The sequence below is a fragment of the Chiloscyllium punctatum genome, chromosome 2 (assembly GCF_047496795.1).
Source record: "Chiloscyllium punctatum isolate Juve2018m chromosome 2, sChiPun1.3, whole genome shotgun sequence".
Taxonomy (NCBI): domain Eukaryota; kingdom Metazoa; phylum Chordata; class Chondrichthyes; order Orectolobiformes; family Hemiscylliidae; genus Chiloscyllium; species Chiloscyllium punctatum.
In genome coordinates, this window is record NC_092740.1 from 106,072,722 (window position 1) to 106,144,810 (window position 72,089).

Consider the following 72,089-nt stretch of genomic DNA (forward strand, 5'->3'; position numbering starts at 1 on the left):
TTTATTTTGGTGTATAAAAAGCTGTAACTCGTGCTCATGAATTAGAGTGAGTCCGGTATTCCTGTGCGTCTACTTGGAAATCGTCTCCTTGCATTTACTCGTAACTGCCTGCAATAGACCACTCTATTCACTTGAATGAACTCCTCCGCCTCCAAATTGTTGCTGCTTTGGTGAAGGTCACACTTACATCATCTGATTAACTAATTACAATTAGAAGCATGAATGTCACTTTGTCAAAATAAAGATGTCCAACTCTTCTTCAAGGGACACCACAGCACTGCAATTTCACTTAATCATTACTTTTCACTGGCATTTAATAAATAAATGGGTTCATTTTGGATGTTCAATTTAGTTATGATCAAAATTGGGTGAAGGCCATCAAATCTAGACTGAGGCCATATCTGAGCAGTTGCTATAAATTGGAAATTAAAAAAAGATGTGAATTTGATTTTGTCATTTCCCATATGGTGAGGGAGTTGCTGGTCTTGGCTGTGTCATCAAGCAAACTTGGCAAATAAAATCAGATGTTTTACCTCAGGAAGGGCCAAAAGCCAGTGTCGCCAATGTAATGATTTTTCAAAAAAAACTTCACTCTTGAGTTGTAAGGCAACAAATATTTTTGTAGAATCCTCATGAAGACTGCAAAGGGTACTTAGAAGTAGAAGGAAAAGGAAAACAAAATGTAAATGAAAAGAACCAAAAGACCGGTTAAATTAGATCCAAATCATTATTATAAGCATTATCACAAGGAAAATATGGGTCATATCCAACTGTTTTTAAATTTCTTGCCAAATGGTTTAGTGTTTTCCATTTGAACACTGAACAAACAAAGTCCCCTTTTGTCTTGGCTTTGTGGAGCTGATCAAATGTGGAACATGTTGGATTTCCAGTCTGAGTTTAACCTCACTGTTACTTCAGATTGCTTGTCTGCTACTCTTCAATTTACTTTATCTGCAATCTTTGGAAAAATGAGTAGTATCTCATATATACCATGCCATTTTAGTGCTACTATTTTTCTCACTATAATAAAGCAAAAATAATAAAGTTCTACTCACAACTAAAAGGTCTTGCTCCTCTTCATCTTTTCAGATTCAGGCTTTTACAACATAGTTAGTGAAATGTATTGGGCCGATTCTCAAGATAGTTTAGCAAATGGCACATTTTCATCACATTTCATAGATTGTTTCCCTCTATGAGGCACAGTATGTTTTCTTGTGCTATCATCCCAAACTCATTTCATTAGCAACCAATCACTCTCCATGGCATCCCTCTCATCCAATGATAACCCATTTATATTAACACACATACCTTTAAACACCAGAAGTAGCCCTGGTCTAGCATTCCAGTCCAGAGATCCCCTTCACTGTCAATGTAGGAACACAGCAACTACAAACCATTGCATCCCATAGCAGCTAGGTGTTACAACTGGCACTTGCTTGCACATGTAACTGCACAGTCCTATTTCTGTGGTTCTTACCCACATCCCATCTTACATCCTTCTTCAAGTGACTGCTATATTTTCCCCATTGATCACCATCACCCAACGTCTTCTCAGTGATAAATGAGAAACCATCATACACAGGAAAGCCTTTAACACTTCAAAAGATTAAGATTTATTTACAATCATCAAAAATGAATAGAAATCAATCAAACAGAAGCTGCATTTGGCTCTCAGAATACAAACAAACTATTTGCCTGTTGCACACCAACAATTTTGCAATCAATGTGTGATCACTGCATACAGCTCTTCTCTATTAGAACTGTGTGTGAATTAAGTCCTACCTGGCTTGTATGCCTGACACTGTTACACACTGTCACACACAAGCTGTTGTTTTTTTCTGCTTAATGTTTTCATCCTCATCCTTGGAAAACTGCTCCCACTTTCCCAACTCTTCAGAAGTCATCATGTCCCCTCATTACTTGTTCCAGTCATGCAGAGTGCAAGATTCTGGGATTAGGCAGCTTTCTCTCTTTAGATTAAGCTGCATGGTCACACTAGGCTGGTCGAACCAGTGAAACATTGTGTTCAATAGACCTGTCATCTGTGCACCATGGGCCCTGTTTGAAGAATGGTCTCAAAGCATTGTATCTATGCTTCACCTCAGTCAGGGTAGTCTGAAAGATCACAGCAAACCAGACAGCATCAGGAAGTGAAGAAGTCAACGTTTTGGATATAACCCTTCTCCAGAAGCTGTGCAACGGAGTCATCAGCCAGAATTTCAGTAGCTAGTTCTCATCTCCTAGTAACCATCTTGATAAGGCATCTGGACCCTCAACAGTAACAGGAACATAAGCGTTTCCTAGGATTTCGGCATCATGGTAACTCCCAGGGTAGTGGGCGTGAGCCTCTAAGAAGTGGAACTGATTATCACAGATCACATTTTTCATTGATGAAATGTAATCTGTTTCAATTGATGGACTCAGCTGCATTGTGATATAGCCCTCTCAGTAATCTGTTAGTATATTCTAAAGTGCCCTACACCAGAGGAAGCCAAATCCCACTGTCCAAGCTATAGTACTGACGTCTTCTTGTGATCTGGTACAAATGGCATTGGTCAGTTCTGTTACATTTGTGAGTGGATAATTGAGAAATTCCACACAGGTCCCACTGGTTCCTTGGAATGAAACTGTAGCTTAAAAGTTCAATGTAGGTGGGATAGGATGATCATCCACTCTCTCAGACCCCCCAGTCCAGCAACTAGCACAGTTTAGTCACAGAATCCCAGGATATCCTCAGTATGTGGCAACACTGTGCCTCTAGATGAGCTTGCTAGATCATTGGCTCCTCCTCCGTTTCTCTGCATTTTTGTTATTTCACAGTAATACCACTGCATTAGCTGGATCCATCAGTCACGCTTACAATGTGTGGGGAGCAGAAAAAAAACGTTGTTAGAAATAAAGAGCAGTCACATCTCATGCAAATGAAGCTTAGTGTGGTTCTCCATACAATGGGACATGGAGCATTTTGATAAAGAGGGTGATATATTGAGTCATCTTGACATCATGTGATTTGACCTTATTCTGATGAATGCACCACCCTGATAACAGTGGAGTGTGTTACATAAACATTGATCCTTTGCCCTGCAGCCCCACAACACCCATGAAAGATATTGTTAAATATAAGAGAGTCCAACATTATACATACAGTTCAGGGGGAGAGGGGATCTGTTCCATGGCCTGTGCACACTAGGATATCCTCCATTAGCTGTATGCATTGTGACTCGCAGTTGCCTCTTTTAAAGTCACCTGGGATTACTGCAGCTTCACAGAGATGCTTTTCCAAAATTTGTAATAACCAATGACATAGTGGATATTCCCTGTAACAGACAATTGCACCTGCATGTATTTTATAGTGACATGATTACAATTAGAACATAGAATATAAAACTGTACAGCATAGAAACAGGCCCTTTGGCCCAAGACTTTGTGCCGAACATGATGCTAAATTAAACTAATCCCTTCTGCCTTCCCTTGGTCCATATCCCTCCATCCCTTGCATAGCTATGTTAGAACATAGAACATTATAGCCCTTTGGCTCTCGATATTGCATTAGTGGTGCTGGAAGAGCACAGCAGTTCAGGCAGCATCCAAGTAGCTTCGAAGTCGATATTTCGGGCAAAAGCCCTTCATCAGGAATAAAGGCAGTGAGCCTGAAGCGTGGAGAGATAAGCTAGAGGAGGGTGGGGGTGGAGAGAAAGTAGCATAGAGTACAATGGGTGAGTGGGGAAGGGGATGAAGGTGATAGGTCAGGGAGGAGAGGGTGGAGTGGATAGGTGGAAAAGGAGATAGGCAGGTAGGACAAGACCAGACAAGTCATGGGGACAGTGCTGAGCTGGAAGTTTAGAACTAGGGTGAGGTGGGGGAAGGGGAAATGAGGAAACTGTTGAAGTCCACATTGATGCCCTGGGGTTGGGTGTTCCAGGGAGTGGGACCAACCAACCCAACCACCCTGTGGCTCAACACTTCAACTCCTCCTCCCACTCCACCAAGGACATGCAGGTCCTTGGACTCCTCCATCGCCAGACCATAGCAACATGATGGTTGGAGGAAGAGCACCTCATCTTCCACCTAGGAATTCTCCAACCACAAGTTTGAACTCAGATTTCTCCAGTTTCCTCATTTCCCCTCCCCCCACCTTGTCTCAGTCAAATCCCTCGAACTCAGCACCGCCTTCCTAACCTGCAATCTTTTTCCTGACCTCTCCGCCCCCACCCCCACTCCGGCCTATCACCCTCACCTTAACCTCCTTCCACCTATTGCATTTCCAACGCCCCTTCCCCAAGTCCCTCCTCCCTACCTTTTATCTTAGCCTGCTGGACACATTTTCCTCATTCCTGAAGAAGGGCTCATGCCCGAAACATCGATTCTCCTGCTCCTTGGATGCTGTTTGACCTGCTGCCCTTTTCCAGCAACACATTTTCAGCTCACCCTATCTACTTGTGTGGCCACTTTTAGGGAGCTAGAGACTTGACCTCAGCCTGCACTCTACAGGTGCCTGCTTGATACAATTGCCCCTTGAAGGGTTTACAATTGCTCAAAATGGACCCTGTATTGTTGGTCATCAAGTAGAGAGCGACTCCGCTCATTCCAGTGTGATAACAGCCATTTTCCATTCACTGGTTATATTTGACACTCATGAAAGGCAACACAGGTCATATTGAGTGCTGCGAATCCCCATACTTGGCCTGGTTATCAGGTCCCACTCTGGTCCTTCCTGCCATGTCTCCTTAGACAGCCCCACCTCTGCTGAACCCCTACATGTTCCTACCCACCACCTAATTAAGAGCCATTTTCATCCTTTCCCCTGAGCCCCTTGATATTAGTCTGGTCTTAAGTGAAAGTGAGGACTGCAGATGCTGGAGATTAGAGTTGAGAGTATGGTGCTGGAAAAGCACAGCAGGTCAGGCAACATCCAAGGAGCAGGAGAATTGATATTTTGGGCAAAATCCGATTCCTGATGAAGGGCTTTTGCCCTAATGGCCATTCTACTGTTCTTCTGATGCTGTCTGACCTGCTGTGCTTTTCAGCACCACACTCTTGACATTAGTCTGGTTTTGGCTGTCATGCTGCACACTCTTCCTGTTGAGGTCACAGTGGTGGTGGCAGCTGATCATCACCTTCCCACATGATCCTTTGTCCTTCCATGCACTCCTGGCTCCCCCTTATATATCAAATTCCCCTTTCACCATTCTTATACCACCAGCATTGCAGGTGGTTGCTTCCAGAGTCCAGTGTTCAGCCCCCACCTCCCTATCAAAATAGACTCCTTTGATACCCACTCATACCTTTCGTTCCGTTAACTCCCAACACTGACCGTGCTCCACCTCCGAATGATCTGGACAGACAGCCCCGAGTGATAACTTACCAGATCCCTATCCGCTCTCCATTAAGCTCACTAACTGATAATCTGTTAATCCTCTGACTGGCTGGACTGGACCTACAGGCCTGACTGTGTCCCTCTCCTCAGTTTGTAGTAAGTCAAGCGTCCTGAGTGTGATGTCCCTGGCAGATGACTGACTGTGACAAGGCTCAAGACTGACATTGGACACTGTTCTCAGTTTACCAGGAGCCCTGGCTAAATGATGTATTTCTTTGATTTGAGATACAGCCATTTCATTAAAGCACATGCAGTATGTTTGCTATACAGGCTGATGGCAAATACTACAGGTGTGAGATGGACATAGCAATATGCTACACAGAAAGGCAAGAGAGAAAAACCATGAGCCTTTAAAGTGAGACTGATGAGGAAAAGTGATAAAAGACAAAGCAGGGGTGCTGTCAGCATCCAGATAGGTGTTAAGTGAACAAGCAATAAGAGAGTGAGTGAACAGCCCTGAAATGTACCCTGGTCCAATCCATGAGTTAAAATCATAGAATTCCTACTGTGTGGAAGCAGTTCATGTGACCCATTGAGAGTACACTGACACTCAAAACATCATTCTACCCAGACCCACCATCCTACCCTATTCTATAACACTGCATTTCCCATGGTGGATCCATCGAACCTGGGAAGAATGTGCAAACTCACACAATTGGTTCTCTGGGTTCAATTCCAGTCTCAGGTGACTGTCTGTGTGGAGTTTGTGCTAAATTATCCTGTAGTATTGAGGGATATGCAGGTTAGGGTGATTAGCCATGGCAAATGTGAGGCTATGGGGGTAGGATGGGATGCTCGTCAGAGGGTCAGTGCAGAATAAATGGGCTGAATGGTCTCTTTCCACATTATGGAGATTCTATGATTCTATGAATTCACCCAGATTTCTCATATGTTGTGAGAACCATGTTGTTGAGGCCCATTGTTTCATATTCTGCCTGTCTCCATATTCTGTGAGCCAACACTCATGGTGGCTGTATTGTTCAAATTGTATTGTGTGTCATGTCCAATTTCTCACAAAAACATTGACTTTCACTGCCATCCTGGCCTATCCATTGAGCATCTTGTCATTTGCTTCCACCAAAGTGTCATCATTCTCATCATTATTTTGCAAGTCTGTAGATTTCTAGATAATGATTCAGCACTAATATCCAGGTCATGTAACATTCATCCTAAACAGAAATAAATTCCACAAATTTGATGTGTTTCTGATAAATATTTCATCAGCATCTGCTGTTGTAGGCTCACTTTTTGTCTGATGGTACACATTGCTTATATCAATCCAAGAGCATGTCATCCCAAATCACAGGTATTTTATGGCATAGAAGGTCATTCTGCCCATTATGCCTGCACCAGCTCTTCACAGAAGTCCCATTATCTAGTGCTAATCTCCTACATTTTCCTCATACCCTTCCACATTAGTTCTATCCAGATAATCAACTAATATTCTCTTGAAAATCTCAATTTAATTAAATTGCTTCATGCTTCTGATACCTGTCAATCAGTTGGTACTTTGGAAAGCGAATTATTGTTGCAGCGATGCCATCTTCAGATATTTACTGTCACGTTTCCTGGTGCAGTATAAAGGTTTTATGGAAAAGAAAATGTGAAAGTTCACTGGATTTGCAATGACATCTCAAACAAAAACAGGCCAATTGCTGAGTATTTCACTCTCTGTAACAGCAATGATTTATTGACTTACTCAGATAATTGACATTGTTAAAATGGAAATATTTGCTCTTACCTTTTATTGCCAAGTAATAATTTATCCTTGTAATAAGTTAGCATGAATGTGCCATCGAGGAATACAGACGTAAGAGATGGTAGTTCTTCATAATCGCAAAGTGTATTCGGATAGCAGTTTTCTCATTTGTTTCTTCTTGCTGATGCCAGCTGTCAAAGTTAACACAGAGACAAAAAAACTGCATGCCAAGTAATAGCAGGCTATGAAAACTCTGATTTGGTGTGTAAACCAGAACTGTGGTGATTGTGATGGTGTGAAATGTAATAATATAACAGCAAGGTTACTGGGGAGAAAAGTGAAAAGCTTACTTTGGCCCAGATATAATCAGATGATCAACTCCCAAGAGAAAATTAACACAAGGCTTTATTTTACATCTTATCCAGTGCTTTACAGAAGAGCAAAAAGTTGACAATTTATTTCACAGAATTACGGAATCTCAGAATTATGACAGTGCAGAAGGAGACCATTCAATCCACTGTGCCTGCGTCAGCTTTATTATCGAGTCCAGTTCTATAAATTAGTAGTAATCTCTTGTAACTTCCTCATATTCCTGCAGGCCATGACTATCCAAGCGTTCATCCACTGCCGTTCTTGAATGCTTCAATTGAACTTGTTTCCATCATATTTCCAGACAATGCTCGCTGTGTGTAAATCTGTTCTTACCTTGCTTCATTCACACATCACTTTAAATCTAAGCCAATTTATCTTTCTTTTCTGCCTTCTCCCTGTCTACTCTGTCCAGCCCTGCTCATGATTTGGAAAACCTCAAACATGAGTGGCTGAGTGTTTAGCACTGCTGCCTCACAGTGTTGGGGATCTTGGTTTGATTCCAGCCTCAGGCGACTGTATGTGTGAAGATTGCACATTCCCGTCATGTCTGCGTGAATTTCTTCATATGCTCCAGTTTCCTCCCACAGTCCAAAAATATGCAGGTTAAGTGGACTAGCCATACTAAATTGCCCATAGTCTCGAGGATGTGCAGGCTAGATGGATTATCCATGGGAAATGCAGGGTTACAGGGATACGGTAAGGCATTGGATCTGGGTGGAATGTTCTTCAAAGGGATGGTGTGGACTTGATGGGCTGAATGGCCTGCTTCCTCAAAGTAAGAATCCTATGATTCAATCAGGTCTCCTCTCAGCATTTTCTGCATTTTGTCGAGATGCTGACATTGGACTGTGGTGGATAAAGCCAGTAGATTATAGTCTAACTCATTTATTTGAAATCACAAGCTTTTGGAGTGCTATACCTTCGACAGGTAACTTCACCTGTCAAAGGAGCAGTGCTCCGAAAGCTTGTGATTTCAAATAAACCAATTGGATTATAACCTGGTGTTGTGTGATTGCTGTGTTTCTCCCTTCTGTGGGCCATAACCCTCCATTCCTTGCATATTGATGTGCTTATCTAAAAGCACTTTAAACACTGTCATTTCTGCCTTCACAATGAACTCTGGCAGCATGTTTCAGACTTCTCCCATTCTCTGTGTAAAAAACCTGTCCCTCACATCTTCTTAGAACTTTTCCCCTCTCACCTTAAATGCATGCCCCCTAGTATTATACATTTCAACTCTGAGAAAAAGATTCTGACCATCAACTGTACATCTCATAATTTTATAGACTTCTGTCAAGTCTCCCCTCAGCCTCCACCATTCCAATGAAAACAACCAAGTTTTCCAACCTCTCCTTATAGCTCATGCCTTCTAATCCAGACAGCAACCCGTTAAACCTCCTCTGCATCCTTTCCAAAACCTCCACATCCTTTCTGTTATGTGGCAATCAGAATTGGATGTAATATTCCAAGTGCAACTAACAAAAGTCTTATAAAGCTGCAACATGACATCCTGACTCTTATACTCTGACCATTGAAGGCAATAATGCCATATGCCTTCTTTACCATCCAAGCTATTTCTGTGGCCACTTTCAGGAAGCTATGGACTCAAATGCCAAGATCCTTCTAGACATCAATGTTATTCAGGGTCCTGCCATTAACTATTATTGTTTCTATAACATTTGATCTCCCAAAATGTAGCACCTCAGACTTGCCCGGATTAAACTCCATCTGCCCTTATCTGCAACTGATATACATTCTCCTGTATCTTTTGACAATCTTCTATACCATCCACACTTCACCAATCTATGTATCGTTTGCAAACTTACTAACCTCCTCCCCCCCCATCTACATTTTCATCCAAATCATTTACATATATCACAAACAGCAAAGGTCCCAGTACAAATCCTTGTGGGACACCACTAGTCACAGACCCCCAGATAGAAATTTACCCTTCCCTAACTACCCTCTACCCTCTAACCACAAGCCAATTCTCAATCCAAGCAGCCAAGTCACCGTGGATCCCACCCCTCATAATCTTCTGGATGAACCAACCTTGCCAAAAGCCTTACTAAATTCCATATAGATATTATCTACTTCTCTACCCTCGATAACCTTTGTCATCTCCTTGAAAAATTCAATCAAGTTAATAAGCCATGAAGTGCCCTGCACAAAGCTATACTGATTGTCCCTAATTAGTCCAAGCTTTTCCAAATGCACACAAATCTGACTCTTAAGAATTCTCTCTAATAAGTTCCTAACCACCTATGTGAGACTCACTGGTCTCTAGAACAAAGAACAAAGAAAATTACAGTACAGGAACAGGCCTTTCGGCCTGCCAAGCCTATGCCAATCCAGATCCTCTATCTAAACCTGTCACCTATTTTCTAAGGATCTGTATCCCTCTGCTCCCTGCCCATTCATATATCTGTCTAGATACAACTTAAATGACACTATCATGTCTGCCTCTACCACCTCCACTGGCAACGCATTCCAGGCACCCACCACCGTCTGCCTAAAGAACTTTCCATGTATATCTACCTTAAACATTTCCCCGCTCACTTTGAACTTATGACCTCTTTTAATTGAGTCCTCCACTCTGGGAAAAAGCTTCTTCCTATCCACCCTGTCTATACCTCTCATGATCTTGCAGACCTCAATCAGGTCCTCCGTCAACCTTCCTCCTTCTATTGAAAATAATCCTATTCTACTCAACCTGTTCTCATAGTGAGCACCCTCCATACCAGGCAACATCCTGGTGAACCTCCAATGCACCCTTCAAAAGCATTCACATCGTTTTGGTAATGTGATGACCAGAACTGCCCACAGTATTCCAAATTCCAAACCAAAGTCTGATACAACCATAACATGAGCTGCTAACATTTGTATTCAATACCCCGTCCACTAAAGGACAGCATGCGGTATCTCTTTTTGACCACTCTATCGACCTGCATCTGCCACCTTCAGGATACAATGGAACTGAACACCCAGACATTTCTGTCCATCAATTTTCCCCAGGGCTTTTCCATTTACCATATAGTTTGCTCTAGAATTCGATATTCCAAAATGCATCACCTTACATTTGCCCAGATTGAACTCCATCTGCCATTTCTCTGCCCAACTCTCAAATCTATCAATACTCTGCTGCATTCTCTGACAGTCTCCTTCATTATCTGCTACTCCACCAATCTTAGTGTCGTTTGCAAACTTGCTAATCAGACCACCTCCAGATCATTTATGTATATCACAAATAACAGTGGTCCCAACACATATCCCTGTGGAACACCACTGGTCAAAGTTCTCCATTTTGAGAAACTCCCTTCTACTACTACTCTCTGTCTCCTGTTGCCCAACCAGTTCTCTATCCATCTAGTTAGTACACCCTGGATCACTTTCTCCATCAGCCTACCATGGGAAGCGTTATCAAATGCCTTACTGAAGTCCTTGTATCTGATATCTACTGCCCTTCCCTCATTAATCAACTATTTCACTTCCTCAAAGAATTCTACTAAGTTGGTAAGACAAGACCTTCCTGGCACAAAAACATTTTGTCTATCACTGATAAGCTCATTTCCTTTCGAATGTAAATAGATCCTATCCCACAGTATCTTCTGCAGCAGCTTCCCTACCACTGATGTCAGGCTCACTCATCTATAATTTCATGGATCATCCCTGCTACCCTTTATAAATAAGGAGACAATATTAGCAATTCTCCAGTCCTCTGGGACCTCACCCATGTTCAAGGATGCTGCAGAGATATCTGTTAAGGCTCCAGCTATTTCCTCTCTCATTTCCCTCAATAACCTGGGATAGATCCCATCCGGACCTGGGGACTTGTCCACCTTAATGCCCAATACCCAATACTTCCTCCCTCCTTATACCGACTTGAGTAATCAAATATCTATCCCTAACCTCAGCATTCGTCATGTCCCTTTCCTTGGTGAATACTGATGCAAAGTACTTGTTAAGAATATCACTCATTTTCTCTGACTCCATGCTTAACTTACCTCCTTTGTCCTTGAGTGGGCCAACCTTTTTTCTAGATACTCTCTTGCGCCTTCTATATGAATGAAAGACTTTGAGATTTTCCTTAATGCTGTTTGCTAAAGATATTTCATTAACCATTTTAGCCTTCTAAATTCCTCATTTCAGATTGGTCCTAACTTTCTGATATTCTTCTAAAGTTTTGTCTGTTTTAAGTCACGTAGACCTTTTAGAACATTGAACATAGAATAGTACAGTGCAGAACAGGCCCTTCAGCCCACGATGTTGTGCCGACCACTGATCCTCATGTATGCACCCTCAAATTTCTGTGACCATATGCATGTCCAGGAGTTTTTAAATGTCCCCAATGACCTCGCTTCCACAACTGCTGCTGGCAACACATTCCATGCTCTCACAACTCTCTGTGTATCCTTTCTCTTAGCTAGTCTCACAATTTCACCTGTCATCCATGGTTCCCTAATCTTGCCATTTCTATCCCTCACTTTCACAGGGACATGTCTGTTTTACACTCTAATCGACCTCTTTTTAAAAGCCTCCCACATATCAAATGTGGATTTACCTTCAAACAACTGCTCCCAATCCACACTCCCCAGCTCCTGCCAAGTTTTGCTATAGTTGGCCATCCAACAAATTAGCACTCCTCCTTTGGGACCATTCTCGTCTTTGTCCATGAGTATTCTAAAACTTACAGAATTGTGATCACTATTCCCAAAGTAATCACCTACTGAAACTTCAACCATCTGTCTGGGCTCATTCCCTAACACCAGGTCCAGTATGGTCCCTTCCCAAATTGGACGATTTACACACTGCTCTAGAAAACCCACTGGAATGCTCCTTTCAAATTCTGCTCCGTCTAGACCTCTAACGTTAAGTGAATTCCAGTTAATGTTGGGAAAATTAAAATCTCCTATCACCACCACCCTGTTGCGCCTACATCCTTCCATAATCTGTTTACATATTTGTACCTCTATCTCACATTCGATGTTGGGAGGCCCCAATATTGTTACCATACCCTTCCTATTTCTGAACTCTGCCCATATTGCCTCACTGTTCAATTCCTCCATAATGACCTACTTCAGCACAGTGTTGATATCCCCTCTGACCAATAATGCAACTCTTCCACCCCTTTTACATCCCTCTCTATTCTGCCAGAAGCACCTATATCCTGGGATATTTAATTGCCAATCATACCCTTCCCTCAACCAAGCCTCAGTAATAGCAATAACATCATACTCCCAGGCACTAATCCAAGCGATAAGTTTCTCTGCCTTACCTATTACACTTCCCACATCAAAACAAATGTACCTCAGACTACCAGTCCCTTTGTGTTCATCATCTGCTCCCTGCCTACCCTCCCTCTCAGTCACGCTGACTTCATTATCTAGTTCCTTACAGACTTTAGTTACTACCTCCTTACTGTCCACTCACCTCCTCATTTGGTTCCCATCCCCCTGTCACATTAGCTTAAACCCTCCCCAACAGCGTTAGCAAAAGCAGCCCCTAGCCCCTTGGTTCCAGTCTGCCTGAGGTGTAGACCATCCAATTTGTAATGGTCCTACCTCCCCCAGAACTGGTCCCAATATCCCCCCCGTTGTACCATCTCACAAGCCACACATTCATCCTGCCTGTTCTTTCATTTTTACTCCAAAGAGCATGTGACATTTGTAGCAATCCTGAGATTACTCTCCCTAAGGTCCTACTTTTTAACTTGGCTCCTAACTCCCTAAAATCTGCTGGTAGGACCCCATCCAGTTATTTACCTATATCATTGGCGCGGATATGGACCATGACAGCTGGCTGTTCACCCCCTGCTTCAGAATATCTTACAGCTGATCTGAGATATCCCAGACATGTGCACCAGGGAGGCAACATACCATCACAGAATCACCTATCTACGCCTTTTACAATTGAATCCCCTCTGACTATAGCCTTTCCACTCTTTTTCCTGCCCTTCCAAACAGCAGCGCCAGCCATGATGCCATGCATTTGGTTACTGCTGCCTTACCCTGGTGAGCCATCTCCTCCAACAGTATCCAAAACAGTACACCTGTTTTGGACGGAGATGACCGCAGGGGACACTTACAGTGCCTCTCTGCTCCTTCTCTGCCTTTTGGTCACCCATTGCCTTTCCCCCTCAGCAATCATAATCTGCAATGTGATCGATGTGTTAAAGGTGCTATCCACAACCTCCTCAGCATCGCAGATATGCCAGAGTGAGTCCATCCATAGCTCTAGAGCCATCATGTGGTCTAACAAGAGCTGCAGCTGGACATACTTCCTGCACATGAAGGAGTCAGGGACATCAGCCTCCCCGAGCTCCCACATTGAGCAAGAGGAGCATAACACGAGTCTGAGATCTCCTGCCATTTTTAATCTTAAGTTTACTGACTATAATGTCAAATAACAGATAACTGAAACAAAGAAAACTTTTTATCAATCACACAATAAAAAAATTAGAAAAGCCTTACCTTGTCAACACAATGTAGAGTCTTTTTATTGGTTAGAGAAGGAGGGCGGGTGGGAGATGCGACACGTGTAGCTTGGTTTCAGCTGCTGCTCCAATATTTCAATTCATTCACCTCCCCAGAGCGCAATTCAACCAATACCACTCAGCTCCTCACTCTCAACACTCCCACTGCTGCTGAAAATGGAAGCCGCTGAGTCTCGAGGTAATCTCTTTTAAGGGAAAATTTAACTTCCTGGCAGCCTCCTGGTCCCCTCTCTCCCACTTTTCCCACTACTGCTGAAAATTCAGTTTCCTGAATTTTCCCTGTTTCCATTCTTGAACAGAGGAACAACATTAGATTTTTGCCAGTCCTCCAGGAACTCTCCGTTGGCTAGTGAGAATACAAAGGTACTTGTTAATGCTCAAGTAATCTCCTATCTTGCCTTTCCAACTAACCTGTGATAAAATACCTTCAGGCCCTGAGAATTTGTCCACCTTAACACACTTCTAGAGATTCAACACCACTTAGAGTCATCGATGTACAGCATGGAAACAGACCCCTCAGTCCAACCCATCCATGCCGACCAGGTATACCAAACCACTCTACTCCCATCTGCCAGCACCCGGCCTATATCCCTCCAATCCCCTCCTATTCATGTATCCATCCAGATGCCTTTTAAATGTTGCAATTGTACCAGCCTCCACTACTTCCTCTGGTAGCTCATTCCATACACGTACCATCCTCTATGTGAAAACAATGCCCTTTAAATCTCTTTTATACCTTTCCCCTCTCACCCTAAACCAATGCCCTGTAGTTCTGGACTCCTTCACCTCAGGGAAAAGACTTTATCTATTTATCCTAGTCTATGCCCCACATGACTTTATACACCTCTATAATAGAACATAGAAATGTACAGCACAGAATGGGCCCTTTGGCCCACGATATTGTGCCGAGATTTAACCCTAATGCAAAATATACTAACTTAACCTACGCACCCCTCAACTCACTGATATCCATGTGCATGTCCAGCAGTCACTTAAATGTCCCCAATGACTCTGCTTCCATCAGAACAACTGGCAACGCGTTCCATGAATTTACAACTCTCTGCTTAATGAATCGACCTCTAACGTCTCCTTTATACTTTCGTCCCAACATCTTCAAACTATGACTTCTCGTACCAGCCAATCCTGCCCTGGGGAAAAACCTATGGCTATTGATTCTATTTATTCCTCTCATTATTTTGTATACCTCGATTAGGTCTTCTCTCTTCCTCCTTCTCTCCAGAGAGAAAACTCCAAGCTTGTTCAACCTTTCTTCATAAGGCAAGCCTTCCAGTCCAGGTAGCATTCTGGTAAACCTTCTTTGCATCCTCTCCAAAGCCTCTGTATCTTTCCTATAGTGGGGTGACCAGAACTGGACACAATATTCCAAGTGTGGTTTCTCCAGGGACTTGTAGAGCTGCAGCAAATCCTCGCAGCTCTTAAATTTGATCCCCCTGTTAATGAAAGCCAAAACAACATATGCATTAACGACCCTACCCACTTGGGTGGCAACTTTGAGGGATCTATGTACTTGCACACCCAGATCACTCTGTTCCTCCATACTGCCAAGAATCCTGTCTTTAATCCTATATTCAGCATTTGAGTTCGACCTTCCAAAATGCATCACTTCACATTTATCCAGGTTGAACTCCAGTTGCCATTTCTCAGCCCAGCTCTGCATTCTGTTTATGTCACGCTGCAGCCTGCAGTAGTCCTCTATACTATTGATGACACCTCCAACCTTAGTGTCATCTGCAAATTTACTAACTCACCCCTCAACCTCATCATCCAAGTCATTTATAAGCACTACAAAGTACAGATGCCTAAGAACTGAGCCCTGCGGGACCCCACTCAACACTGTCCTCCAGACTGAATATGTTCCATCTATAACCACTCTCTGTCTTCTGTCAGTCAGCCAATTCTGAATCCAGATAGCCAAATCTCCCTGTATCCCATACTTCTGTACTTTATGAATGAGCCTATCACGAGGAACCTTATCAAATGCCTTGCTGAAGTCCAGATACACCACATCCACTGCTCGATCATTGTCAACCTGTCTTGACCCCTCCTCAAAGAACTCAATCAGATTTGTGAGGCATGACCTGCCCCTCACAAAGCCATGCTGACTGCCTTTAATCACGCTATGCTTTGCCAAATAGTCATAAATCCTATCCTTCAGGATTCTTTCCAAAACTTTGCAGATTGTAGAGTGACTGGTCTGTAATTGCCAGGGATTTCCCTATTACCCTTCTTGAAAAGAGGAACAACATTCGCCTCCTTCCAATCCTCTGGTACAACTCCTGTGGAGAGTGAGGAGGCAAATATCCTCGCCAGCAGCTTAGCAACCTCCTTCTTTGCTTTCTGGAGCAGCCTAGGATAAATCTGGGCTGGCCCTGGGGACTTATCAATCTTAATGTTTTCCAAAATTTCCAGCAGATCAACTTCATCAATCTTGATCTGGTCAAGACTGTATCCCAGCTCCTCAAAGTTATCATTTACAACAAAATCCTTTCCTTGGTCAAAGCTGAAGCAAAAAACTCATTTAGGGCTTCCCATACCTGCTCAGACTCCACGCACAAGTTCCCTTCGCTATCCTTGATTGGCCCTACCTTCTCCCTGATTATTCTCTTATTTCTAACTTATGAGTAAAATGCTTTTGGGTTCTCCCTAATCCTTCTTGCCAAGCCTTTTTCATGCCCCCTCTTGGCACTCCTTAGTCCATTTCTGAGCTCCTTTCTAGCAAGCCTGTAATCGTCTAAAGCTGTGCTAGATCCTTGCTTCCTCCACCTTACATAAGCTGCCTTCTTCCTTTTGACAAGAAGTTCCTCTGTTCTCGTCATGCAAGTTCCTTAATCTTACCCCTTCTTACCTGTCTCAGAGGAACAAATTTGTGCATCACTCACAACAACTGCTCCTTAAATAATCTCCACATGTCTGCTGTGCCCTTTCTGTGGAACAATTGCTCCCAGACTGTACTTCCGAACTCCTGTCTGATAGCGTCATAATATCCTTTTCCCCAATTAAATATCTTCCCTCGGCAACTGCTCTTTTCACTCTCCAAGGCCATGCTACATAAGAAGCACCAAAGTGATCTCCCACTGCGAGATCTGACACCTGTCCTGGCTCGTTGCCGAACACCAAATCCAAAATGGCCTCTCCCCTTGCTGGTCTGTCTACATATATAATGAAGCCCTCCTGAGCACACCTGACAAAAACAGCTCCATCCAAACCATCTGCACTTAGGAGGTTCCAGTCAAAATTGGGAAAGTTGAAATCACCCATAACAACAATCCTGCTACTTTTTCATTTTTCCAGAATCTACCCGCCTATGAGATTTTCAATCTCTCTACTGCTATTTGGAGGTCTGTAGAAAACTCGCAATGCAGTGGCTTCTCCCTTGCTGTTCCTAACTTCCACCCATACTGACTCAGTAGACAAGCCTTCCTCAACAACCTTTGTTTCTGTAGCTGTGATGCACTCTCAGATTAGCAATGCTACACCCCCTCCTCTTTTTCCATCCTCCCAAGGAGAAGATGGTAAAAGAGGGGGAGGTGTGGCATTGTTGATCAGGGACAATATTACAGTTGTAGAAAGGATGTTTGGGGACTCATTAACTGAGGTGGTATGGGCTGAAGTTAGAAACAGGAGAGGAGAGTTTTCTATAGGCCTCCTAATAGTCCCAGAGATGTAGAGGGAAGGATAGCAAAGATGATTCTCGATAGGAGTGAGAGAGGCAGGGTAGTTGTCATGGGGGACTTCAACTATCCAAATATTGACTGGGATCACTACAGTACGAGTACTATAGATGGGTCAGTTTTTGTCCAGTGTGTGCAGGAGGGCTTCCTGACACAGTATGTAGACAGGCCTACAAGGGGTGAAGCCACTTTAGAATTAGTACTGGGTAACGAGCCTGGCCAGGTGTTAGATTTGGAAGTAGGTGAGCACTTTGGAGACAGCGATCACAATTCTGTCAGGTTTATTTTAGTGATGGAAAGGGATGGGTGTACTCCACTGAACAAGAGTTACAGCTGGGGGAAGGGAAATTACGATGCAATTAGGAAAGATTTAGGAAGCGTAGAATGGAGAAGGAAACTGTGGGGGATGAGCACATTAAAAATGTGGAGCTTACTCAAGGAAAAGCCCCTGTGTGTCCTAGATAAGTATGTAACTGTCAGGCAGGGAGGAAGATATAGAACGCGTGAGCCATGGTTTACTAAGGAAGTGGAATCCCTGGTTAAGAAGAAGAAGAAGGCTTATGTTAGGACAAAATCGGAAAACTCAGTTAGGGCACTTGAGGGTTACAAGGAAGACAGGAAAGACCTAAAAAGAGAACTCAGAAAAGCCAGGAGGAGACATGAGAAGTTGTTGGTGGATAGGATCAGGGTTAACCCTAAGGCTTTCCATAGGTATGTCAGGAATAAAAGAATGGCGAGAGTTAAATTAGGGCCAATCAAGGATAATAGTGGGAAGATATGTGTGGAGTCAGAGGAGATAGGGGAAGCACTAAATAAATATTTTTCAACAGTGTTCACTATAGAAAATGAAAATGTTGGCGAGGAAGATCTGGATTAGAAGAGATTGAGGTTCACAAGGAAGAGTTATTAGAAATACTGCAGAGTGTGAAAATAGGCAAGTTCCCTGGGCCAGATGGGATCTATCCTAGGATCCTCTGGGAAGCAAGGGAAGAGATTGCCGAGCCTTTGGCATTGATCTTCAAATCATCATTATCTAGAGGAATAGTGCCTGAGGACTGGAGGATAGCAAATGTTGTTCCCTTGTTCAAAAAGGATAGTAGGGACAACCAGTGAGTCTCACTTCAGTTGTTGGTAAAGTGTTGGAAAAGGTTATAAGAGATTCGATTTATAACCATCTAGAAAAGAATAATCTGATCAAGGACAGTCAGCATGGTTTTGTGAAGGGTAGGTCGTGCCTAACGAATCTTATTGAGTCTTTTGACAAAGTGACCAAACAGGTAGATGAGAGTAAACCAGTTGATGTGGTGTATATGGATTTCAGCAAGGCGTTCGATAAGGTTCCCCACAGTAGGCTATTATACAAAATGCGGAGGAATGAATTGTGGGAGACATAGCAGTTTGGATCAGTAATTGGCTTGCTGAAAGAAAACAGAGGGCTGTAGTTGATGGAACATGTTCATCTTGGTGTCCAGTTACTAGTGACGTACTGCAAGGGTCAGTGTTGGGTCCACTGCTGTTCGTCATTTTTATAAATAACCTGGAGGAGGGCTTAGAAGGGTGGGTTAGTAAATTTGTGGATGACACTAAGGTTGGTGGAGTTGTGGATAGTGATAAAAGATGTAGTAAGTTGCATAGAGACATAGATAAGTTGCAGAGCTGGGCTGAGAGATGGCAAATGGAGTTTAATATGGAGGTGAGGTGATACACTTTGGACGGAGTAATCAGAATGCAAAGTACTGGGCTAATGGTAAGATTGTTGGGAGTGCAGATGAGCAGAGAGATCTCGGTGTCCATGTACACAGATCCCTGAAAGTTGCCACTCAGATTGACAGGGTTGTTAAGAAGGCATATAGTGTTTTGGCCTTTATTAATAGATGGGTTGATTTCCGGAACCAGGACGTTATGCTGCAGCTGTACAAAGCTCTGGTACGGCCACACTTGGAGTATTGTGTACAGTTCTGGTCACTACATTATAAGAATGATGTGGAAGATTTGGAAAGGGTGCAGAGGAGATTTACTAGGATGTTGCCTGGTATGGAAGGAATGTCTTACGAGGAAAGGCTGAGGGCCTTGAGGCTGTTCTCGTTAGAGAGAAGAAGGTTAAGCGGTGACTTAATAGAGACATACAAGATAATCAGAGGGTTAGACAGGGTGGATAGGGAGAGCCTTTTTCCAAGTATGGGAACGGCAAACATGAGAGGACACAACTTTAAAGTGAGGGGAGGTAGGTATAAGACAGATGTCAGAGGTAGTTTCTTTACTCAGAGAGCAAAGGGTAGGAATGTTTTGCCTACAACAGTAGTAGATTCACCAAGTTTAAGTGCATTTAAGTCATCATTGGACAGGCATATGGACGTATATGGAATAGTGTAGGTGGGATGGGCTTCAAATTAGTGTGACAGGGCGGCGCAACATTGAGGGCTGAAGGGCCTGTACTGTGCTGTAATGTTCTATGTTCTATATTCCCCGTTCTTTTTAAATGTTCTAAACCCTGGAACATCAAGCAACCATTCCTGTCCCTGTGAAACCCATGTCTCCATTATGGCCACAACATCGTAGCCCCAGGTACCGATCCATGCTCTCAGTTCATCACTCTTATTTCGGACACGTCCTTGCATTAAAGCAGACACACTTTAACCAATCCCTTTGTTTCATCATGTGAGAAATCTTCCTGATAGATTCAATATATCCTGTCACTGTCCCGTCTGCAACGGACCCCCTCTCAGACATGTGGCTCTGATTCCCAACCCCCTGCCAAACTAGTTTAAACCCTCCTGAATCACACGAGCAAACCTCCCACCCAAGACATTTGTGCTCCTCCATTTCAGATGAAACCCATCCATCATGTACAGGTCCCACCTTCCCCAGAAGGTATCCCAATGGTTGGGGTATCCAACGCTCCAAGGAAAACAGCCCTAGCCTATTCAACCTCTCCCTACAGCTCAAATCCTCCAACCCTGACAACATTCTTGTAAATCTTTTCTGAACCCTTTCAAGTTTCACAACATCTTTCCAATAGGAAGGAGACCCCATTGCAAACAATATTCCAACTATGTCCTAACCAATGTCCTGTACAGCCACAACATGACCTCCCAACTTCTGTACTCAATGCTCTGTCTAATAAAGGAAAGCATACCAAATGCCTTTTTCACTATCCTATCCACCTGCGACTCCACTTTCAAGGAGCTATGAATTTGCGCTCCAAGGTCTCTTTGTTCAACAACAATCCCATTACCAACCTTCCCATTAATTGTATAAGTGGTGCTAAGATTTGCTTTCCCAAAATGCAGCAGCTCACATTTATCTGAATTAAACTCCATCTGCCACTTCTCAGCCCATTGGCCCATCTGATCAAGATTCCATTGAAATCTGAGATAACCTTCTTTGCTGTCCACTACACCTCCATCTCGTCATGGCATATTAGCATGCTCCACACTAATCTCACTATCCTCCATGTCCTTCTTCTGGTTGAATATTGGTGCAAGGTACTCATTTAGGATCTCTCCCACATCCTCTGCCTCCAAGCACCAATTCCATCCTTTATCCTTGAGTGGTCCAACCCTCTCCCTTATTATCCTCTTGTTTTTAATGTATGTATATAATCCCATAGAATTCCCTTTAGCTCTAATTGCAAAGGCCATTTCATGGCCCCTCCTTGCCCTCCTAATTCTCTGCTTGAGTTCTTCCCTGCTTTCTTCATATTCCTCATGGCCCTATCTGATTTCAGCTTCTGAGAAACTTTACATATGCTTCTTTGTTCCCTTTTGACAAAATTCACAACCTCCCTCATTAACTTATCTAGTTATCTTTGCCATTTTTCCTTACTGAAACTTGCCAGTCCTGAACACTGAGCAGCAAGTCTTTAAACAACTTCCACATGTCAAATGTGGACTTGCCCAAAAAGATGTACTGCCAATTAACTCTGCCTAGCTCCGGAGTATCACTGCTATAATTTGCCCTTACCAAATTATTGTTGTTAGCTATCTTAAAGTAGCTATCTTAAAACTTAAGGAGTTGTTATCACTGTTTCCAAAATGCTTTCCCAATGAAAGGTCGTCACCTGGCCAGACTCATTAGCCAAAACAAGATCCAACCTTCTCCTCTGGTTGGGCTATCCACATACTGTTTCAAAAAACCCTCTTGGATCTAACAAAATTGTTCCCCTTCTTCAACCTATCTCTTTAACTCAGGTTTCTCATACCTGGAATCATTCTTGTAAATCACTTCGGAATTCAGTCCGATGCATTAACACCTTTCCTACAATGTGGCACTCAACAAGTGTGCAGACTGCTGCAGCTGAGGTTTAACAGGTGCAAGTACAAGTTCAACTTCACCTCCATGCTCTTCTGTTCTGTATCCCTACTGATAAATCCAAGGCCACTGTATGCTTTGTTTGCTGCTCTTTCTGCTATCTTTAATGATCTGCACACTTATCCACCCAGGTATCTCAGCTTCTACATCTCTTTGAGAGTTGTTCTTCCAATGTTATATCACCTTTCATTTAATTGTTATGCTACAAATCTGAATTGTTGAGCAGAAAGTTATTTTGCCTTATATTTTGATCAAAATGGTGCTCTTCTGGGATATTCAAAAATCCAGTGACAGTTTCCACATGTACCCTGAGAGTAGCCAGCATCGCTTCACCACAGCTTCTCTCAACTCCTGGCTATCAGCCTGGTCTATCAGCAGCTCTGACAGGTCCTGGACTGGTCTCTCAGTGGTTCATGGTGGTTCTCAGCCTGTTCTCTCAGTCACTCATGGTGGGTCCAGGTCCCAGCCTGGTCTCTTTGTGGCTTGTGGTGTGTCTCAGACTGATTTCTTGGTGGCTCGTGGTGGGTCTCAACCTGGTCTCTCAGTGGAATATCGGCTGGTTTCTCGCTGGCTCATAGTGGTGCCTCAGTTCGGTACATGAGTGGATCCTTCCCAAGGCACCAGAGGAAATCAGAGTGGTAGCAGTTTCAGCAGCAGTGACAGTATCTGTAATGATAGGGTTAGGGTTAGGGCATCGCAAACAGACAACTGAGTTCTCAGACAGCGAGTAAGCAGAGGACTCATCAAAGTCTGTTGAACTTTTAACTTTCTCCTTTATTTTCATGGTTTAAACTACTAAAGACTTTAATGTAAACTATTGCCTATTTCTTTATTTTTCTACTATTCTATGAAGTAATGCTTAACTTTTTAACTATCGTTTCTCTTATTACCTTGTACTTCAGTTTTTTTTATACCTAGGTACCTTGGTACCTAAGATGATGCCATGTGTGGCTACATTATACACTTTTCATTTTACTGTACTTCTGCATTTGAGTACATGTGACAATATCTGAGTGAGATATAGACCAAACATGCAATTGGGAATTTGGCGCAGCAAGGAAAAAATATATTCTTCTTTTCCACCTTTTTCAGCCTGTAGGACCTATCTAGGTCACAAGTTGTATATTAAGTGAATATTTTTCCTAATTTCATAAAACTATGAAATCCATAAGTGCAGACGGAAGCTATTCAGCGCATCAAGTCTGCACTGACCCTCTGAAGAGCATTCCACCCAGATCTAACATCGCCAAGCTATCCCCGTAACTACCATGGTAAACCTACCTGACCAGCACACTATGGGGCAATTTAGTATGGCCAATTCACCTAACCTGCACATATGTGGACTGTGGGAGGAGACTAGACCACCCAGAGGAAATCCATGCAGAAATAGGGAGAACATAAAACTCCACACAGTCACCTGGGTCACAAACCTGGGTCCCTGGCACTGTAAGGTCACAGTGCTAGCCACTGTGTCTCTGTGCCAGCCAAATTTCTCTTTCAAAAGCATGTTAATTTATTAATAATTGTCGGCATTCTTTGTTGGGGTAAGGTTTGCTAGCAGTAAAGCTTATTGAATTGGTGAGCATTTCATTTACCCTTCAGAGACTTTAGTAATGACTTACCAAAATTCCAGTGGGGGAATCAGGAGAGATCACATGGAAATTCCAAATGGATACTTTCAGATTCATATTGTGAGCCAGCCTTGACCACATTGGGCACTCCCATTTAGAAAGTTATGGTTCCAGTGATGTCATCATGTCATAGAGTCATACAGCATGCAAACAGATCCTTCGGTCTAACCAGTTCATGCTGAACACAATCCCAAACTAAACTAGTCCCACCTGGCAGCTCCAGGTCATATGCCATTACATGTTTCTATTCATGTACCTATCCAAATTTCTTTTAAATGTTGGAATTGTACCCACACCTAGTGCTTCCTCAGGAAGTTCATTCCACATGCTAACCACCTCAGTATAAAAAAAAGCCCCTCATCTTATTTAAATCTCTTTCTCTTAAAAATGTATCCTATCTGTATGTCTCATTGTTTTGTAAACTTCTATCTCAATCTCCCATACTCCAATGAAAGAAGTCCCACCCTATTTGGTCTTTCTTTATAACTCAAATCTCCCATATTCAGCAATGTTCAGGTAAATCTCTTCTGAACCATCTCCAGCTTAATAATATCCTTCCTATGACTGGGTGACAAGAACTGGACATAGTATTCCAGAAGAAGCCTTATCTATGGCCTGTAATATCTCAACATGACTTCCCAACTCCCATACTCAAATGACTCAAATAACTTAGTGATGAAGGCAAGCTTGCCAAATGTCTTTTAGCCACCCAGTTTAACTGTGATGCAATTTTCAAAGAATTAGGCACCTGTACCTCTCTGTTCTACAAACCACCACAGGCCTTACCATTGATTGTTTAAGCCTTACCCTTGTGTGTTGTACCAAAATGCAATACCTCACATTTATCAAATTGAATTCCATCTGCCATTTTTCAACCCCTTGACGCATTTGATCAAAATTCTTTTGTAATCTTAGAAAACCTTCTTCACTATCTACTATGTCACCAGTTTTGATGTTGTGCGCAAACCTACTAACCATGCCTCCTATATTCTTATCAAATCATTTATCGAAATGAAAAACAAAAGTGGATACAGAACTGATTGCTGCAGAACACCACTGGTGACAGGCCTCCAGTCCAAAAGCAATTCTCCATGACCACTCTGTCTCCTGCCATTAAGCCAATTAAGTATTCAATTGGCAAGCTCACCCCGAATCTCATGTGACCTAACTTGACTATTTAGTCTACCATGTGGAACCTTGTCGAAGGCTTTACTAAAATCCTAATAAACAATGTCTACTGCTTTGCCATCATCAACCTTTCTGAAGACTTCCTCAAAAAATTCAATCAAGTTGGTGAGATACGATTTTCCTTGCTCAAAACCATCTTGACTATCCTTAATCAATTTTTCCCTCTCTAAGTGCCCATAAATCCTATCTTTTATAATCATCTCCAACAATTTATTCACAATGAAAGTCAAATTCACAGGTCTATAATTCCATGGTTTCTCATCACAATCTTTCTTAAACAAAGGTACAAAGTTAGCCATCCTCCAATCATCAGGCACTTCACCCATAGTTATAGAAAATGAAGATATTTCTGCAAGGGGTCTCACAATTTCCTTCCTTACTTTCCACAATGTTCTGGGATACATTAGATCAGGTCCCAGAGATTTATCCACCTTTATATTCTCTAAGACCTCCAAAACTTCCTCTTCTGTAATGCGAACTGTTTTTTAAAGCATCAACGGTTATTTCTCTGCATTGTCTCGACTCCATTTCTTTCTTCACTGTGCAAAACTATTGGAGTGCTTGCATCTTATTTGAATATATCAGAATTACAGCATTACTCTATGGAGAATATAGAAGTTTATTAGAATCCTAGCCAATATTGATTCCATAACTTTACACCTAAGTTTGATGGATGATTTTACTTTATTGCTATTTGTGGGACCTTGCTATGTTCATATTCACTGCTATGTTTCCAAACATATATTTTTAACTGTGACTGCTTTTTAAAACTACTTTATTGTCTATGAAGTGCAACCGGAACATCCTCAGGTCAAAACAAGTACAATGTTGCTCATTCATTTGCATTCAACAGCGTCTGGAATAAGGAGAGTCAGGCACCTTCTTAACTAAGCAGCCATTGACAGAAGCCTTTAAATCAGACAGATAATTTATCTAAGTTACAGCTCACTAAATCTTTAATATAAAACAAGAGGAAAGCTTTTAAGAACAAAAGCATACCAATTAAACTCAATAATTAATTCATATAATGTGTATAAATCACACCTTATATTTATTAGGTATGAAGGATGACTAATAAAATAAATATCAAAGTGCTTTCTTGCTAAATGTCTGTGATACTGTCTTAGAGATTATTTAATATTAAATCCTGATTAATGAATGATTCTGTTCATATTTCTTTTCATAGAAGAAGTTTGAAATTTGATTTTCTTTAAATATAGTGTTCTAAATAAAATAAAAAAAGAATTCAAATCAGTCTGAAAAGCCAACTGCATTGAGACATGAAAAGATTATTTGAGTTAGTTAAGTGTTAGAGAGGTGACTAGAAAACCAGGAACATGATGCAAATCATTATTTCAACTCAATTGTCCAACAAATATTCACACCCATTGTCGTCAGGTCATTCTACTTGTGGGCACACAGCACAAAAGATTTGCTCGGCATATGTTTTTGACATAAAGACTTATCAATTGAATTAACTGCCCTGCTGGTGAATGATTTTCAGAGACATTACACTTTCAGCTTCTGGAAATTGGGATTAGTAAAATTAAAATTTAGGACATCTTCTCAATGGAATTGATAGACTAAGTGAATGAGCAAAACTGTGGTAGATGGAATTTCATGTAAGCAAGTATGAAGGTATCCATTTTAGACCAAAAAAAGACAGATCAAGGTTCTTTCTAGATAGCATGAAGTTAAATATAGTGGAAAGTTGCACCTGACCCCGACAAGAAACTAGTGGGGTGCATAGGTCTTTAAAATGTCATTGGCAGGTGCTGAAAATAATCAAAGAAGCTAGTGGAATGCTGGACTTTATATCTAGAAGTCTGGAGTACAAGCCTGTAGAAGTTATACTGCAATTATACAAATCCTTGGTTAGATACCATTTGGAGTTCTGTGAGCTGTCCTGGACACCACACCTTCAGAAGGGTATAATGGCCTTGGAAGGATTACAGGAGAAAGTGAGGGCTGCAGATGCTAGAGATCAGAGTGAAAAATGTGTTGCTGGAAAAGTGCAGCAGGTCAGGCAGCATCCAACGAGCAGGAGAATCGACGTTTCGGGCATAAGCCCCTCCTGAAGAAGGGCTTATGCCCGAAACGTTGATTCTCCTGTTCCTTGGAAGGATTATGATATAGATTTACAACAATGATACCTGGACTTTAGAGCTGGTATTATATATATTAGATCTATTTTCTATACAAGTTAGAAGGTTTAGTGATGATCTTATAAAAGTATTCAAGATATGAACAGGAAAAAACTTCATAGATATAGATAAACTACTTCCACCGATTGGGGATTTGAGTACTTAGAGGCTATAATCTGAGAATTAAGGCCAGACAACTCAATAGAAATAAAAACAGAAGTTGCTGGAAAAGTTCAGCAGTTGTGAAGAGAACTCAGAGTTAACATTTCGAGTCTAGTGACCTTTCCTCAGAACTGACAGTAGCTAAGAAAATATCTATGTAGAAGATAGGTTGGGGGTAGAGCCCAAAGAGACAGAACAAAGAAAACGATAATGATCTGGCTAGGACAATGAATAGCTGTTAATGAAGACTGTTAGTGGATAACAGTGTGTAATAGCAAGTGATAACAAGGCCTAATGTGTGGAGTTGGGGGTTAGGACATGGGAGATTTCAGGCCCTAAAATTATTTAACTTGATATTGAGTCCAAAGGGTTGCAGGGTCCCCAAGCAGAAAATGAGGTGTAGTTCTTCCAGCTTTCACTGACCTTTACTGGAGCACTGCAGCAAGTCTGAGACAGAGATGTTGGCTAGAGAACAGGGTCGTGTGTTAAAATGGCAGGCAACTGGAAGCTCAGATGGAATGTAGCAGATAGAACATACATGCTATGCGAAGATATTTTTCCAAAGAACTCTGTCAGCAGTAGACCTTGCCCTTTCTGGTCCCAATTACACAAGACATATAGTGTAAACATAAACAGTGAAATGGTGGCTGAACTTTAACACACGTGGCTGCCTCCATGAGTCGCTGTTGTGCACATTAAATCATGCCCCCATTCTTCATTTCTTGTGAAAATAAAAAGTGTCATATTTGGAGGCAGGACTTCTGAATTCAGGTCTCCACTTACATTTTCATTATGGCAGCCCAGATCTCTGTCTGTGTGACAATCCAGGATGTCAAGAAGGGGTTTTGTGTCTCTTCTTGATAATACAATCAAGCTTCACTGGTTTTTACTGGTTCCAACACTAAAACTGTATCAATAGGGCTCTTCCTTACAATACTTGACAGTATGACGAATTTAGATAAGGTGAGGTCCTGTCTGTTGGAGCCAAGATCTCAATGGTGTCAGTCAGCTCTTTAGTAGAGAAAGCCATTCCTGAAGAAGGGCTCATGCCTTTCAAACGTCGATTCTCCTGCTCCTTGGATGCTCCTGACCTGCTGCACTTTTCCAGCAACACATTTTCAGCTTTAGTAGAGAAAGTCAGTTCAGATTCTGGGACTCTACAACAGATTTGATTGGATTGCAAAGCTTTCTTACTATGCGTTGTGGATCAATTAATCAGTCCTCTAATGCTGCATAGATTATTTTTTGGACTGCTCCACAGTCAGACCATGTTTACAACATAAAATTACGATATTTTATGAAACAATTATGCTAAATATTGAACCATTTTCCACTTACAAGATAGAAGGTTCCATTTCCTGGGCTCAGCCGATTAGAGCAGGTTTTGGAATAGGTCTAAGGTTGTATCTTCAAATAGTGCTCAGTGTTCTCTCCTGTAGCACACTATCCATCAACAATGCTCAGAATTAATGCTCTTCCTGCATTTTAAATCTATGTCTGTTGTGGCAATTAGAGATTAAGATGTAAATTGCTGGCCTGATCATGTCTATTTCCATGGTAATCTTGTTTGTATATTATCCTGGGATTGTGCAATAGGCTCCCTCAGTCATCAACAGGAAACTAAAGAGTAAATATGTCAGGAGAGTTCAGATATCTGTAACAATGAAAGGATTGTAATAGTAGGGATTTCAACTTGTCAAATATAGACTGGGACTGCCATATGATTAAGGGTGTAGATGGGGAGGAATTTGTTAAATATGTTTAAGAAAGCTTTCTTTGTAAGCTTGTACCTAATAGAGAAGGAGCAATACTCGACCTTCTATGGGGAAATAAGGAAGGAAAAGTGACTGAGGTATTAATTGGGGGGTGGGGTGTTCTTTGGGACCAGTGATCATAATTCTATTCGTTTTAAAAAATGGTTATAGAGTCATAGGGACATAGAGATGTACAGCACGGAAACAGACCCTTCGGTTCAACTTGCCCATGCCGATCAGATATCCCAACTCAATCTAGTCTCACCTGCCAGCACCCAGCGCATATCCCTCCAAACCCTTTCTATTCAAATACCCATCCAAATGCCTTTTAAATGTTGCAATGGTACTAGCCTCCACCACTTCCTCTGGCAGCTCATTCCATTAACGTACCAACGCTCTGCATGAAAAAAAGTTATCCCTTACATCTCTTTTATGTCTTTCCCCTCTCACCCTAAAACAATGCCCTCTAGTTCAGAACTCCCCCACCCCAGGGAAAAGACTTTGTCAATTTATCCTATCCATGCCCTCATGATTTTATAAACTTCTATAAGGTCACCCCTCAGACTCTGACACTCCAGGGAAAACAGACCGAGCCTTTATCAACTCTCCCTATAGCTCATATCCTCCAACCCTGGCAACATCCTTGTAAATCTTTTCTGAACACTTTCAAGTTTCACAACATCTTTCCGATAGGAAGGAGACAAGAATTGTACACAATTTTCCAAAAGTAGGCTAACCAAAGTCCTATACAGCCACAACATGGCCTCCCAACTCCTGTACTCAATACTCTGTCCAAAAAAGGAAAACATACCAAATGGCTTCTTCACTATCCTATCTACCTGCGATTCCTCTTTCAAGGAGCTATGAACCTGCACTTCAAGGTCTCTTTGTTCAGCAATACTCGCTAGAACTTTACCATTAAGTGTATAATTTGTGCTAGGATTTGCTTTCCCAAAATGCGGCACCTCACATTTATCTAAATTAAACTCCATCTGCCACTTCTCAGCACATTGGCTCATCTGATCAAGATCCCGTTGTAATCTGAGGTAACCCTCTTCGCTGTCCACTAAACCTCCAATTTTGGTGTCATCAGCAAACTTACTAACTATACCTCTTATGCTCGCATCCAAATCATTTATATAAATGATGAAAAGTAGTGGACCCATCACCGATCATTGTGCCACTATACTGGTCACAGGCCTCCAATCTGAAAAGCAACCCTCCACCACCACCCTCTTTCTTCTACCTTTGAGTCAGTTCTGTATCCAAATGGCGAGTTCTCCCTGTAATCCATGAGATCTAACCTGGTTATTGAAAAGGATAGGTCTTGTATAAAAATTAAAGTTCAAAATTGGAGCAAGACCAATTAAAGTCTTATGCCTGAAATGTCGACTTTCCTGGTCCTTGGATACTGCCTGGTCTGCTGTGCTTTTTGAGTGCCACACTTTTCGATTTGGTTGCCAGCATCTGCAGTCCTCACTTTTTCTTAGACACAGAATTAAAGGCAAGCAGTTATGTTACAGATCAAACACGTCAAGTGGAATGGCAGAACAAGTTGAATGAAAAAGCTTCTGGGCAATCCAATATGGAGGACGGGAAAAAGTTCTAGCTGTTCTTTTTTTGAGGTATTTTAAGTGCTGGAGGTGATTTCCTTGAATTCCAGGAGGCAGAGAATTACTATTTTATATGCTTTTGCATTGTTTTGGAACTTTGGGAAAAAAAATCAAAACAACAGCACTTTTAAAAGGGTGGGCAATAGACAAAGTCAGCACATGGCCTGTGCAGGAGGGAGAGAGAGAAAGAAATCCACACTGCTAACTGACACAGCAGTGAACCTGTGCAGTTACTGCTGTTGCTGTTTGAATTCATGTATCCCTGGACATTGGACCGCATCTGGGAAAATTTACAAACAGTGAAATTCACAATTGATCTTGGAGGAACCAGTTTGGGAAAAATCGCAGCACAGAAACAGATAAGTAAATATTTTTAAGTGTGCCTGTGTGTAATTCTGCAGTAGTGAGTAGAGTGAATGCTATCTTGTTTACATGTTTTATTGAAATATGTCTCTTGATTAAACTTAAAAATATAAGCCATAAGTATTAAGTTAGCCTGGAGCTGTGTTTTGTAGAGGAATAAGACAGTGCTATTTTCTGGGTCTACAGACTGAAAGAAGCAAAAATGGCCCTTAGAAGAGTGATGTGCTCTTTTTGTCGGATGTGAAAGTTCAGTGAAAGATTACCTGTTACTGAGGATTATATCTGCAATAAATGCCATTGTGTCTGAATCCAATGGGATCGAATGGATCAATTGGAGAGACAGTTAGAGGCAATGAGGAACTTACAAGAGCAAGGAGATGTGACGGATGGCAGTTATAGGAAGGGAAAAAAGTCGCACATAGAGTCACATTGGTGGATCAACCCCAGGAATGGTAAGAGAGGTAGGCAGGTAGTGCAGAAGTCTTCTGTGGCTATCCCCATTTCAAACAAGTATGCTGTTTTGGAAAATGCAGGAGGTGATGGATTCTCAGGGAATGTAGCACGAACAGCCAAGTTTCTGATATTAAGGCTGCCTCTAATGCAATGAAGGGTCTGGCGGGTTCTAAGAGATCGATTATGTTAGGGAACTCTAGTCTGAGGCACAGACAGACGTTTCTGTGGCCAGCAGTGAAAATCCAGAATGGTGTGTTGCCTGCCTGGTGCCAGGTTCAAGGTTGTCTCGGAGAGGTTTCAGAATATTCTCAAGGGGGAAAGGGACCAGCAAGAAGTCATTGTACACATTGGTACCAATGACATAAGAAGGGAAAAGGATGAGATTCTGAAGGGAGATTCCAGAGGGTTAGGCAGGAATTTAAAAAGGAGATCCTCGAGAGTAGGAATATCTGGGTTACTCCTGGTGTTACAAGCTAGTGAGGGTAGAAATAGGAGGATAGAACAGATGAATGCATGGCTGAGGAGCTGCTGTACTGGAGAAGGATTCACATTTTTAGATCATTGGAATCTCTTCTGAGTAGAAGTGACCTGTACAAGAAGGATAGATTGCAACTGAATTGGAAGGGGATTAATATACCGCAGGGAGATTTGCTGGAGCTGCTTGGACGGATTTAAACTAGTAAGTTGGGGGGTGGGACCTAGGGAGCTAGTGAGGAAAGAGATCAATCTGAGACTGGTACAGTTGAGAAAAGAAGTAAGTCAAACAGTCAGGGCAGGCAGGGACAAAGCAGAGAACAAGGTAGAACTGATAAATTAAGCTGCATTTATTTCAATGCAAGAGGCCTAACAGGGAAGGCAGATGAACTCAGGGCATGGTTAGGAACATGGACTGAGATATCATAGCAATTGCAGAAACATGCCTCAGGATGGACAGGACTGGAAGCTTAATTTCCAGGATACAAATGCTACAGGAAGGATCGAAAGGGAGGCAAGAGAGGAGGGCGAATGGCATTTTTGATAAGGGATACATTACAGCTGTACTGACGTAGTACATCCAGGGAAGTTATTTGGGTGGAACTGAGAAATAAGAAGGGGATGATCCCCTTACTGGGATTGTATCATAGACCCCCGAATAAAGCGGGTAATTGAGAAACTAATTTGTAAGGATATCTCAGTTACCTGTAAGAATAATAGGGTGGTTATGTCGGGGATTTTAACTTTCCAAACATAGACTAGGACTGCCATAGTGTTAAGGGTTTAGATGCAGAGGAATTTCTTAAGCACGTACAAGAAAATCTACTGATTCAGTATGTGGATGTACCGACTAGAGAAGGAACAAAATTTGACCTCCTTTTGGGAAGGAGTTGGCAAGTAGTGACTGGGAGCAACTGTTCTATAGAAAGGGCACAGCAGACATGTGCAGACTATTTAAGGAGCAGTTATTGCAAGTGATGCACAAATTCTTTTCTACTGAGACAGGTAAAAAGGGATAAGATTAAGGAACCTTAGATGACAAGAACAGAGGAACTTCTCATCAAAAGGAAGAAGGCAGCTTACGTAAGGTGGAAGAAGCAAGGATCAAGCACAGCTTTAGACGATTACAGATTTGCTAGAAAGGAGCTCAGAAATGGACTGAGGAGAGCCAAGAGGAGGCATGAAAAAGGCTTGGCAAGAAGGATTAGGGAGAACTCAAAGGCATTTTACTCATACGTGAGGAATAAGAGAATGATCAGGGTATGGCCAATCAGGGATAGAGGAGGGAACTTGTGTGTGGAGTCAGAGCAGATAGGGGAAGCCCTAAATGAGTTTTTTGCTTCAGTTTTCTCCAAGGAAACGGAACTTGTTGTAAATGAAGACTTTGAGGAGCTGGGATACAGTCTTGACCAGATCAAGATTAATGAAGTTGATGTGCTAAGCCGTTGGTGAGGATATTTGCCTCCTCACTCTCCACAGGAGTCGTACCAGAGGATTGGGAGGAGGTGAATGTTGTTCCTCTTTTCAAGAAAGGTAATAAGTAAACCCCTGGCAATTACAGACTAGTCAGTCTTATGTCTGTGGTCAGCAAAGTTTTGGAAAGAATTCTGAGGGATAGGGTTTATGACTATTTGGCAAAGCATAGTGTGATTAAAGGCAGTCAGCATGGCTTTGTGAGGGGCAGGTCATGCCTCACAAATCTGATTGAGTTCTTTGAGGAGGTGTCAAGATAGATCGATGAAGTTCGAGCAGTGGATGTGGTGTATCTGGACTTCAGCAAGACATTTGAAAAGGTTCCCCATGGTAGGCTCATTCATACAGACAGGAAGTATGGGATACAGGGAGATTTGGCTATCTGGATTCAGAATTGGCTGGCTGACAGAATGGTTGTAGATAGAAAGTATTCTGCCTGGAGGACAGTGTTGAATGGGGTCCCGCAGGGCTCTGTTCTTGGGCCTCTGCTCTTTGTAGTTTTTATAAATGACTTGGATGGCAAAGTTGAGGGGTGGGTTAGTAAATTTGCAGTTGACACAAGTGTTGGAGGTGTCGTCGATAGTATAGAGGGCTACTGCAGGCTGCAACGCGACATAGACAGCAGAGCTGGGCTGAGAAATACAGATGGAGTTCAACCTGGATAAATGCGAAGTGATGCATTTTGGAAGATGGAACTCGAATGCTGAGTATTGGATTAATGATGGGCTTCTTGGCAGTGTGGAGGAACAGAGGGATCTGGGTGTGCAAGTACATAGATCCCTCAAAGTTGCCACCCAAGTGCATAGGGTTGTTAAGAAAGCATATGGCATTTTGGCTTTCATTAACAGGGGGATCGTTTTTAAGAGCCATGCAGTTTTGCCACAGCTCTACAAGTCCCTGGTGAAGCCAAACTTGGAATATTGTAAGAAGTTCTGGTCGCCCTACCATAGGAAAGATACAGAGGCTTTGGAGAGGGTGCAAAGAAGGTTTACCAGGATGCTGCCTGGACTGGAGGGCTTGCCTTATGAAGAAAGGTTGAATAAGCTTGGAATTTTCTCTCTGAAGAGAAGGAGGAAGAGAGGAGACCTGCTCGAGGTGTACAAAATAATGAGTGGAATAGATAGAGTCAATAGCTACAGATTTTTTGCCAGGGTAGGATTGACTGGTACGAGGAGTCATAGTTTGAATATATTAGGAGGAAGGTATAAAGGAGACGGCAGAGGTAGGTTCTTTACACAGAGAGTTGTGAATGCATGGAATGCGTTGCCAGTAGTGGTGGTGAAAGCAGAGACATTGGCGACATTTAAGTGACTGCTGGACATGCACATGGATATCAATGACTTGAGAGGTGTGTAGGTTAAGTTAGTATATTTTACATTAGGATTAAATCTCAGCACAACATTGTGGGCCAAAGGACCTGTTCAGTGCTGTACTTTTCTATGTTTTATGTTCTATGAAATAAGGCAAGGCAGGTGACTGAGGCATCAGTAGGGGAGCAATTGAGTCCAGTGATCACAATTCTGTTAGATTTAAAATAGTGATAGAAAAGGATAAACCAGATCTAAAAGTTGACCTTCTAAACAGGAGGAAGGCTAATTTTGATGGTATAAGGCAAGAACTTTCAAAAGTTGATTGGAGGTAGATGTTTGCAGTTAAAGGGATGGCTGGAAAATGGGAAGCCTTCAGAAATGAGATAACGAGAGTCCAGAGACAGTATATTCCTGTCAGGGTGAAAGGAAAGGCTGGTAATCTTTGGGAATGCTGGTTTGGTTTTGTTCAGAAAAAGAAGGAAGCTTATGCCAGGTATAGATAGGATAGATCATGTGAATCCTTTTAGGAGTAAAGGCAGTCAGAGTATACTTAAGAGAGAAGTCAGGAGGGCAGAAAGGGGGCATGGGACAGCTGTGGCAAATAGAGTTAAGGAGAATCCAAAGGGTGTTTAGATTAGATTCCCCACAATGTGGAAACAGGCCCTTCAGCCCAACCAGTCCACACCAACCCTCCGAAGAGTAACCCACCCAGACTCATTTTCCTCTGACTAATGCACCTAACACAATGGGCAATTCAGCATAACCAATTCACCTGACCTGGACATCTTTGGACTGTGGGAGAAAACCGGAGCACACCCATGCAGACATGGGGAGCGCATGCAATCTCCACACAGACAGTCGCCTGATGCTGGAATCAAACCTCAGACCCTGTTGCTGTGAGGCATCAGTGCTAACCACTGAGCCACCATGTTTACAAATACATCAGGACAAAAGGGTTACTGGGGAGAGAATAGGGCACCTCAAAGATCAGCAAGGCAGCCTTTGCATGGAGCCGCAGGAGATGAGCGAGATACTAAATGAGTATTTTGCATTGGTGTTTACTGTGGAGAAAAAAATGGAAGATATAGAATGTAGGGAAGTAGATGATGACATCTTGAAAAATGTCCATATTACAGAGGATGAAATGCTGGATTGAAATACATAAAAATGGATAAGTCCCCATGACCTGATCAGGTGTACTCTAGTACTCTATGGGAAGCTAGGGAAGTGATTGCTGGGCTTCTTGTTGAGAGATTTGTATCATTGATAGTCACAGGAGATGTGCCGAAAGACTGGACATTGCTTAAGAAAGGTAGTAAGAAAAAGCCAGGGAACTATAGACTAGTGAGCCTTACGTCAGTGGTGGGTAATTTATTGGAGGGAATCCTGAGGGACAGGATGTACATGTATTTGGAAAGACAAGGACTGATTAGGGATAGTCAGCATGGCTTTGTGCATGGGGAATCCTGTCTCACAAACTTGATTGAGTTTTTTGAAGGAGAGGATGAGAGCAGAGCAGTAAACATGACCTATATGAACTTCAGTAAGGCGCTCGACAAAGTTCCCCATGGGATTAGCAAGGTTAGATCTCATGGAAAAAAGGGAGAACTATTCACTTGGATACAGAACTGGCTCAAAGGTAGAAGCCTTTGAGGGTGGTGGGTGGAGGGTTGTTTTTCAGACTGGAGGCCTGTGACCAGTGGAGTGCCACAAGGATCAGTGCTGGGTCCACAACTTTTCATCATTTATATAAATGATTTGGATGAGAGAATATGAGGTATAGTTAGTAACTTTGCAGATGACACCAAAATTGCAGGTGTACTGCACAGCAACGAAGGTTATCCCAGATTACAATGAGATCTTGATCAGATGGGCCAATGTGCTGAAGAGTGGCAGATGGAGTTTAATTTAGCTAAATGCGGGGAGTTGCATTTTGGGAAAGCAAATCTTAGCACGACTTAGAACATAGAACATAGAACAATACAGCACAGAACAGGCCCTTCGGCCCACGATGTTGTGCCGAACTTCTAACCTAGATTAAGCACCCATCCATGTACCTATCCAAATGCCGCTTAAAGGTCGCCAATGATTCTGACTCTACCACTCCCACAGGCAGCGCATTCCATGCCCCCACCACTCTCTGGGTAAAGAACCCACCCCTGACATCTCCCCTATACCTTCCACCCCTCACCTTAAATTTATGGCCCCTTGTAACACTCTGTTGTACCCGGGGAAAAAGTTTCTGACTGTCTACTCTATCTATTCCTCTGATCATCTTATAAACCTCTATCAAGTCACCCCTCATCCTTCGCCATTCCAACGAGAAAAGGCCGAGAACTCTCAACCTATCCTCGTACGACCTATTCTCCATTCCAGGCAACATCCTGGTAAATCTTCTCTGCACCCTCTCCAAAGCTTCCACATCTTTCCTAAAGTGAGGCGACCAGAACTGCACACAGTACTCCAACTGTGGCCTAACCAAAGTCCTGTACAGCCGCAACATCACTTCAAGACTCTTGAATTCAATCCCTCTGCTAATGAACGATAATACTCCATAGGCCTTCTTACAAACTCTATCCACCTGAGTGGCAACTTTCAAAGATCTATGTACATAGACCCCAAGATCCCTCTGTTCCTCCACCTGACTAAGAACCCTACCATTAACCCTGTATTCCGCATTCTTATTTGTTCTTCCAAAATGGACAACCTCACACTTGGCAGGGTTGAACTCCATCTGCCACTCCTCAGCCCAGCTCTGCATCATATCTAAGTCCCTTTGCAAATGACAAATGCCCTCCTCACTGTCCACAACTCCACCTATCTTCGTATCATAAAAGACTTATACACTTAATGGTAAGGTTCTAAGAAGTGTTGCTGAACAAAGAGATTTTGGGGTGCAGGTTCATAGCTCCTTGAAATAAAATTGCAGGTAGATAGATAGTGAAGGAGATGTTTGGTATGCTTTCCTTTATTGGTCAGAGTCTTGAGTACAGGAATTGAGAGGTCATGTTGCAGCTGTATAGGACATTGGTTAAGCTACTTTTGAAATATTGCATGCAATTCTTGTCTCCTTCAAATTGGAATGATGTTGTGAAACTTGAAAGGGTTCAGAAAAGATTTACAAGGATGTTGTCAGGGTTGGAGGATTTGAGCTGTAGGGAGAAGCTGAATAGTTTGGGGTTGTTTTCTCTGGAGCTGAGGATTATAGAGGATTATAAAATCATGAGGTACATGGATATGTCAATCAACAAGGTCTTTTCCCTGGAAGTGGGGAGTCCAGAACTAGAGGGCACAGGTTTAGGGTGAGTGGGGAAAGATATAAAAGGGACCTAAGGGGCAACTTTTTCACGTAGTGGGTTGTGTGTGAGTGGAATGGGCTGCCAGAGGAAGTGGTAGAGGCTCGTACAATTGCAACATTTAAAAGGCATCTGGATGGGTATATGAATAGGAGGGGTTTGGAGGGATATGGGCTGGGTACTGTCAGGTGGGACTAGATTGGGTTGGGATATCTGGTCGGCATGGATGGGTTGGACCAAAGGGTCTGTTTCCATGCAGTACATCTGTATGACTCTGTGACTGCATGATTCTGTGACTGTATGACTGCTCCTGTTTGGTTGCTGAGCTTTTACAAATCATTGATTGGATATCAACTTAGGTAATGTGTCCATTCTTTGGGAAGGCCTTGGAGACAGTGCGGAGCAGTGTTACTAGAATAATAACAGGGATGATGGATTCATTGGAGAAACAAGAAAAACAAGAACTATTCTTCATAAAGCAAAGGAATTTAAAGGAAAGATTTAACAGTGTTACAAAAAACTATAGAGGGTCTAAAAATGTTAAGGATAAACTGTTTCCATTGATGGGAGGTCAGTGGTCAGAGAACACAGATTTCATGTAACTAGGAAAAGAACCAGAGGAAAGATTTTTTTTGACATAGCTAATTGGTGTTACTGAGAAAACACTGCTTGAATAGATGCTGGGAACAGATTCAATAGTAAATTTCTAAAGGGAATTAGCTTCAAAAGCTCCTTATGCCTGGCCTTTTCATGCAGAGAGCTTGCCGCTCACATTTAAATTGGCTTACCTCTTGAAAGTATGAAGAATGCAAATAATGAGCCTTTTACTCATGCCATCTTGATTTGCTAAGTCTGTGCTGGAACAAAAAAACAGAAGTTCCTTAAACACCTTGTGATGAAGCTCAACACTCACTTAGCCTCTTTCATCACTTTTTACACCTGCAAGATGACTTTCAATGGCTTTACATACCAGGAGTTCTTAAATCCCTGTTTAATCTATCACTTCTACTCCATTTTGCTTCCACTACACTGGAGAGCTGCGTCATTAGCAGATCACTTGGAACAGGCCACATCCTGGTTGAGGCTATGGCATGTAGCAAAGGGAGATCTGGTGGGAGTAAAAAAAAAACAAATGGAGTATACATTACTTTTAAAGAAGAGGACACTCTTCCATGCAAAGAGTGCTTCAGAATCTGGCACAAAGTTTGTTTTTTTTTAGTGGAGAACTGGCTGTGCTCCTAGATCATGAAATCTTTTCCTGTGGACAAGGCAGACTTTCCTTGACTTTTCCTGTAAGTCACTGATCATTTTCCTGTCTGTTTCCTTAATACACTCAGAAGAGAAAATACATGAAGAAATGTATGGAAATAATAAATTATGACAGTATTTTGAAAACTAGGAGAGAAGACTAGTGTGAAATGTTCTGCAAAGACTTGTAACTACAATATATAGTGAAAATAAAAGAATCATCATTGCTTTACATTCAGAAACACTGAACAACCATTTTTGATTTCAACAGAAAATAACAAACTCTTAAAACCTTTGCTTGATACCAGCTTAGGCGTATGATTAATATAAGAAAGGAAAAAAAAAACAGAAGACATTAATAAACTTGCATTAGAAGAATCTGATAAGTTAAGTGCCAGACAATACATTTTGGTAGGAAGAAGTCATACTTCATGGAAAATAAATGTTCCAATGGGGTAAAGAATTGTACGGATCTGGGCCAAGATATGCAAACCATGAAAAAGAATGACACTGAATAATGAAGTCACACAAAAGCACAGAGAGAACTGCATTGCTTTAAGGTTCTTGTGATATAAGAATAGTGTTCATACTCTTGTCTAATCGACACAGGTCAATTCCTGCCTGCTATGAAGATGTATCATAGGATATCAAAACAGCCTGATTTATTAACAAAATCCTTAAGTTCTAGAGAGTTAAAATTGAAAAGCAGTGAAGTTACATTTAACTTGATTAGACAATATTTAAAATAGTATTCACAACTTACAGTCTCCATATTAAAACAGCATTTGGAGACACGAGGGAAGATGCAAAATGATGTTTGTGATGTTAATATTATGACTAGCAGGTCAAGGAGCATTGAAAAAGCTTGGAAAATTTTGTCTAGGAAAGAGAAATCCAAAAGCGACCAGTGAGATCTATCATGAAAGGACTTGATTGGGTAGATATAGAAAATATGTTGGCTATTATGCAGAAGACCAGAGATAGGGATCAAAATTCACTAATTAATCTTAGTGATGGTACTGGAGAGATCTCTTTGCCCAGAGAAGTTAGAAGGTGCAGCACATCACTGTTGGAAACTGCTAAGATGACTGGCATGGATAAAGGAACAACACATGATGGACATGGGAATAGAAGATTATGTTGATGGAGTGAAATGAAGGGTGAGAGGATTCTTGTGTACGTATATGACTGCACAGACCTGTTGGGCAAAATGTCTTGCTTCTGTGCTTAAGTGCACAAATAGGATCACACAGGATGAATGGGCGGCACGGTGGCACAGTGGTTAGCACTGCTGCCTCACAGCGCCGGAGACCCGGGTTCAATTCCTGCCTCAGGCGACTGACTGTGTGGAGTTTGCACGTTCTGCCCGTGGGTTTCCTCCGGGTGCTCCGGTTTCCTCCCACAGTCCAAAGATGTGCAGGTCAGGTGAATTGGCCATGCTAAAAAAAATTGCCCATAGTGTTAGGTAAGGGGTAGATATAGATGTAGGGGTATGGGTGGGTTACGCTTCAGCGGGGCGGTGTGGACTTGTTGGGCCGAAGGGCCTGTTTCCACACTGTAAGTAATCTAATCTAATATTGGAAACAAGCCACTCAGTCCTCTGCCCATGTCCAATCCTCTAGGTCCTTCTCCTAATTTTCTTCATCCAAATCTATCATTGCAATCCTCTATTCCCTTTTCTCTCAGGGGCTTGTCTTCCTTACACTTTAAAACATTGAATGCTGTTCATTTCAACCACTCTGTCACAGTAATGTTTATATTCTCACCTTTTCATGAGTAGAAAAAATGCTTCTTATGAATTCAAAATTCTTGGTGATTACCTTTTGTTTACGGATTTTAGTTTTCCTCTTCTCCACAATAGGAAACATTATTTTTGTATTGTTCTGTTTTAATCTTTCAGAATTTTAAAGATGTCTATTATTGATTTCCCAGCCTTCTTTTATCAAGGCATAAAAGATCCAATCTGTTCATCCTTTCCTTCTACATGTACCCTTACATTTTTTGTGTCATCTTCGTAAAGCTTTCTTAAACCTTTTTCAATGTACATAATAGAACATAGAACACAGAACAGTGCAGCACAGTACAGATCCTTCAGCCCATGATGTTATGCTCAGAATTTATCTTAATCTAAGATCAATGTAACTTACACACCCCTCAATTTACTGCCGTCCATGTGCTTCTCCAGCAGTCATCATTTGTAGCCAGTAATGTTTGTTTTATGGGAAGTTCAAAAGCTATTGAGTAAGAAAGGACATTGAGTGCATCAGGATTATACATGGCAGAAATAGTGCCTTCAGAAGTCAAAAAGGATCTCATGAGCAGGAATCCTTGGTTGAGGAAGAAGGTGGACATTTTGGAGGCCCACTTTTAGAAGCTGGCCTCATCAGAACAGATACGATGGAGAGGTTGAGATAATGGAATGAAGTCAAGAAACAAGGTATGAGGATTTATAGTGCAGGTAACTTCAGGAGTCAATAGGTTGTATTGGATATTGGTGGCTGACCTATCCCCAGAAATGGAAATGGAGATGTTGAGGAAGGGAAGGGAACAGTCAGAGGTGAACCAAGTAGAGGTGAGAGCATGGTGGAAATTTGAGGCCAAATTGACAAATGTGTCCAATTCCAGATGAGACAAAGGGAAGCAGTACCAGTGATATCATTGATGCATTGGATAAAAAGCTGTGGGTGACAGCCGAAGTAGGACTAGAAGATGAAATGTTCCATGTATCCCACAAAGAGACAGGCATAGCTGTGGTCCATGCCAGTGCCCATGGCCCCATCTTTATCAGAAGAAAGTGAGAGGAGTTAAAGGAGCAGTTGTTCAAAGTGAGGATGAGCTTGGCTGCATACAGGACTATGGTGGTGGATGGGGATGGTTCAGTTATTTTTTCCAGGCAATGTGGGTGGCACGGTGACACAGTGGTTAGCACTGTTGCCTCACAGCACCAGAGACCCAGGTTCAATTCCTGTCTCAGGCAACTGACTGTGTGGACTTTGCACATTCTCCCCGTGTCTGTGTGGGTTTCCTCTGGGTGCTCCGGTTTCCTCCCACAGTCCAAAGATGTGCAGGTTAGGTGAATTGGCCATGCTAAATTGCCCGTAGTGTTAGGTGAAGGGGTAAATGTAGGAGTATGGGTGGGTTACGCTTCGGCGGGTCGGTGTGGACTTGTTGGGCTGAAGGGGCTGTTTCCACATTGTAAGTAACCTAATCTAATCTTCACTATTGCTGAGTTCCTCATTATGAATATCCAAAGGGTTACCATTGACCAGAAACTGAACTGGACTTGCCAAATGAATATAGTGGCTACAAGATCAGAGGCTCAGAATATACAGTGAGTAATCCACCTCCTGATTCCCAAAAGCCTTTTCACCCTCTGCAAGCACAAGTCAGGAGTGGTCAGTGATTGAATACATCCTACTTTTGTGAATGAGCGTAGCTCCAACAATACTCAAAAAGCTTGACACTATGCAGGACAAAACAACCCCTCAATGGCACCATGTCCACAACAATGCATTTCCAATACTACCGATGTTCAGTAGCAGCATATTTTATCAGCTCCAAGATGTACTGCAGAAATCCATCAACATTCCTTCGACAGCACTTTCCAAGTTCATTACAACTTACATCTAGAAGGACAAGGACATGAGATACATGGCAACATAACCACTTGCTACCAATGCTACTCACCATCCTGATTTGGAAATATATTGCCATTCTTTCAGTATTTTTGGTTCAAAATTTTGGACCTCCTTCCCTTTCAGCATTGTGAGGATACCTACAGCACATAGACTACAGCAATTCAAGACAGCAGCTAGAAATAGGCAATAAATGCTGGCTGAGACAGTGATACCCATGGTCTCATGATTTTTTTTTAAATGACAACTCATACTGGAAAGAACTAAATGTCATTCTTTATATGCATTGATACATATCAATTCTGTCAAGGTCAGCAATCATGTTACCGACTCAGCTCAAAACCACCGTTTTGCTTGCTAAGATTAGTCAACTGAAATTAATTTTTCCTGCAGCTTCACTTATCAAAATGGTTCATTACTGTTGAGAAAACAATGATTCAGAAAGATCAGACTGACCATGTTTCATTTGACAGTGCATGTTAGCAATGCTGAAAATGGGAAAAATCAATAGTGCATGAGAAATGGCAGAGTTATCAACTGCATGTGGGTTTCTGAAATCTTGATCCTGTCATTGAACTAAAATCTTTCATTTCTCCAGCACCCTGTGAGAATATAAATTCACCTCTTGCTCCCCATAAACTTCAACAAAAATGTATTTTCAAAATTTTATTGGTCCATATTTATTCGCTAAGTGTCAGCCTGACGACAAACATACCACAAATCTTCTGGTATGATTTTCATAAGGCTCACCATACCGCTGTCAATAATTTCAGTGAAATAATAGGTGTGAATGAGAGGGAATGTTCAACTGCATTTTTGAAGAGTTTTTTTTTAGCCAAAATCAGCAAGAAGACCAGAATTTCACCTCAATAATGTTTAATGATATACTCACAAAATACAGTCCCAAAGCTCATTCAAAATGTTGGCCACATAAAACAACAGACCACCCAATGTAGCATACTACCACTTCACAAAACAAAATCTGGCTGTTATTCCAAAGCAGACCACGTTCAAACCACAATAAGCTCCAGTCTTAACTGTAATTCCATATCTGCATGTCTCTGCAGATGAATTTTCAGATTCATTTGAAGGTCAGAAATGGATTTGTGTGACACCAAATTAGCTGAAAGCAGTAGTACAAGCTCTTTAAAATCTGAGGGAACAGAAAGAAGTGATGCAAAAATATCAGAAATATTTAAGGCTGGATCATCTATCAGCTTAGATATCCAATCATTGTATTCACAAATAATTCAGGCATATCATTTTGAGAGGCAAGCTGGATCAACAAGCAGTATAGGTTTATTCATATTCACAGTTCACAAAGAAGGGCTGCAGTAATGGGAGTCTTTCCCTATAGTTTGGATAAACTAACATGGGAAAAGTTTGCATCAAAATTTTAATCTGTCATGCATTTATCTGGGGAAGACAAAAAAAAGAATATGATCATCTCTTAAAGGGTTGTTGCTTACCATAGACAGATTACAATGCTCACAATGGCATTTCAAAGGAATGAAGATGAAACTGTATCTTTCAATACTAAAGGTGCACGAAAAGAGGAGAACCAAAGGCTCCAGTAAAAACTTTCATGTCAGCTGAGTCAATGCAATAACCCAGTTCTCTTGAACCTATTCTAAATATGCGAAGCATAATTTCTTACTTTTTTTTGTGAGCATGATCTTAACCTCCACAACCACCTGATGAAGGAGCAGCGCTCCAAAAGCTAGTGCTTCCAAATAAACTTGTTGGACTATATCCTGGTGTTGTGTGATTTTTAACTTTGTCCATCCCGATCCAACACTGGCTCCTTCATGTCATTACTCCTTTTTGCATGCTTTTATATGTTAATGATACTAACCTAGTTTGGGAACTTTCACAGCTTCTGGAGCATACTATTCAATCTAACTGGCAGTTGCAATCATCTTCTCATGTATACCTTTTCTTGAAGGTTGAGGTGGCAGTTAAAGAATTGTAAACAGATTTATCTTTAGAGTTTTTCCAAAAGGTTTTAATGAAAAATTGCCTTTTTTTCTTTAAACCCAGTGTTTGCTCTCCTTTAATGAACAAGGGTTCATATGGCAGCTGCATTACCACCATTTTGTGCTTAATGATGTACCTGAGGTTGTACACCATTAACAGCACAATTAAGTTTTGTTCATTAATCTTTGAGGTTGTTTTGAGGACCTCACATGTTACCCACATGGATGGCATCTACAACACCTGATATTGGAGGGGACCATGTTACATTGTCAATTTTTTCAGTAGTCTCCATATGGAGGCCAGAGATTGCAGCACAAAGAAGGTAAGAGATCTTACAGATAAGATTCAGTTCATTGATCTGGCTTGAATTTGATGGTCTGAGGTTGTAATGGGTGAAGTGGATATATTTACACTTTTCTAAATTAATGGGCTGAATCTTATGCTTTCATTGGTCTAGTTTGACTTGCATTGAGATTTTTGGAGGAATTGCTGTCACAGAACTAACAAGTTTGTGTGAGGTATCTTACCAACATTACAGCTGTAACTACAGACACTGACCCCATGACATCTCTTACATTCAATTTCTGCCCTATTTTACTACATGCCATTGCCATAGCAATTCATCACTCATCAGATATTCCTACATTCACCAGCATCCCTGAGGCTATGCCATCTTGAAACAACTGTCATGGCTGTCAGTCCAGTGCTACTTGATACCTGACGTTTGCCCTGGACATATAGAAAATGACATCCCATTCTGTGGGCAAGATCCTGGAGGTCCTGCTTTAATAATTGGTACAGAGGTAGTACTTCCTTATTCACTCATGACCAGCTTGGTCAAGGTTGCCACCCAGGTCAGTGTACTCTCAACTGTTTGGAGGAATGCACAACACTGTAGGAAGAAGATAAATGAACTTCATCACTCTGCCAGCAAAAATGTCACCATTTCCTCTGTGGTACTTCACACTCACTCAGTGGCTGCTACTGCACCCATTTTGCACCGAGACTCATGTTCTACTACTCTTACTCATGCCTTCAAAATCTTCCCTTATTGACTCTCACCAACCCTCAAACCTGATGCCTTTTACCCTGTATGCACTCTGTGCTGGCCACTCATACACTCAGGATACCTCCCTATCTACACCAAGAGCAACAGGTGTGCCACCAATTTCATCTCTTATAATACCTGTCTACCTCATTCCAGGAGGAATTCAACCCACGATTTGCAGAAATCAAAACAGGTATTGTGCTGCCTGACATTTATGTGCTCATCCCCAATATGAGCAGCAGCCTGACTTTGTCAGCCCTGAGCAGACCCTGGACAGGTATTGAAGATTGTCTTTGGCTCACTGTGCCAGGACCCCTGAACAAAGGCTATCTCCCTTGATTTGACTGGGCCTGCTGACCATGACAGGAACCATGACAAGCTTCCTGGTTTTGTGTTGTGCTAACAGTGCAGCAAAACAGTAAATAATATGAGCTGAAAATGTGTTGCTGAAAAAGCGCAGCAGGTCAGGCAGCATCCAAGGAGCAGGAGAATCGACATTTCGGGCATGAGCCCTTCTTCCTGAAGAAGGGCTCATGCCCGAAACGTCGATTCTCCTGCTCCTTGGATGCTGCCTGACCTGCTGCGCTTTTCCAGCAACACATTTTCAGCTCCGATCTCCAGCATCTGTAGTCGTCACTTTCTCCTCGAAGTAAATAATGAGTCTGGTATTGTTGACTTATGAGGCAAAGCATAAGAAGGCAAGTCAAAACAGGGATGTTGTGAACATCCAGATAGGCTCAGAGTACATAAGCGCTATGACAGTGAGCGAAGATGTTGGAGGTAGACTGGTCCAGTACCTGAACTGGGTGCATGTCCCTGAGTGCAGTGTCCATGCTGCAGCATTATGATAGTTTGAGTGCAGCTCAAGATGCAGCATTTACATACAGACATATTTTGTAAATGCAATGAGAGATGTGCCATGTGGATTCTTAGAAGTTGGCATATGTCAGATGCCAACATTTTTGGATTTGGGTGCAAGTGATCGGTGTTCATGAAGTACTCCAAGATATTGGCGCCCAGAATCCGACATGGACATTGTTTAGAACAAGTAGCAAGCTGATTCCGCTGGATATCCAATCTTGTTTCGATGCTGAGTCTTCTTGACTTCTATTTTATTTGGCATATTTGGTAAAATTGGAGGCTGAATAATAATGCGGTGAGTTTAGCTGTTTAACAAGGCACTTAACATTTAATAATCATCAATTGTCAACTTGCCATTGCTGAGTTTAGAATATACTATGCCACTTATGAAAAGCTTTAAAGATGGAGCCGGATGAACTTGATGGTGATATGGGCCTCACTGGACTTCTCACCCAATTCTGCCACAGATCTTGTCATTGAGGGAGTGCAGCGTAGGTTCACGAGGTCAATTCCTGGAATGGCAGGATTGCCTTACACGGAAAGACTGAAGCGACTGGGCTTGTATACCCTTGAGTTTAGAAGACTGAGAGGGGATCTGATTGAAACGTATAGGATTATGAAAGGACTGGACACTCTGGCAGGAGGGAACATATTTCCGTTGATGGGGGAGTGCCGAACCAGAGGACACAACTTAAAAATACGGGGTAGACCATTTAGGACAGAGATGAGGAGAAACTACTTCACCCAGAGAGTGGTGGCTGTGTGGAATGCTCTGCCCCAGAGGGCAGTGGAGGCCCAGTCTCTGGATTCTTTTAAGAAAGAATTGGATAGAGCTCTTAAAGATAGTGGAGTCAAGGGGTATGGAGATAAGGCTGGAACAGGATACTGATTAGGAATGATCAGCCATGATCATATTGAATGGCGGTGCAGGCTCGAAGGGCAGAATGGCCTACTCCTGCATCTATTGTCTATTGTCTATTGTCTATTGTCTAATCCCTGTTGCTCAGTCCACTTTAAAATTCTGCTGTTTCTCTTGGTATGATGGTGGGGCATGGATTGATAATGAGGGAGCCTATGGTGGTAGTGGAGGTTGGGTAAGGTAGATCTATTCATGGTCAGCCAGTCTTTTCCTTCCTGTCTTTTTTTCTCATGCTCATACAGGAAATGGATTACAGTTTCTGCTTGATTACACCCATACTTGATGTATGTCTGTACTATAAACTCTCTGATATTGTGTACACCTCCTGGATTATTTGGGTGAATTTGATAGCATGAAAGCTTCATTTTCATGGTAGCCTTCATTTTTACAGGAAGTGCTAAATCTGATCCAGATGTTATACCTAGGACACAGTGCTGGAAAGCAAGTCTTGTAAACATAGGTTGCAAACACAGGTTTCCTCCAATATGCACAGCTACATGTGCTTAGCTCTTTTAATGTAGAGTTGGGAGTAATAGCTAAACTTTTCTTTGAGGTTTTTGCATCAGTAACATTTTAGCACCTTGCATACCCCTCTTCCTCATAGATACTATATATAATTGCAACAATACCCATCTTTTCCTTTTAGTATGTTGAATTTATGCAAGCAAGAATGACAAAGTCAAGCACCCATCAGGAAATAATACATCTAGACCGAGCAACCCCAGGCCCTATGTTAGAAAAGCTAAACACATTAAAAATACATTGAAATATAGAAAATAATTAGGCCAATGAGCCCCTTGAGCCTGCTCTGCTATCCAGTATGAGCACAGTAAAATAGAAAGCAGGAGCAAAAGTAGGCCATTCAGCCCGCTTATCTAGGGCTGATCCTCTATCTCAATGCTATATTCCCCCCACGACCCCTACCCCAATATACCCTGAAGTCTTTAATATTGAGAAATTTATCTTTAGATTAGATTAGATTATTTACAGTGTGGAAACAGGCCCTTCGGCCCAACAAGTCGACACCGACCCGCCAAAGCGTAACCCACCCATTCCCCTACATTTACCCCTTTACCTAACAGCACGGGCAATTTAACATGGCCAATTCACCTGACATGCACACCTTTGGACTGTGGGAGGAAACCGGAGCACCCGGAGGAAACCCACGCAGACACGGGGAGAATGTGCAAATGTCACACACACAGTCAGTCGCCTGAGTTGGGAATTGAACCCAGGTCTCTCTGGCACTGTGAGGCAGCAGTGCTAACCACTGTGTCACCGTGCCGCCCATCTTTCTTGAATGTAATCTGTGATTTGGCCTCCAAAACCTTGTATGGGAGAGAGGTCTACAGGTTTACTACCCTCTGAGTGAAAAAAAGTGAAAAATAAAGAGGCTAATTTGAGCAGGTCAGGATTTAACTCTTGTATCTTTTCCAGGGCAAATGGACAAATAGTTAGAGTGACAACAATCGTGGGAGCAAATGAAGATAGTGAATTACAATTGAGTACCAACAATGAAAATGTGACAACTAACTCCATGCTTTTAAATTATGTAGCCTAAGTGTAATGTGCAATAACAAAGAGAGATAAATTTGGGTAGCAGCACATCAGAGCTGACTATTTTGCACACGTAGTAATGGCGTTAATATCCTTGGTATGTGCATGAGAGTGAAAGAGTGGAAAGTGCACTCACTGGAATGAACCTCGAATGAAATAGTTAGTAAGATGATGAACAGGTCAACTCGCACCCACATTAGAATTAATAGGGACTGGCAAAGCTCTAACAAATCTCTCCTTTTTTGTTGGATCAATGTGAATGCTATAATGTTCAATTGTCCTGTATTTGATTATATAAGTTTACCAGATCTATGCTCACTATGCTTGATAAATTAAGGTTAGTTGTGGACTTGGAGAATAGTAAACAGACACACAGGCAATAGTAGAAGTTAAGAGTTGAAGCACAGGGTAGATACTTTAACGCATTGTTAATAAAATTTGTTCTAACAATAGAAGCTAGTCATCTCTTCCTAAGATATAAAATATACAAGCGTGAGAATAAACACCACTTATTTTCTTTCCAGGAATGTCAACCTACATCTTGAACCCATTTAAGTAGTTATGAATGCTGTTATTCGTTATCATCCACCCTTCATTTTCCATGCACACTGTGGAGCTCTGTAATTTTGGGGTTATTCTCAAACCCAGATCTCCTCTAATGATATCAATATCAAGTGTATGAAGGAACTGGGAAATCAACAGCACAGATTGACAGCTTTACTCATGAATCATCACATATTGACTTCCCAAACCTGGTTGTGAGGATAACAGAGAAAGTCAAAACTCTATTCCTGAAGGCCTTACCACAGTCTCAGATATCTGTTAATGACCATAAGAAAAACAGTTTGGACGAAAGCTTTCAGTTTTTTTATGCCTGGCCTCTGCTCTCACTTAGTCAATTTATCATGAATAGATTGGTGCGATCAAAGGAAGGAAAGAACAGAAAAGAAATGCAACATGTTAAAACCTTCATGGGTATGCTTATCAAATGCACATGATTTTATACAAATGCTGTTTACAATTACACAGCGATGAAACTGTTAAAAGCAGCCTGTTTCAACAATGACCACTGGCCTTGCACCTTTTGTCCTGCCTTTGATTGTCCCACTGGAAATATAACATTTCATACTCAGAGCTGAAAGAGCATTTCCCCTTTTCCTGTGCAGAAAGGTTTAAACAAAAGAAAACTGGAAAACAATTCCTTCCCACAGTCCCTTTTCACCTAACACGACAATAGCTTTTGTACAGGCACATACCAGCTTTCTCTGCAGGAGGTCACCAGTAATCATCCTGTATGCCACTCTGAATTAAGTGCATTTAAATTCAAAATGTCATCCCTCAGTACTCAACACACAGTTGCTTGAAGGTTGTCAAACTCTGTGGAATTTCCTACAACAGGCTACACACTCTGACTAAAATCTTCCACTTGTGAAAAGCTGTTAACATTTATATTATTTGAAGTAAGTCAACCTATTGTGAAGGCTAGCCTTCCTTTGAGAAAATTCTGCCATGACTCATGCTCACTGTTTATTTTTTAATGATTCTTTTGCTGATTATGCATAGTTAACAATAAACGTATTCATTTCCAGTTGGAAATTAGTTGTGCTTTGTAATTGAATAATTCTTGGATAATTCTCCCAATAGTTTTAGAATCCAAGACTAAAATTTCTGGCTTCATATTAGTAACTTATTTAGGGATTTCCATTTATTGTTAATTATTGCAGCACTCAACCACTTTACTTATACTGGCTAAAAATGTGCATGCTTGTGGTTGAAGTGTAAAATGTCCCTTGTGCAGGGTAGTAAAGCAAGCTTTGTTAAACCTTCTGTTTATGTTCTGAATGGTGGGAATGGCTGCATAAAATATAGCAGGTGCATTTTGTTTATTAGTGCAAATACTGGTGCAAAGTATCACATTAATAGTAAACCTACTTGGGCCAATTTTTCCCTTAATTCAGCTGGCATTAACAAGGTTGTGAAAAATCTCAATGGGCCTGGTAAACATAACACTGCACAAACCCCAAACAGTGCCTTTTCAAATGGTTGCCACTTCCAATATGAGTGTCAAGAGCCCTGTGACATAAATAGCAAACTAGTGGTATTTTAGGTTGGAATTGGTTGGTGCTGGGACCAATATATTTGAGGGGATTTGGAGTAGACGTGTCTAACGAAAACATCCTTGGAGATTCCCAAGAATGGGACAGGAATGTTATTTATATCTCACAAGAATAATGTGCTGCACTGTATTTCTGAGACTGCCATTCCCTTCTTGCCTTTCATAATCATTAAGTCCTAAACAGTCTAATGCAGATACATTCATTTTTCACCCTAAGTTAGCCAGCCCAGTAAACAAGAAGTTGGATCCACAACATTACAGTTGCCTCTTTCCTTTGAGTGGTTTAATATTTTGAATTGAGTTGTCAAGGGCTGAATTGACATAAAACCAGATAGAGTGAAATTTCCTCTTAGTCACAGTCCCCTGCACAGATTTAGTCCTGACTTCGGGTTTTCACATGTAGAGTTAACACAGATAGATTGTGCACAACATTGCAATTGTGGATTCTAACTCACGAACAGGAATTGGAAGAGTTCCGAGCACTTGAGAACCAAGAAAGAATTCCAGTGTACGAAATAACTGGGAAACTTCACCTTCCTTTCAAGTATATGGATATATGCATTAGGAGCAGGAGTAGGCCATCCAACCCCTTCAGCAAGCTCTATTGGTATGATAACAGTAGGATAATGACTGATTTGACTGTAGCCTTAACTCTATTTCCTGTCCATTCCCAAACATCCTTTGACTGTCAAATCCCCTCAGAATCTTATATTTCAATAGGCTCGCTTTCTTCTAAATTCACCCAGTTTTTCTAAACTCCAATGGATACAGGTCCAAACTGACTACCTTTTCCTCACAAAATTATCTCCTCATCCAAGTTATTGAGAAACGTGTTCTGAACTGTTTTGCATGTAATCATTTTATTTCTTCAGTAAGGAGACCAAAACTGTACAGTACATCAGATGTGGCCTCAATAATGCTCTGTATAACTGTAACAAAATGTCAGTAGTTGTGTATGAAATTTATATTTCAACAAAATATTCCTTGCATTTGTTTTCTTAATCACTTGCTATATCCGTATACTAATATTTTGTAATACATGTACAAGGACACCTAGATCCTTCTGTACCTCAGAGTCCCATATCTCTCTCCATTTAAATATTACATTATTTCTTGAACCCCTTGCTACCCAAGTTGGCAAGTTGGCATCATCTCACATTATACACCATCTGCCAGTTTTAGTCTATTCACTTAATCTATCTGTATCCCTCTGGAGCAAAATGTGATCATTCAGCGCATCAAGTCTTAAACCACCATTTGATCGTGGCTATGTTTCTCAACTTGATTTTCCTGCCATCTCTTCAGAAGCTTTGGTCTCCTTCTTAATCAAGAAAATATCCATTGCTATCTTAGATATACTCAATGACTTGACTTCCACAGCTTTCTGAAAAAATGAGTTCCACAAATTCACCACACTCTGGCTGAAGAAATTCCTCTTCATCTCAATTGTAAAGGAGCATCCCTTCACTGAGGCTGTTCTGAATCTGAACCCCAAGTCCTAGTCTCGCCTACTACTAGAAACATCTTCTCCACAGCCACTCTATCCAGGTCTTGCAATATTTTGTAAGTTCCAATAAGATTCCACATCATCTCAGCCCCACTGAGTACAGAATCAGAATCCTCAACAGCTTCTCAAATATCAAGCTCTTCATCCCCATGGATCATTCATATGATCATCCTCTGGGCACCCTCCAAGGCCAACACATCCTTCCTCAGATACAGAGACCAAAACTGCTCACAATATTCCAAATGCAATCTGTCCAGAGTCTTACACAGCCTCAGCAGTACATCCCGCTTTTGTATTCTAGTCTTCTCAACATACATGTTAATACCGAATTTCCCTTCCTTTCTGTCAGGTGAACCTGCAATTCAAACTTAAGAGAATTCTGAACTAAGACTCCTAAGTCTCTTTGAGCTTCAGATTTCTGAAACCATTTCCACTTGCTTTTCAAACTCCTCGATCTGGATTTCTTTCCCTTTTTATGACCCCTGCACCTACTGTTGACAGAGGACCCAGATATGAGCCTTGTCCACAGTCCACTACAGCCTCAATAAGGGGAAAACCCCCTTCTTCCTTGTCCAGCTGGCCCTGAAGTGATGGAACATGTCCTGGAAATGCTCATCCACTAGCAGCAGGTTGTTAGAGTGCCAATACGCTGACCTCACTGTGACACAGAATGGAACCAATTCTGGTCACGCTAGATTGCAATCAGGGAATGCACCTGCTGCGTTTTCACCGTCAAAATGCAGAAGGTGTATGCCCTCAAAATGTAGAGGCAATCAATTCTGAATGCTGTTATTCCAAGCTTCATAAAGCTGAGTCGATGGTTTGGAGATGTTGGACTGGGGTGTACAAAGTTAACAATCACACAACACCAGGTTGTGACAACTACCTGATGAAGGAACAGTGCTCTGAAGGCTAGTACTTCCAACTAAACCTATTGGACTATAACCTGGTGTTGTGAGATTTTTAACTGAGTTGATGGAGTTAGTATGGAGATTCCACTAGACATCTACCAAATCGTATGACCTAACCAAGTCCCTCAACATCCCCATTGATGCTGAGCTTATCTGGCCACCTTTACCATCTTTTCTCTTGAGGATGTAATTAAAATCTTCACCAAGGAGAAGGACGTTGCCTACGTCGATGGAGCCTATGAGACTAGACACTTCGTTGAACAGCACATCTGCCCAGGTCCCAACGTATATTCACAAAGTGAAGCACTGCATCCACAAACCAAACCGTGAGTTGGATCAAATGGCCCGGCACATGTTTCTTGACCCTTCAAGATAGCACTGAGATAATCACCCTGCCTGAATTGGAGGACAGGTGACTCACGTAGACATCTCCCTGCCACTCCAGGAATCATGTGGCTTTATGTCTTGAAATGGTGTAGGTTTCTTGGAGCATAGTCACCATGTACTTCTGTCCCCTGAAGGACAAGAGGATATGAAATCTGCACTGTGTCTCTGCTGCTTATTATGGATATCTTCATGGCAACAGGTTGTGCCATTGCCACCAATTTAGCACCTATTAGCAGGGGAACAACTTTGTTTCCCTGTCATTCCCCAAGGACAATGCTGAGGAAGACATGGCACTGCTGCCTCCTGGTAATGTCCACTCTAAGGGCTGCTATTAGTTGCTGGGCAGAAGCAGTAACATCAGGTAATCTCAATACTCAAAGCTAACCTGATTATGATCTATCGTGTCACTTCCAAGTTCACTTTAGCCAGCTCTGTCTTTACACCGAAAACTGACTTTATTTAATTTTTAAACACTGCTCTTAAATCCACTTACTCTGTCTCAAATTAAATATGAAATTCAATCATGTTATGATCAACACTAACTGGAAAAACTTTTACAATGGAGCCGTGTCATGCTTCACATTACCAAGTGTTGAATAGCTTGCTTTTAGTTGACTTTAGAAAATATTACTTCAAGAAATTATCCTTGGATCATATATATGCAAGAAATTTACCTAGCTATGCTAAGAATAAGGAAGCAGGTCATTTTGCTCCAATTAAAAATATATATGAACACTTTGAGTTTATAACAAAAGTAATCCTTCTGAGCAATAATGTTGTTGATCTGTACAGTTTTAAAACAAATATAGGGATCTATTTTCACAAATCTCTCAGTCTGGGCCTTGAACTGGTTTCAAAGTAGAATCATTGCATCGGATGGAAATGATGAATGGTTCTTTTCGTTGTTCTTCATCCATTCCACAGAAAAATAAAAGGTTTGTAAATGCTATTTCATGAAAGTAATTCTTCCATAACATGAGTGAAAGTAATTGAATCCAGCTGGCTGTGATTACAAAATATTTCCTCAAATTCTACCCCTTTTGGACCTCAAACTGTTCATTTGTTTTTCATTTCTTTATTTTCTCATTTTGCTGTTAACATTTTGGCTTTTCTAACCATCAGTTTCATTTATGCTATTGATTCAATTTGTAACTATCTATTTCATTTTTTTCAAACCATTGTGTATTATTTGAGAATCAGTTAGCTCTTTTTGTCTTCCTTTAAGATTACAACCTGGTGTTAATTTATGTACTTCAAAGTCTCCTTTCTTGAAATCTCAAAGCAGACAGGTTCTTTAACATTCCTCAGTACCACAATACATTTGGCTGAGCTCCAGCCTGGGACTCTTTTTTTAAAATACTTTTTTTTTGTTTTCTTACTGTCAATGATTTTAACCAATGGCAGTGAAATTATGTGCAACCCACCTGTTCTTCCAGTGAGTGAAATAATAGTCATAACAGCAATCATGCTGCTAGGTTACTTAAAGGCTGGTCTGTATGTGAGTAGGATTCTGACATTGCAAACCAACTCTTGAACCAATGAACAACTGACTACAGAGATTATTCACAGCAAGCAACACTGTTGGAAATGCAAGTCAGGGAGTCTGTCTGTGGCATCGGCTAATCTAATTCTTGGGGATGAAGTAGTTCATATAATTTGGGCAGGTAGCCATGCTGTAGCAAAGCAGCAGAGACATTTATGTTCCAGATTTGGCAGACGTTGCAGTAGCTTCTGACACTCAGAAGTGAAAAGCCTAAGACTCAGATCAGATTAGGGACACAGCACATGCACTCCTGATATTTACTGACAGATTTATATGCATTCTGCCCGAGTCCCGAGAATGATAGGCGATCTTGCTAGGATTGATTGTTTTTTCCCTTTTGCAAGTTCAAACCCTGCTTTATATCAAGAGTATGATGAACACCTGCTATCCACAAATACAACATTCATTGATTAAACAGGAGAAATCCAGATGGAATATCTGGAGAAATCCAAGAATGTTGCCAGACATACACAAGATTGCCAACCTGATAGAATAGAGGCCACTAGAAAAAAATAAACACTGACTGCTTTTGCTGCAGAAACAGAATTTAAAAAAGAGGTAATGGCTAGATCTGTTTTGTACTGTTATTTGAGAACTAAATCTTGGCTAATATACCAGGAAGAACCCCCAAGTATATCTCACCAGAGTATTACCCAACAGAATTTGACATATAGCACATTAAGATAAAATTAAGATGAGTCAGAGCTTGGTTGTAGAGGCTTAAGGAGCATCTTAAAGAAGGAAATAAAAGTGGAGAGGTGGAAAGATTTGTGGAGGAAATTCAACAAGTTAGGGCGAAGGAGTCACAGCTGAATAGGTGTCTAAGTGGTCTATGAAATCCTCTATTAACATAATAAAGTTATTTTAACATCCGCCACTCAAGAACTATATATTCCAGATGCAAGAGACCAAACTCAAGAGGCTTGAAAATCCAATAATTTAAAAAGCTACACTAGCCAGTACCAGATATGATGAACCAGTTTATTGTTACTATGGACTCACTGGAAACTGTTCTGCATTTAATTATGACATGACTGATCGGCCTCTTGATAGAGATATTTAAATTTTACATCATCCTCCTTTGTTATCCACACTACATATTATTACATTTTAGTTTGGTTGACTGAAAGTTAGTCATTAAATAACAGTATAATTTTGCAATAATTTTCATAATTCCCGTAAGATGTTCCTACCAGGTGAGGAGAGATGAATTGGCTTCACTGTTCTTAATCCTCTTGTAATAAAGGCATAATTCTTTTTAGCACACAGCTATATCACACATCACTTAAAGTATAGTACTGGCTAAATTAAAGAGCTAAATATAAGGTCATCTGATTGAAAAATAGATAAATGTTATTACTTACCAATATTGAGAAAAATAATAAAAAGCATCACTAAATGTGCACAAGAGCAAAGAGAGAAAGTAAATTGGGCAGTGTCTAGCACAAAAAGGAATCATAGAATCATACAGAACAGAAGAGATCCATCAGCCCATCAAATACTTTTTCAAGCTTGTGAGGGTTCCACCTCAACTATCCTCCCTCTGAGTGAGAAGGGTTTTCCTCAGTACTCAATCCAAATCTCTTTCCTTTCTCTTTAAAATTATGTCCCCTTGTGCTTGACACTTCTACTAAGGGGGCCAGCTGCTTTCTACTCACCCCATTGAGTTTAGTGGAGATAAAATTGAGGAAAAAAGATTTCAAGAATCATATTGTGGAATCCTAACATCAGAAGTAAAAATTAGTATGTGTCCAAGATAATGGGGCACATTTGAATATCTCCCTTGACACATAGAAAGTTGAGAATGCTGGAGAATTTAGTTTTTCTTTTTCACTGTATGTAATGTGACTTCCCATACCCCACTCCCCCCAATTCGATCCTTTTAACCACACATCTTAAAGGTCTATCAGGAGATGTTAGAAAGAGGTGTTTGCAATCTGTGATGTCCACTTGATAAACAATCACACACTTATAAACCTTTCTGTTATACATACAGAATCTCCACTGACTCTGTTAAGGGCTCTGTCAATGCCTAGTTTACTGTTTCTTACATTCCTCTTCAATTTATTTCAATGAATATTGGTTGTCTGAATAAAGAAAAAGAGTGAATCTAGATTATTGCATCTTTTACACTGGGTATAATTTAGTTTGGTTACTGCCTAACAGCCTATGATAGTAATACAGTATTATTCAAAACTCAGATTGAGATGAGGGTGTCCCAACAAGTAAAAAGTTAAAAAAAAGTAGATATTCAAAGTTGATGTTCAGAGTTGATGTTACTATTCTACTTTAGCTTAAAAGATCAACCTAGCTTCTGCATTCCAAAAAGCATCGTCACAAAAGTAATATTTTCAATACCGCTCCATCAAGTATTATTCTGTGCAGCTATGGCCTGTAAGTTCCTTTTTGTATATGTTCAGACAAAAGACAGATATTATTTTCACACTGTAACCTGTTCCTCCGTATCTCACTATGAGAAAACTTAATTACAGCTCTATTCATTTCTTTGAGTTTGCAATCTGTCTCACCATTTTTCTCTGAAAACTTCATTGTTAGTAACAGTCAGATCTTGGCAAGCACAGGGGTACAACAGCCTGCATTTGGATGTGAGACAGACAAGATTTAACTGGAGGCAAAGCTGGGGAACCTGTGACAACAGGAACTGAAAAGAGACTGATTATCAGGATTGTGGCTTGGTGCAGACTGCATCCTAGAAGAAGAGGGCTATACAGTATGAAGTCAAAGATCTCATCAACAGCACAGGGAGATTCAGGTCACAACTCTTATACATAGTGTAAATGCTCAGAATTTAATGTTGGTTTTTAATTCATGAAAGTGCAAGGCCATAAGTGCATTGTATATAAATTGTAACAATAGTCTGTCACTAATGAGAACTATTTGTAAGCATTTGTATTGATTAGAAACAGATAAATATTCAGAGTGAATTCAAACCTTCATCATAAGCAACTGTACTGTGTTTTTAAATGAAAGATCTGAAATAGATAGGATGGTATTATAGGGTTTAGGTCAATATTGAAAGACCATTGCAACATTGCTGAAGTTGTTTTTGCAATTAAGTTCATCAGATAGCTTCAATGTATTGTCAGAACCTGTTGCTATCTTGGAAGGGTGAGGGGGGGAAGTGCTTCCTTTTTAAGAGACCATGTTACTAGTCAAGTAATTTGTCTAGAAAATGGAAAATTTGAGGTTTAGCTTCAACTTAATTGCCTCTCTCCCTCATTCGTTTGTTACACTGGAAGTTCTGCATTATACTCTAAAAACCATGCTTTCTGTCTTGCAGTATCCTTGTTCCAAAATGCTTATACTTCCTTCTCATCCATCTCATTCCTGCAACATATGCTTGAATTGTCAACTGAGACAATACTGTGAAGTCTGCACAAATTTTGAAATAGTGGACAGGGTGTAATAGTCATAATGTTTCCATAGTCTCAGAAGATCCTAGGGTCGCTCTTTCATTAGAGAGGCATGACTGTGAGTTTAACTTGAAGGTCATCATTGAATAAGTATCTGTTCAAAGAGCAATAAAGTTAAAGATTACATCTCATACCATTTTACAGTGCAGTTAGTATCCTGACATGAAAGTCCTCTCTCTTCTTCCCTTCGCAATCACAGAATTATTACAGTGTCTCTCCTATCAAGTGCCAATCTTGCGCCTTTTCTTGATATCCCTGCACACCACTACTATCCAAAAAAATCCAATGCCCTCTTGAATGCCTCAATTGAATTTGCCTCCACTACATTCCAGGCAGTGCATTCTATACCCTAACTCTTGCTAAGTGAAAAAGTTGTTTTCTCACATCACCCATTCCTTTATTAATGCATCACTTTAAAACTATGTCCTCTTGTTTTTCTTTCTTTTCCAGTTGGAAACAGCTTCATCTATCTTCTAGAAAGAGCAATCTACTCGATTCAACTATCCAGTAATAGTGAGAGAGATGCTTGATAAAGTTGAAAACAACTAGATGACCAGGATAATTTATCCCAATGAGGGCCTACTCAAGAGAAAATTGAATCACAGAGAGATCAGACCTCAACAACCCCACTGAAAGAAAAGGGAAAGGCCTTATTTGCGGCCATGTTGCAAAGATTTGAACCTGACAAAAAATTGAGGGAGGGAGGAAATTGAGATGAAAATATATCTCCTTCCTTTCTTAAGGAAATCATTTGATACATAATAGGTTCTTTTAAAATAGACATTCCACAGAGGGCAGATGGAAGAGAAAGTACATGATTTGCAAATAACATGCAGTTAATGCAAAAGACAACTGATGAGAACTGGATGCAGAACCGCAACCACAAAATAATTCACACAGAAATGGAGCTTAAATATGGCTCACTGAAAAGCATTTTGGAACAAGGATACTGCAAGATTACTTATGATAACATATTGTTTAGCTGATATTTCAAAACCTATTGCTCTCTCTGTATATAATTCCGCACTGTCTCCCAGCTAGGGCGTTGGCCACTTTAAACGATGCAAGACACTTTTGGTAATTTGACGAGGTAAACATTACAGAAAATAGGCCCATGCTGTTTATTCAAAGCAGTATTTTCAGTGCAGTCGGACTCACTACATTACACTGTTACACAACCAAATATCAGTCCACACATGTCGCATTAAATATGCATACGCTGAGCAAGGCATACCATATGTCTTTCACACGCTCCCCAGAACAGCATTTGTTTGCTCGGTTGCCAGATCACGTAGCACTGTGCAAAGCTTCTCATTTAAATTTCCCAAGTGTGGCTCAGCCAGTCTGTTCTGTGTTTTTGCATCTGGTGTTAATACTAAAGCTGTGTGGGGTATTTAGATGGCTAGATGGTTTCATCAAAAATACAAAAAAAAAACAAAACCACAGATGTCTGAAGAAAATCTCGGCAGTAGATGACAATGACCTCTTTCTGACCACAAATGCTTTTCGAATTTTACAAATGCAATTTCCCTGAGCAGCACAATACCAGTAGTATGCTCTGGCATATTGTGTTACGCATTGTATAATACACCTCAGGGTTGCTTCAGACGGTCACACAGTCAAAATGCTGCACATGTTAAAATATGCACATATTATTGTTGCTACCATAAGGCAGTTGCCATTTGGTTAACCAAAGGCTCAGTTTCAATTTTCAGGAAATACTTTGAAGTCAGGAGGTGCTTTATGTTTGGTTTGGTTTCAAAAAGTGTTTATTGGATGATGGTAAATTTAAGGAGGGATATGTTGATAATCTAGAGCATGTCAATACTAAGAAGGAGCAAATGGGGAGGAGATTGCTAGGGCCTTGACAGAGAACTTTGTGTCCTCTTTAGCCACAGGTGATGTCCCAGAAGACTGGAGAATGTTGTTCATTTGATTCAGAAGTACAACAGGGATAATCCAGGAAATTATAGGCTGGTAAAAATCAGTGTTAGAATTATTGGATTGAGGGACAGGATTTGTTTGTGCTTGGAGAAGAATGGACTTATTAGGGATAGTCAGCATGCCTTTATGTGGGATGTGTTTGTCTCACAAAGTTGATTGAGTTTTGGAGGAAGTGACAAAGATGATTGATGAGGGTAGGACAATGAAAGTTGTCTGCATGAACTTTATTGAAGTTTTTCACAAGATCCCTCATGGCAAGCTGATCCAGAAGATTAATTGAATCTATGGTGAGTTGGTAAGTTGGATACAACATTGGCTTAGTCATAGAAGACAGAAGGTAGTTGTGAAGCATTGTTTTTCTCACTCGCGATCTATGTCCAATATGAGGATCAGTCCTGGGATCACTTTTGTTTTGTAATATGTATAAATGTTTTGGATGAATATGTAAGTGGTGTGATTAGCAAGTTTACACACAACAGGAAAATTGGTGGAGCTGAGGATAGTGAGACAGGTTGTCAAAGGATAATGCGGGATATATGTGGGGGTGGAATTTAACTGGGGTCAGCAATGGGGCACAGGTCTGTGTCACAGAGTCTGTCCCTGTTGCACAGAGGGGAAGGGGGAAGAGGAGCAAAGCATTAGCCATTGGACACTCTATAGTGAGGGGGACGGAGAGGAGGTTCTGTGGGAATGAGAGAGACTCATGTTTGGTGTGTTGCCTCCCAGGTGCCAGGGTCCATGAAGTCTCAGATTGTGTTTTCAGGATCTGTATAATTCTGGATAGGAGTGAGAGTAACAGGGTAGTTGTAACGGAGGACTTAAACTTTCTAAATATTGACTGGCAATATTGCAGTTCGGGTACTTTAGATGGGTCAGTTTTTATCCAATGTGTGCAGGAGGGTTTCCTGATACTGTATGTAGACAGGCCAATAAGGGCAAGGTCACAATAGATTTGATACTGGGTAATGAACCCGGCCAGGTGTTAGCTTTGGAGGTAGGCGAGCCCTTTGGTGATAGTGCACATCCTTGATAAGTATATTCCGGTCAGGCAGGGAAAAAGTTGTCAAGCATGGGAGCCCTGGGCTTGCTAAGGGAGTTGAATCTCTTGTCAAGAGGAAGAAGAAGACTTATGTAAGTTTGAGATGTGAAGACTCTGGGTGCTTGAGAGAGTTACAAATTAGCCAGGAAAGACCGAAAGAGAGAGCTGAGAAGAGCCAGGAGGGGACATGAGAAGTCATTGGTGGTTAGGATCAAGGAAAACCCTAAAGGTTTCTATAGTTATATCAGAAATACAAGAGTGACTCGAGTAAGATTAGGGCTGATCAAGGATACAAGTGGGAAGTTATGCTTGGAGTCTGAGGAGATCAGGGAAATGCTAAATGAATACTTTTCATCAGTATTCACACTAGAAAAAGACAATGTGGTCGAGGAGAACACTGAGATACAGGTTACTAGACTAGATGAGATTGAGGTGCAGAAGGAGGATGTGTTAACAATTCTGGAAAGTATAAAAATAAATAAGACTCGTGGGCCAGTTGGGATTTATCCTGGGATTTATGCTTGTCTGGGAAGCCAGGGAGGAGATTGTCGAGCCTTTGGCTTTGATTTTTATGTTGTCATTGTCTACAGGAATCATGCCAGAAGACTGGAGGATAGCAAATGTTGTTCCATTGTTCAAGAAGGAGAGTAGCGACAATCCTGGAAATTATAAATCTTCAGTTGTGAGTAATGTATTGGAAAAGAATAGGATTTATAATCATCTAGAGATGAATAAGTTGATTAGGGATAATCAACATGGTTTTATGATGGGATGGTTGTGCCTCACAAACTTTATTGAGTTCTTTGAGAAGGTGACCAAACATGTAGATGAGGGAAAAACAGTTGATGTGGTGTATATGGATTTCAGTAAGGCATTGAACAAGGTTCCCCACAGTGGTTATTGCACAAAATATGGAGGTATGGAATTGAGGGTGACTTAGCAATTTGGATCAGTTTGGATCACTGGAAGAAGGTGATGGTTGATGGGAAATATTCATCCTGGACTTTAGTTAATAATGATGTACCACAAGGATCAGTTTTGGGGCCACTGTTGTTTGTCATTTATATAAATGGCCTGGATGAAGGCATAGAAGGATGAGTTAGTAAATTTGTGGTGACACTAAGGTCGGTAGAGTTGTAGATAGTGACGAAGGATGTTTTAGGTTACAGAGAGACATAGATAAGCTGCAGAGCTGGCCTGAGATGGGGCAAATGGAGTTTAATGAGGAAAAGTTTGAGATGATTCACTTTGGTAGGAGTAACAGGAATACAGAGTGCTGGGCTAATGGTGAGGTTCTTGGTAGTGTAGATGAGCAGAGAAATCTGGGTGTCCAGGTACATAGATCCTTGAAAGTTGATAGGGTTGTTAAGAAGGCATTTGGTCTGTTAGCTTTTATTGGTGGAGGAATTGAGCTTTGGAGCCACGAGGTCTTGCTGTGGCTGTACAAAATTCTGGTGTGGCCACATTTGGAGTATTGTGTACAGTGCTGGTCATCACTTTATAGGAAAGATGTGGAAACTTTGGAAAGGTTTCAGAGGAGATTTACTAGGATGTTGCCTGGTATGGAGGGAACGTCTTACAAGGAAAGGCTGAGGGACTTGAGGCTGTTTTTGTTAGAGGGAAGTAGGTTGAGATGGGACTTAATTGAGACATAAAAGATAATCAGACAGGTAGATAGGTTGGACAGTGCGAGCCTTTTTCCTCGGATGTGATGACTAGCACGAGGGGACATAGGTTTAAATTGAGGGGTGATAGATATAGGACAGATGTCAGAGATAGTTCTTTTACTCAGAGAGTAGTAGGGGCATGGAACACACTGCCTGCAACCTTAGTAGACTCACCAACTTCAAGGGCATTTAAATGGACATATGGATGAGAATGGAATAGTGTTGGATAAATGGGCCTCAGATTGGTTCCACTTGTCGGCACAATATTGACAGCTGAAGTGCCTGTACTGTGCTGTAATGTTCTATGTTGTATGCCATCTAGTGAAATGGCAGTTAGAGTTTAATCTAGTCCACATTTTGGGAGGTCAAATGCAAGACGAATGTCTACAGTAAATGGCCAAATCCTTCGGAGCATTAATATACAGAGGCATCTTGAGGTACAAGCCCAATCTCTGAAAGTGGCAACACAAGTGGATGAGGGTAAAGATGGTCTACAGTGGATTTGCCTTCATTGGTTAGAACACTGAGCTTAGAAGTTCACAAGTTACGTTGTGGTTGTATAAGACTTTAGTCAGGACACATTTGGAGTATTGTGTGCAGTTCTGGTTGCCACACTATAGGATGGATCTGACAGCCTTGAAGAGGTTGAGGAAAGATTTACCAAGATGGTGTCTAGATTAGAGTGTATTAGCCATAAAGAGAGGTTGTACAATCTTGGACTGCTTTCACTACAGCTTTGAAGGTTCAGGAGTAACTTGAGAGTACATAAAATTATGAAAGGAATGGATAGGGTGGATAGTCAGTGTTTTTTTCATGGGTTGGAAATGTCAAATACTAGGTAGCAGAGGTTTATGACAGGGGCAAAGTTTAAAGGAGATATGCCAGACATTTTTTTACACAGAAGGTGGTAGCAAAGCATTGCCAAGGAGGATTGTGGAAGCAAATACAATAGCAATATTTATGAGATATTTGGACAGAAAAGTGAATCAGACAAGGGATAGAGGAATACAGACTATGAGCAGGTGGATGACATTAGTTTAGAATGGTATCATGGTTGGTACAGATATGGTGGGCCGAAGGGCTATGTTCTATGACTTCATGATGTCAGATGTATTTTATAGTGAACCAAAACAAAACTTATCAGCTCATGTTTCCATTTGTTCAGCATTTTAAAGAGTTCACTACTGCAGAAGAGTTGAAGAATTCTTTGGAGCTTGGCATGTTCAAGGTTGGTGGGAAGGGATAAGTTAGAAACTAAAGTTCATCCTTTGAACACTGCAATGAATATATCTTACTTAAATCTCTTGATTTGTGCCACTTAAGGGACATTCCAAATATAGAATAAAAGAGTTACTGACCGTAACTTTGAGTGGATAAAACATTGAGAGCTAGAAGGAACGGAAACAAAACTGGAAGGGGTTACCATCATCATAACAAACAGTAGATAATTTAGTAGCACAATGATTTACTGTTGCCTTGTTAGGTTATTTGCACATGGGCAGCAGAGTTTCTCTCAGCTATGGCTCTGTTGATGGTTTGAATTGAATCTATGTCATAAGGTTGTGGGTCTAAGGCCCATTTCAGGGGAAGAAATTAACTCTCCAGGATGAGCCTCTACAGAGAATCTAGGAATGTCAAAAACATCAGCTTGTGGTGGAACTTGAATTGCGTGGTGACTCACCAATAACATTGCAGAGACACACGGTACGTACAATTAAACTTTGGGATTAAGAACCCTCCAAACCTACTGTCTGTCAGAATGAAAGGTCCAGGCACTTATTATGTGGTTCCCAAAACAATATTCATGCTAATTTGGGCTTTCTCCTTGAAGAAGCATACCATAAGGCCTTCTTGACCACTTTATCTACCTGTGCAGCTACCTTCAGGTTATAATGGACCCGAACTCCCAGATCTCTCTGCTCAGCAACTTTTCCCAAGGCTCTTCCATTTACAGTATAGTTCGCTCTAGATTTAGACTTCCCAAAATGCATCACCTCTCATTTGCCTGGATTGAACTCCATCTGCCACCTCTCTGCCCAACTCTCCAGTTATCTATATTCTCCTGTATTCTTTGACAGTCCTCTATGCTTTCTGCTACTCCACCAATCTTTGTATCATCTACAAACTTACTGATCAGACCAACAATGCCCTTTTCCAGTTCATTTCGGTATATCGCAAACAACAATGGCTCCAGCACTGATGTCTGTGGAACACCACTGGTCACCTTTCTCCATTTCGAGAAACTCCCTTCAACTACTACTCTCTGTCTTCTGTTGCTCAACCAGTTCTTTATCCACCTAGCTAGAACACCCTGCATACCATATGACTTGACTTTCTCCATTAGTTTATCAAGGAGAACCTTATCAAATGCCTTACTAAAGTCCATGTATATTATATGATATCTACAGCCCTTCTTTCATCTATCAACTTGGTCACTTCCTCAAAGAACTCTATTAAGTTGGAAAGGCACGATCTCCCCCGCACAAAACCATGTTGCCTATCACTGATAAGCCCATTCCTTTCCAAGTATACATATATTTCATCCCTCAGTATCTTCTCCAGTAACCTTCCCTCCACTAACGTCAGGCTCACTAGTCTATAGTTACCTGGAATATCCCTGCTAACCTTCTTGTACAGGAGACAACATGAGCAACCCTCCAGTTCTCTGGCACTTCACCTGTGCTTAAGGATGCTACAAAGATATCTGTCAATTCCAACTATTTCCTCTCTCACCTCCCTCAGCAACCTGGGATAGATCCCTTCCACTCCTGGGGATTTGTCCACCTTAATATCTTTTAGCCTACCCAACACATCTTCCCTCCTTATGTCAACGTCATCCAGAGTAAACAAACTCCTATCTCGAATCTCAACATTCATCATGTCCCTCTCCTCAGTGAAGACTGATGCAAAGTAATCATTGAGAATCTCACCCACTTTCTCAGGTTTGCCACATAACCTTCCTTCCTTATCTTTTAGTGGATCAACCTTTTCTCTAGTTACCCTCTTGCTTCTTGTATATGAATAAAAGACCTTGGGATTCTCCTTAATTCTGCCCGCTAAAGTTATTTCATGACCCTTTCTAGCCCACTTGATTCCTCATTTAAGATTGGTCCTACTGTCTCGATATTCCTCCAAGGCCCATTCTGTTCTTAGCTGCCTGGACCTTATGTATGCTTCCTTTAGGTCATGGTTGAGGGGGCAGTAGAAGCAGGCGTCTGCAATTTGGTGCCTGGCTTTTGCAGTGTTGAGGTCAGTGCGCCATACTACTACAGCACCACCCCCCTCCCTTGCTGCAGGTTTGATGGTGAGGTTGGGGTTGGAGCAGAGGGAGTGGGGGGCAGCACGTTGTGAAGTTGAGAGGTTGGAGTGGGTGAGAGGGGTGGACATGTTGAGACAGTCAATGTCATGGCGGCAGTTAGAAATGAAGAGCGGGTAACAGGCCACTATGGGTTTTCCATGTGGATGGGGTGTGTTGGGGCTAAGACAGTCACTTGAGTGGGTCTGCTTATAGGGTCAGGAGTGACATCACCAACAGAAGTGACGATCACAAAGGGGGCATAAATGGGACCTACAGCAGCGTCCATGGGGGTGGAAGAGATGTCATGCATGACAGCGGTGACGTTGTAGTCTGGTTCTTGGTGAGTGACATCATTAGTGACAGAAGTGGCGTTGACAAATGAGTCTCCTTTGTCCAGATGAGTGATATCTTTGGGCAGGAGTGGCTGCGGCAGCGGCAACTGCGGGGACAGAAGTGACGTGCAGAGTAGGTATCGCGTCTGTGCTGGAGGCGATGAATCTGCTGACGGTGGTGGATCCTGCGGTAGTAGGGGAGGCGGTCATCTTCCCGGCAATCATGGAGGTGGTTGTCTGGGTGGCGATCACGGAGCTGACGTGGTCAGCAGTGGTTACTGTTCATGTGGTGGCAGGGGTGCTGTCTCTGTCACTAGCACCAGCAGTGTCTGCGTGACCTTTGATGTCCTCTGTATGACTGAACCCAGAAGGGTGATAAGACATCTGCGAACAAAGCCACCAGCTCAGCAAGCAAACCTATAACCTGATCGGTTCTCCTGTCTGTCATTTTGATCCCAGGAGTGTCACATGACCTCAGCCATTCACTATCTCACTGACCTCATTGACCTCAGGAGTCTTCTACTGTGCTGCTTTTACTGACCCCAGGGATGTGTCAGGGACCACAATGTCTCTATGATGCCAGGAGTGTCCACATGGCCTTAGTTGCTCTCTCTGTCATCATGGCTCCAAGAGTGTCACCATGACCTCAACTGTCCTCTCCATTTCCATGTTTCCAGAAATGTTCCCATGACTTCAGGTCTCTATCCTGTCACTAACCACCAGGATATGTCCATGATCTCAGCTGCCTTCTCTGTCACTGTAGCTCCAGGAGTGTTTCTGTGGCCTCAGCTCCCCTATCTGTCATTGACCCAGGATTCTCACCTTGACCAGAGCTGTCTTCTGTCTCTCTATGACTTCAGGAGTATCACCGTGATCTCTGCTGTGCTCTCTGTCACTTTGACCCCAGAAATATGACCAAGATCTCTGCTGTTCTCTCTTTCATCATCTCCTGAGAATTATCACCATGATCTCAGCTATTGTCTCTGTTAGCATGGCTCCTTGAATGTCCTGGTGATCTCAGCCATTCTCCCTCTTACTGACCTCAGGGATGTGTTGGTGAAATCAGCTATCCTCTCTGTTATCATCATTTCAGGATCATCACAATATTCTCAGCTGCCTTCTCTGTCGCACACCCCAGAGTGTCTCTATGACCTTCCATATCCACTCTCTCTGTATGAATGTGATTAGGCAAGAATTAGAATGCATAGAATGGGGTAGCAAAATGCAGGGGATGCAGACAATGGAAATGTGGAGCTAGTTTAAGGCACCAGCGTGTCCTTGATAGGTATGCCCCTGTCAGGCAGGGAGGAAGTGATAAGGTAAGGGAACCGTGGTTTACTACAGAAATTGCATCTCTTGTTAAGCAGAAGAAGGAGGCTTATGTGTTGATGAGACAAGATGGTTCAGATAAGACAATGGAGAGTTACAGATCAGCTAGGAAGGATTTAATGAGAGAGTTAAGAAGAGCAAAGAGAGGACGCAAGCAGTCTTTAGTAAATAGAATAAAGGAGAACCCTAAAGCTTTCAATAGGTATGTGAGGAATAAAAAAGATGACTAGGGTAGGAGTAGGGCCAGTCAAAGACAGAAGTGGGAAGTTGAGTGTGGACCCTGTGGAGTTCGGAGAGGTGTTAAATGAACATTTCTCATCAGTTTTCACTCAGGCAAAGGAGAACAGTGTAGAGGAGAAGAATGAGTCATGAGATATTAGACTAGAAAGGATCAAGGTTAGTTATGAAGAGGTGTTATCAATTCTAGAAGGAGTGAAAGTAGACAAGTCCCCTGGGCCAGATGGGATTTATCTGAGGATTCCCTGGGAAGCTAGGGAGGAGATAGCAGAGCCTTTGGCTTTGATATTTGAGTCGCCATTTTCTACAGGTTTAGTAGCAGAGGACTGGAGGATTGCAAATGTTGTGCCCTTGTTCAAGAAGGTCAGTAGAGATGACCCAGGTAATTATAGACCAGTGAGCCTTACTTCTGTTGTAGGAAAGGTTTTGGAAAGGATTATAAGAGATAAGATTTATAATCATCTAGCAAGCAACAATTTGATTTTAGATAGTCAACATGGTTTCGTCAAGGGCAGGTCTTGTCTCACAAACCTCATAGAGTTTTTTGAAAGCATGTAGATGAGGGTAGCCTTTGATAAGTTTCCACATGGTAGGCTGTTGGAGAAAATGCAGAGGCATGGGATTGAGGGTGATTTAGCAGTTTGGATTAGAAACTGGCTTTCTGAAAGAAGGCAGCGAGTGGTGGTTGATGGAATATTCAGCCTGGAGTCCGGTTACTAGTGGTGTGCCACAGGGATCTGTTTTGGGACCGCTACTGTTTCTCATTTTTATAAATGACTTAGATGCAGGCATAGGTGGATGGATTAGTAAATTTGGAGATGGCACTAAAATCGGTGGAGTAGTGGACAATTTAGAAGAATGTTACAGGTTGCAAGGGGACTTGGATAAACTGCTGAATTAGGCTGAGAGTTGGCAAATGGAGTTCAATGCTGCTAAATGTGAGGTGATTCACTTTGGGAAGAATAACAGGAAGGCAGAGTACTGGATCAATGGAAAGATTCTTGGTAGAAAGCAAATTACTGCAGATGCTGGAATCTGAAATCAAAAAAGAGAAAATGCTAGAAAATCTCAGCAAGACTTGCAGCATCTGTAAGGTGGATGTGCAGAGGGATCTTGGAGTCCATGTACATAGATCCATGTAAGCTGCCACCCAGGTTGATTAGATTAGATTCCCTACATTGTGGAAACAGGCCCTTTGCCCCACATCTCCACACTGGCCCTCTGAAGAATAACCCACCCATACCTACATCCTTCTGACAAATGCACCTAACACTCTGGGAAATTTATCAAGGCCACCTAACCTCCACATCTTTGGACTGTGGGAGGAAACCGGAGCACCCGAAGGAAACACACGCAGACACGGCGAGAACGTGAAAACTCCACACAGACAGTCGCCCAAGGCTGGAATTGAACTCGGGTTCCTCACGCTGCAAGGCAGCAGTGTTAACCACTGAGCCACCATGCCGCCCATGATAGTGCTGTTAAGAAGGCATATGGTGCATTAGGTTTCATTGGTAGAGGGATTGAATTCCGAAGCCGCATTATCATGTTGCAACTATACAAAACGCTAGTGCGGCCACGCTTGGAATATTGTGTACAGTTCTGTTGCCATGTTTCAGGAAGGATGTGGAAACATTGGAAAAGGTGCAGTGCAGATTTACCAGGATGTTGCCTGGTCTAGAGGGAAGGTCTTATGAGGAACGGCTGAGACACTTGGATCTGTTCTCATTGGAAAGAAGGCGGCTAAGAGGAGATTTGATAGAGACATACAAGATGATCAGAGGATAAGATAGGTTAGACAGTGAAAGTCTTTTTTCTAGGATGATAATGTCAGCTTGTATGAGGTGGCATAACTACAAGTTGAGGGGTGATAGATTTAGGACAGATGTCAGAGGCAGGTTCTTTACTCAGAGAGTGGTAAGGGTGTAGAATGTCCTACCTGCCAATGTAGTTGACTCAGCCACATGAGGGAAATTTAAACAAACCTTGGATAAGCACATGGATGATGATGGGATAGCATAGGGCGACAAGCTGAGAATAGTTCACAGGTCGACGGAACATTGATTGGTGGAGTAGCCAAAAGCATAAGGGACTGTCAGAGAATCCAGGAGGATATAGGTAGATTGGAGAGTTGGGCGGAAAAGTGGCAGATGGCTTTCAATCCAGACAAATGTGAGGTGATGCATTTAGGCAAGTCTAATTCTAGAGCGAATTATACAATGAATGGAAGAGCCTTGGGAAAAGTTGATGGGCAGAGAGATCTGGGAGTGCAGGTCCATTGTACCCTGAAAGTTGATGCACAGCTGGATAAATTGGTTAAGAAGGCATATAGTATGCTTGCCTTCATCGGATGGGATATTGAATATAAGAACTGGCAAGTCGTGTTAAAATTGTACAAGGCATTGGTTCGGCTCCATTTAGAATACTGTGTACAGTTCTGGTCGCCACATTAACAAAAGGATGTGGACGCTTCGGAGAGGGTGCAGAGAAGGTGTACGAGGATGTTGCCTGGTATGGATGGTGCTAGCTATGAAGAGAGGTTGAGTAGGCTATGTTTATTTTCACTAGAAAAAAGGAAATTGAGGGGGGACCTGATTGAGGTTTACAAAATCATGAAGGGTATAGACAGGGTGCATAGAGACAAGCTTTTTCCCAGGGTGAAAGATTCAATAATGAGAGGTCACGCTTTCAAGGTAAGAGGTGGAAAGTTTAAGGGGGATACATGAGGCAAGTACTTCACACAGAGGGTGGTGGGCATTTGGAATGCGTTGCCAGCAGAGGTGGTAGAGGCAGGCACGGTAGACTTATTTAAGATGCGCCTGGACAGATGCATGAGTAGGCAGGAAGCAGAGGGATACAAATGCTTAGCAATTGACCAACAGGTTTAGACAGTACAGTTGGATCGGCTCAGGCCTGGAGGGCTGAAGGGCCTGTTCCTGGGCTGTAAAGTTTATTTGGTCTTTGTTCTATTGAGGGTCAAAGGGCCTGTTCTGCACTGTATTGTTCTATGTTCTAACCCAGGAGTGTCCTTGTGACTTCAGCCATTCTCCCTGCCAGTGACCCAGGTATATGTCAATGACTTCAGCCTCCTGCTCTATCATGATTACCCCAGGAGTGTTTCTGTGATCTCAGCTGTCCCTTCTTTCATGGATCTTAGAAGTGTCACCATGACCTCAGATACCCTTGGTTTCTCTTTGTCCCCAGGAGTGTTCACATGACCTTAGTGTCCTCTGTATCATTGACACCAGGAGTTTCATCATGACCTCAGCTATCCTCTCCACCATGTACTTCATAA

General features: G+C 41.7%; 1 long non-coding RNA gene across 1 annotated transcript; it reads right to left on the reverse strand.

Moving 5' to 3' along the window:
• Positions 1-1,609: 1,609 nt before the first annotated feature.
• Positions 1,610-8,318, reverse strand: LOC140493427 (uncharacterized). The gene is made up of 4 exons (XR_011963673.1): positions 7,119-8,318; positions 6,869-6,945; positions 3,146-3,317; positions 1,610-2,855 (listed from the first exon to the last, which is right to left on the reverse strand). It is a non-coding gene; the product is annotated as an uncharacterized lncRNA (long non-coding RNA).
• Between the last annotated feature and the right edge of the window lie 63,771 nt (positions 8,319-72,089).